The sequence below is a fragment of the Elaeis guineensis genome, chromosome 4 (genome assembly GCF_000442705.2).
Source record: "Elaeis guineensis isolate ETL-2024a chromosome 4, EG11, whole genome shotgun sequence".
Taxonomy (NCBI): domain Eukaryota; kingdom Viridiplantae; phylum Streptophyta; class Magnoliopsida; order Arecales; family Arecaceae; genus Elaeis; species Elaeis guineensis.
Genome location: NC_025996.2, coordinates 125,647,652 through 125,719,740, shown reverse-complemented (window position 1 = coordinate 125,719,740; position 72,089 = coordinate 125,647,652). Strand labels below are relative to the sequence as shown.

Sequence of the window (72,089 nt, the reverse complement as noted above, 5' to 3'; positions counted from 1 at the left end):
TGAAGGTTCAACATAGTATTTATATCGATCAGACTGAGATAAACATCCCATGACAACTATGAGTCGAAGAAAGAGATAAAATCTATCTTTTTCATTAATATAAAAATATTCATTACATCGGCAAGAAAATAAAAATAAAAGATATAAAATTTAAATATCTGTGACTTCGACCTGGAGATCAGCAAAGAAACTCAGGGAATCTTTGACAGGTGCCGGTGGTGAAGAAGCTTCGACAGTGGTAGGAGTGGGCATGTCCCCAAGGACTGGATCAGACTGTGGCCGTTCCCCAATGGATGTGGGATCTGAGGTCGGACCTTCTACTGCTTCTTCTTCCTCTCCCTTCACTTCCTCCCCCTCCCCTTCATCCAGGAAGATTAGGTCAAGGTCCAGGAAGCATGCCGTGATCTTCTTATGGCAATCATCCTGCCTGGTGCTGTAGGCTTCATGGCAGAACTCGACTTTTGCATGAAAAAATTCCTCCGACTCTTGGAAGGCTTCAACTGTCAGATGCCTGGCCTTAGTGACCTGGCTCTCCGCTTTCTTCTCGACCTCCATGGCCTTGGCCTGGGCTGCCCGACACCTCTTCCTCTCTGAGGATTGAAGGGAAAGATATCCATTTCTAGGGACGGATCACCAAGGAGCATTTAAAAATTTTCTATAACATATTAACAAAGATTAGGTCTTTATCTGATGTGCAGTGGAATAAGGATCAAATCTCTAAAGATTCTGAATTCAAAGCCTCGCAAAGGTTTGAATCCATAAATCCTCTACTTCACACGCATGCCAAACTTCACAGAAAAGCAGGATGAAGTCTCGGATTGAAGCACCTTCACAAGATAGCAAAGGAAGAGAGGAGAGAGCCTCTGATGTGATGCCTCATACCAGCAAGTGGGACGCCCAAAGGGCCTTCACGTCGTGGAGAGGAGGGATGCCCAAAGGATCTCATGCCAAGAGGGAAGGGGATGCCCACTCCTCCTTCACACCTCTCTCTCTCTTTCTCACCTTGGTGCACAATCTAATTATTATGCTATGATGGCTAGAGGTCTTTCCTATTTATAGATGATTCCCCATAACCCATAAGACTAGAATTCCTAATTCAAATATATTTTGAATTAATCCATCATTTAAGTAAGAAGAAGTCCTAAAGGAAATAGGATAGGCGCCTAACTAGGCACCCACATGCACCCACGCCTACGTCTAGTGTGGGGTGGCAACATCAGCACCCCACCACCTTTGGATCAGCCATGAGGAGAGAGAGTCTCAATAAAAATAGACTCTAAAGATCTAATCCAAATATGAATCAATTCGAATCTAATTCGAATCTGATTTGAATCAATTTCAAAAAAGTTATCAATCCTAAACTATTTAGGATCAAGTCTAACTTAGATTTTTCAACCCAATTAAGTCTAATTAAATCAGATCTAATCTGAAATTAAGTAGCACTTAAATTCAATCTCTCATAGACTCCTTGGATCATAAATCAAATCTTGTTCATCCACAGAATTGAACCTGAACCTCATGCTAATGCTAGCTAGACATAGTCAACTGTTTAATCCTATATGACCCATAACTTAATTCTCAATCAAGTTAATCTATATATTCAATCAAATCACATACTTTCAAATTAAACATATAGACATAGGTCAATTCTTTCCTACATCGCTTGACTTTGTGCGTGACTCCATAGGTTCGAATACTAAACCGATAGCACAGAAACTATTTCTTGTATTAATTAAAGTTATCATCTAGTAATAATTTTCAACATCTGGATAGATCGAATATTTGCAAAATAATATTCAAAAATCTATGCATATGGTTATCACATAATTCATCCCTTTGATCCTAAATGCTCTAGGATGATCTGGGGTTAAACTGTTAACCCTGACAGAGTCATCCATATAGAAATTTAATCTTTTAAATCTATCACATGAATTATTCTGATCAAAATTTTACTAAATTAAAATACATTGATATATCAGCTCCTATAATCCAGAGGGATCAATACTATCTTGATCCACATACAGACTTCGCAAGTACTTGACTATACCCAGTAGCCTTCCATCACTGCATTAGAAATGCAGATAGTCTGGTACTAAAGCACAGTGAGTTACTTATAAGTCACTATGATGATCTCAGATCTAAGAAATACTTATGCACATATGCTTCACGAGCTGCTCTTGACAGCAAAGCACTCAGCAGGTGAGTCACTTATTCCGTGATGATGTACTCCTACATTTTATCCGTATGCCATACCAGTGTCTCCACACTCCTTAATTAAGAGAACAACCAACCTATATGACACACAACAATCTTCACTCAATAAATGTCATCATCCTTTAATGACATATCATTTGATTACAAACATGTTTAAGAACTATATGATAAATTCTTCTTTATCGAATACTTCATAGTTCTAAAGACTTCATCACAATACAAGAGTTCTAACAAGAAAGATGTATCTTTGTGATGAATAATGTCAAAATAATTTTTATTTATTGATCAATAATTCATATACATATTACAAAAGGAACACAATCGTCCATACGATTGATTTTAAGACACATTTTGTAACAAGGATAAGTCAAAGTCGACCTTTGCCTTGGCTGCTTCGGCCTTGCCTAGTGCCTCTTTCAAGTGCTTGACTTCAGCCTCAGTGGCTTCGATCTTGGACTAGGCTTCAGCCACAGCAGACTCCATGGCTTCCACCTTCTTATTGGCAATCTGCCTCAGCGGTCCATAGTGAGTTGGCAAAAGTAGTGATGTGATGGCTTAGTTACATCCAGAAAAGAGAGGAGTCAACTATTGAAGATGAAAAAGGAGAAGAAAAAAGTTGCAAGAAAAAAAGATAGGCTCACCCGAATGAAAAAGATCACGACTTTCCTCTATCACCTCTCGATGCCCAGCTCTCTGATCCTATCGAGATCGGCATCGATGATCATCCTCTCGATCATGAGGCAGGCAGTCTTCCAATCCTCTAAGGTTGCACTAGTAGAAAATGAGGATTGGACCTCCCCATGCCTGATGGGTACTCAAACAAAGTTCGAACTCAATCAACCAACTAGCAGAAGTACCCTCAGTCCGGAGGGTAGGGAGAACTGCTGGCAATGGAAGGCAAGACCAGATTGGAGGAACCGATATGGCTTCCCCCAAAATGGAAGAAGCTGGAGAGAGCACCTCTCCATGACCAGCTTCAAAGGGCCTCTGCTTCTTTTGGGCCCCAGTAGCTGTTCATGAAGATGCCTTCCTCTTTTTCTGCATGTCCTTCCTCCTCACCACCTCTAGCTCTTCAGACTTCATGTTTGCGATGAGCCAAAATAAGCTAAAAAAAAAAAGAAAAAGAATGGAAGGGGGAAAAGGAATTGAGTGTCATAAGACTCCTAAATTGACCTCTAGGGTCAGCCAGACTAAGATCGATACAGAAGAGAGTCGGCTCCGATAGCAACTCCTTTAGAGCAAGAATTTTTTACTCCCGTAAGATTCTGAAGCGTTCTATGTCCTCTCCTCCAGCTTTGAAACTTGAAAAATATAATCCTTCGACCGACTCTAATAGAAAAATCTGAGACACTCAATGGAAGGGCTCCAAACAAATAAAAATCGACCCTTCCATCTGTGGACTGAAGATGGGACCCCCTTGATTAAGGCGAAGACCCTTTGGGCAGCGAGACATACCATCAATCTTCGATTCATCTCTTTACTATATAAAAGGATTGGAAGAAAGAGATTGACGGCTGGACTTTGGTCAGAATACAAGCGGCAATGAAGCCGACGATGAAACAGAAGGAAGGAGGAATAATAGAACAAAGAAAGATGTTGAAGAAGCTAAAGACCTCTACGATAAAGGAGTGAATGGGCAACCTAAGCCCAGCCTTAAATGCCTCTTTATGTAGATCGATGCTCCCAAGGGAAGGATCACTAATCCTACCACTAGGCCTTGGGGACTCCAACTCATACTAAGCTGGGATCCCATATTGGGCCAATATCAGATCTACATCCTCTGAATCCAACACGGACCCAATAGTGGCTAGTACAAAAGGTAATTCATCCTTGCACCCAACATTGGAACTGATGGAATTTTCCCCCAAAAGGGAGACCCAAAGGACCAACTTTCACTAACACCCTCAGAATCAGTCATTTTAGGATGGAAAAAGAATGAGGGACAAGAAAAAGGGACAAAGGAGACCAAAAAAATACTAAGAAGACCAATGGAGGACTTGAGAGGAAAGAAGCCAGAAAATCGATAGGGAGACAAAGGGACCCAACTACTATGGCATAACAAATGGGGACTATGGACTTAGAGAAGTCGCCGGAGGGTGTCGCCGGCAACCTTAGAAAATCAGGGAGGATGGCTAGAGGGAGAGCTTCTTGGAAAGCTTAAGGGAAGCCGAAGGCTTAGTTTGGAAGCAAAGAACTCTGAAACTATAAAAAGACCCAAGAAGAAGGTATGGCACCCTTTTTATATATGCAGAGAGGCCAGTACAGTCCAGATACCAAGTCCCCCTTGACCGTCGAATGGCTGACATTTAGCATGCCCTTGTTAGCCTATGAAAACCAACAGATAGCTCATTTACAAGTAACACTTAGAGTGAAGCGTGCTATCATAGAATCTCACAAAACCATATTCCTACTTTTCTCGATCATGATTAACCCCTAACATGACCCTTCTATTCTTCGAACAGGTGCGGACACATCATCTTAGCCATGGCAGGGGCATGTCTTTAGCAACCGTCGATTAGTGTACCCTCTTCGTTTGAACCCTCTTCGATTCGAACTTAGAAGTAGGGGGCATATGTTGGAAAAAATTATATCGCCTATGTTAAAGATATATGGCAGCGAAAATCTCACTTTGGACCTCTCTGATCCCACTCTCCAAGGTTGCCACCACAATGCTGAGCAGAGGTAAATGAGTACAATATTAGTGATAGACATGTCATTCCAAAATTGAAAAAAGAGCCATACCAAAAGAATTTATTCAATACATAATGAAGTAGTGGACCTCACTAGGGATCCCACCGAACCTCACTCTCTCACTGATTCTTTCGGATAAAGCTCTCGTAACAGTTGATGGAAGGCCCAACCAATCCCAACTTCGGCCACCGGCCCTAACTTCAGCCATCAGACTTGGCTTTGGTTGTCCCTCGCGGCTCCGCCTGCAGGTCCCTAGCCACTAGCACCCGGGTGACACCTGGACATCGAGCATTGATCCAAGAAAGGACTTGAGCCCAATATGGTTTCCGACCAAAGGATCCCACGTCGATCCCTGCTTCAAGCCGTAGGCTACTCTCTCCTCAATACTTGCTGGCTACTGCATTTGAAAGAGTCAACTCCCATAATATCAAGTCACATCACCCCACGTGGGGCATACCACTCTAGCGGTTGGGTGCGCATCAAGTGAGGCCATGTTAAGTCAAGCCATCTTGTGAATGGCTGACTACATATTGGATAAGGTGACATTCGCCACCAAAGTCTAAACGGAGAGGAATGATTACCTAGACCATGCTCAAATAAACTACTCAGGTCCTAGCAAATAACACGCCACTACAACTCTTGCATTTCATAAATCCGGACATTCTGGGTGGTACAGACGAAGAGGTTAGAATGGTCTGCCATCATTTTTCCTCTTATGGCTCTCATCTCCCTATAAATAGAGGTAAAAAGGGACCCTCCAAATAAGCATAGACGCACGCCCTTTACCCCTCTCGCTATCCTTCTCATCTATTGTATTTTTTTGATTTGGCTGTCGGAGGATCTCCGCTGGAGCCAACTCCAATCGAGATTTATTTTGTAAGTCACGCCGCACCAGCCACCCCCAGCCATCTCCAGCCACTCCGATCGGAGTCAGGATTCTCCCACAATAGATTTCCATGTAGTAATGAATAAGTAGAGGCAATTAAAGTATTCCTACATTCATCAAAATATTTTAAATAATCAAATTTTAAGAGTTCTTGTGCCAAAAAATAATAATAATAATTTGAAAATCATTTAAGTCAACATCCAGTAATTTTCATTAATATGGTCTAAAAGACATTACCACATACTATATAAATTTTAATAATTATTATCAAAATTTTTAAAGCAATAACCATAACTAGATCCTAAAACATAATCTACACTGGCTCAACGTCCAAACATAATCTACACTACTACGTATCTAGAAAAGATACAGAAGATGAATTATAAGCTAATTGCCTAGTCTATTACGTCTACACCTCTCATTAGATCAGGCATACCATGATGTGTTTTGATGGTATGGTTTAGACAAAAGTTACGATGTTTTCAGATTTCTCTAAAGATGTGTTTTCACCTCTTCGGTATAGGATTAATTCTAAAAGCCTAGTTTTTTGTTATAGTTTATGTTAGTGTCTAATTCTAAAGGTGTGCACAAGTGATTTTATTTAGGATAAATTATAGGAACAGCCCTTTAACTTTAGTCCAATTTCACTTATACTTCATTGACTTTAAAAAATATTAAACTAATTCTTTAAATTTTTGAGATATTCCAAAATGATTCTACCATTCAGTTACCAACAAGCAGTATTAACTTTTTATTTCAATAGATGAAAATACCCCTTATCTATATAAGAAGGTTCGCTGGTGAGGATGGGATAGTGGAGGGAGCGGTCGTGGAGATGGAGGGCAAAGTCACAGAGGTGGGCATGGAGGGGGAGGGTAGCATTGAAATCCTCTTGGATGGGATTGGAGGAGGATGAAGAGGAGAAGAGGGTGAGGAGGAAGGGAAGGAGGGGAAGGAGGGGTTGCTGGTGAGAAAGATATGGAGGTGGAGGGAGCCATCATGGAGGGAAAGAGCTCATGGATAAGCTTGAAGAAGGAGGATGAGGAGGAGAAAAAGAGGTTAAATAGAAAGAGAGGGGAAAGGAGGGATTGCCAATGAGAAGAGACAGAGGTAGAGGGAGCCGCAATTGAGAGAGGGCTCATAGGTGGGCTAAGAGAAGTGCAAGGAGAAGAAATGGGTGATGAGGAAAAGGAGAAATAAATGTAGGTGGAGGGAGCCACTATAGAAAAAGAGCTCTCATGGGCAAGATTGGAGGAGGAAGAGGATAGGAAGGAGAAAACGAAGAGGAGGAAGGGGAGGAGATCAGGGAAAAGAGGGGTCACCAGAACGGAAGGGGCAGAGGTGAAAGGAGCCATCATAAAAAAGAACTTATGGATGGGCTTGGAGGAGGAGGAAGATGAAGAGGAGAAGTAGATAAAAAAGAAGGGAGAAGAGGAAGGATGGGTTGTTAGTGAGTAATAGGCAAAGGGGGAGGGCTCATAATGGGGCTTAGAGGAGGAGGACGATGAGGAAAAGGAGGTGAGGAGGAAGGGAAGGAGGGAAAAGGAGAAGGGAGAAGGGACGTTGGTCATGGAGGATGGGAGCATCAGAGAGAAGGGAGGAGGGAGGAGGTGGGCAAAAGAGTAGTTAGATCATGTTATAAAATGATAGTATCATGTGATGGTCACGTGACATTATTATACTAATGGAGATAAACAGTAGGATCACTTTAGAATATCTCAAAAATTTAAAAGACTAGTTTAACACTTTTTAAAGTCAAAAGGATATAAATAAAATTGAATTAAATTTCAAAAGATATTCTTATAATTTAACTTTTTATTTATTCTCAAAAGCTCAGAATACTATAAATATACATATGTATTTTCTCTTTACATCATAATGAATAGCAAATAAAAATTGAACTCTTTTTACAAGTATTTTTTTAGTGCCGTTACTCTACCCTTGCTTTGGTGCAACTTCATAGCAATCTTAGCCTTTGTTTGGTACAAAAGATGGGTTAGAGGAATGATGAATAAAAAATGAAGAATGGATAAGAGTGAGGATGGATAGATCTTCTATCCATTTTCTCATGTGTTTAGTAAAATCTAGAAGGATGAGTGGGAATCATTTTCTCCTCTATTTGATATAGGAGATATAAAAGATAGGATGGATGATATTTGTATAATATTTTTACTAAATTATCTTTTGATAAAAAAAATATTATTATCATCAATTTATAATACTTATATATACTAAAGATATAGAACAATGTAAAAACTTATAATCTCTATAATTTATAATTATATAGAATTATATAAATATTTAATTTAAATTTAATTTAATTTAATAGATAATTTCATAAATTAATTATATATAAATTATTTTATTTATATGTACTAAATATATAAAAAAATAATTAATTTAGAATTTATTTTAAATAGTTCATTAATTTTACACAATTAGTTCACTAAAAATAGTAAATATAAATGAAGAAAATTCTAATTATGTCCTCGTAATTATGAAAATTATGGATTAAAATTAAAATATTTAGTAATAAAATTTAATATTATAAGATTAATAGTATAAATAAAATAAGAATATGTATAAATAAAATGAATGAAAAAGAGAAAAAATAGTATAGTTTTATCAGAAAATTAATGAGGGATAATATTATCAATACAAAAATTCACTCACATGCTACATCCATTCTTTCTTTGCATCTTCTTAATTTAAGATAATGCAAATTGGTGGGCCCAGAGTGGATGGCCAATCCCTCTTTTTCATCCATTCTTGCTAAAATAGTTTGAACTAAATAGTGAATAGAAGCCATCCATCTTTCCAATAGTATCTATTCATCCTCTCTCTCATGATCCCAACCAAATATAGGGTTAGTGTGACTTAAAAGCCTTTCCTTCTTAGATTAGTAGCTATAACTAATTACTAATACATGCAACAAGCTAGAATCCAGAGATTCCTAGATGGTTATTGATCAAAATGTGGGGAGTATAACAAAAAGGATTATAAAGAAAAATGAAGCTTTTTCCCAAACAATCAATAATTTTTTTATTTTTCATTATTTTCTTCTTCACTATCTTTTAGCTTACTAGTAGCTTATCTGTTGGTTAGATGGTATTACGATAACAAAAGTCTTTCAAGATTCAAGGCACTCAATTCTTGGATCTTCTTCTTGGATTCTAGTAATTGGCTAGTGGAATACCCATGCAATTACCCATCCCAACCGCAAGCCTATTATCCCATCTCGATTGAAAAGAGCAAAACAGAGATGAATGTTCCATCTACGTCTGCCATTTAATTAGGTTTATGATACAATTTGAATTCTGCCAATCAGAGGTCAAAAGGGAAAGTTAATTAAATCAAAAGACCAAACTTTTGTTTGTTTCCTGGTTAGTTTATACTAATGGGGGAAACCTGCCAATATTAGCTCATGATCTAATGACATGGCCCTTGCCATTGTATCAAAGTCTTTCCTGTTTGAGTCCATTTTGGTCAAGAAGTAATCCCATGATTTCCCCATAAAATCAATATGGTCTAGATGCATGGTTTCGACAGAAGTTATAAGGTTTTAGGTATCTCAAAAGATGTGTTTTCACCTCTAAGGCATAGGATTTATTCTAAAAGTCTAATTTTTTTGTTATAGTTTGTTTTAGCATCCATTTCTAAAGGCATCCATGATTGTATTTATTATCAGGAGCCTAGAATACTATAAATATACACTTGCTTTTCTCTTTTGTATCATAATGAATATCAAATAAAAATTGAACTCTTTTTGCAAGTGTTCTTGGTGATGTTGCTCTATCCTTGTTTTGGTGCAACTTCACAGCTACCTTGGTGTTACTTAAAAGCTTTTCCTTCTGATGCAACTCAAAGAGGACGTCGTTGGAGATGCCAAAAACCTGAGTAATAATTAGTGTGAATCTGGTCCAGTCATAAGCTTTGGTCAACACAACTCCGATTAGTTATACTAGCCTACATTAAACATTTTTTTCCTTAGTTCCATAAATTATTATAAATTTTAAAAACATTTTTTTTATTTATTAGAAAACTCCAACTCTTTTTTAGGATAGGAAAGGTCTTGATCGAGTCTAACTAGTTTATCCTAACAAGATGCACCCTGTATTCTCTAATTAGCAAGTAACTAGCTTCTGCAACCTCGGCAATCTTGTTTAAAAAAAAAAAAAATTTATTTCGACATATGCACCTCAACCTCACATAGCCAAATCCTCAAGCCTCATAGTCCCTAATCTATGTCATCTTCACACCAATATTCGCTATGATTTAAGTAAGATATCTCTTAATTTTGGCTAAGACGATGCCTCACATGCATCACGTTTTCAAAATCAGGTCTAGGTGCTTCATAATGTAGGGCAAAAAGTTTATGATTCGAGATGCCAAGATCAATCATCGAACCATTGTGGAAGCAAAATTCTTGCTACACAGCAATAGAACTTTAGCATTACCTGTTCAATAATGCTAAGCTTTTTGTTCAATTGACACCTTTTTTCTAGCTTTCATTGGCACACCAGGCTGCGCGCCCATGATAGGGATTAAAGGCAAGCCTAGCTCTGGGGATCTTGTTTTTTTTTTTTTTGTGTTTGATCATGTAATAATCCATGTGGGTCCCTTTGGCTGAGCCATATTAGTGGACAATCATCCTGAGCTAGTGCTCACGAGAGAAATAGACAGAAGCACAAATACCATGTAGTGATAGCAAAAAAGTTTGCAGATAAGAAAGTTGGAGTTCTTTGTTTGGGCACCCCCAGATGGGTTCAGGTTGCATCTTTCCCATGAAAAGATGATTGATCTTCTTCCACGATATTGACCATTGGATCACACCATGCACAGAACTCAAAGCACTCCAAGCTACTTCATTCATCCTCTTGCACAGATTTGAAAGCTACCATTCCATGATCCAGTGGTGGATTCATGCAAAAGGAGGTAAATCCTTCTTTCGCTCGAAAGATACAACTATATTCCCTTTCGGATATGCCAAAGCGGTTAGGGCAAAGAGACGTCCTATATATTCCAACCTACATGGGCCATAAAATGTTGTCCTACAATCCATTACAAATTAAAATTACGATGTTGCAATGGAATATCTAAAGTAGGAATAGCAGAGAGCAATAATCTATTCAAACATCAAGCATAGCCGTTACAAAGTATGGTTGCATGCTAGTTGGATTAATATGTTTTAAAGGTCTATGAAGGAGAGAGTTTACGAAAGGCTTGACCATGTCTGTGATCATTTATCATTAAAGCTTGTATTTTTTATAATCTACATGTGATGCCCAGCCCATGTAACAATCCCAGCCCACCAAAGCCCAAACAAAAAAAAAAAATAGGAGAGAAGACTCCCGAAGGGAGTCTTCTTCCTCCTCTCGTTGGTTCCCAATCGGAGTAAGAAAGAGCCCCCCCTCTGGCTCTATTTAAGGAGAAGAATCCTCCTCTCTCCCTCTCACCGAAGATTCGAGACCCAGTCGGCGGCAATCGCCGGAAAACCACCGCGGAGCCCCATCCTTGTGCCGTCCATTTTGCTCACCAGAAAAGCCTCGCCGGCGTCGAAGGTGAGCCTCCTCCTCTTCCTCTCTTCTCCTCCTTTCTCCCCGTGCCCGTGTGCACGATCGCCGGTGACTGGAGTCGTCGGATTTCTTTGAGAAAGGGATTCGATCCCTTTTGAATGTTTGGGTGCCGGTGGTCACTATCGGCCACCAGCTTAGCCCTTCTCTTGCAACTGGGTCGCCCCTCCTCCTGCCGATGGCCGTCCCATGCCGGTTGCACCGCCGGTCGACCAGCCAACAGGGGATTGTGAGATCCCTTGTTTCGGCCCAAAGGAAGCCCGGGAAAAAGAAAAGAAAGAGAAGAAGAAGGAAAAGAAAAGAAAAAAAAAAGAAAAAAAAAAGAAAAAAAAGAAGAAAAATAAAATAATAATAATATAATAATAATAAATAGGATTTTCTTTCCTCTCTCTTCCGTGAAGAAAAAGAAAAGAAAAAAGAAAGAAAGAAAAGAAGAAAGAAAAAAATAAAATTAATTAATTAATAAATAATGATATAAATAATAAAATATGAGAAAGAGAGTTTCTCTCTCTTTCCTCTCTCCCTTCAGTCTGAACTAGTATTTTCTCTCTCTAGAATTGGACTTTCTCTCTCTACTCTCTCTCTAAGTTATTTCTCTCTTCTAAGATTTTTTAGAATTTTGAGAAGAATGATGATGAATTTAAATGATCCTAGTGATGGATTTTTGATCTGTGATTATCGGATGATACACCGACACCCACTTTGATCATGTTAGGTATTTTTAAGATTCTACTTTTCATGATTTTATTGAATTATCCATATGATAATTTCAACATGATTTGATCTGGTCGATCGGATTTGTTGAATCATATCGTCCGAGGAGTCCAAGATGAATTTTCTCTCTCCAAAATTTTCTCTCTCTATAGTCATTTCTCTCTCGATCGATTTCTCTCTCTTGATCGATTTATCAATGAAAAAATTCTTTTAATATTTCTGATCTGATGAAGAATCTTGATCCATGATTGTTGGGTAGTGTATTGGCACCCACCTTGATCAGACCATGAATCTTTAGATTTGATCATCCATGATCCCGATCTAGTCATGACTTGATTTGATCATGTTGATTTCACCAATCGAGATATTGGACCAATCGTAATGTTGGATTGTGTCACCTGATCAATTTGAATTGTACCTTATAAATTCTCTCTCCTCTAATTGTTTCTCTCTACTTGATTTTATGAAATCGATGAAGAAACTTTGGTCCTATCACTTCGAATCCGATTTGATGTGATAGTCAAACTTTGGATCATTTAGGTCCTAATTAGATTTTGATTAGATAAAATTAGATGATCAGATCCAATCTAAACCGTTGAAATATGGTATACGTATTCTTTCTAATTATTGAAATTGATTCTGTATAGGATTGTGGATGTTTGATCATGGGATATCACGATATGATCTACGAACAAAATTTTTGGAAGAAAATTTATAGAATTATGTGGATTTATTGGAATGCGTTCGAGGTAAGTAATGTTTTACTTTTTCTAAATTTATCGATAAATTATAATATATTTTTCTGACATGATTTGTGAAACGATGCATGAATTGGACGAATGGTATTTTGTTATGAAAATATCTTATTTGAAATGTTATGATGAAGCATGATTGAACATATTGATTCCATGATGCATTATATTGATTGATTTCGATACTACATGATTATATATTTATTATCAAAATTAGAATATGAAACATGATTTATGAAGAATTCTGATATAAGAATAATATGAATTGACAACCTGACTATGTAAAGGACCCCGCCAATGGGGGCATATACATTGGCAATTGATTTATCCTGAGGGTTTACGTCGCCAGAGAGACCAGCGACAAACCGCCAGAGAGACCAGCGGTTCCGAAGGACTTTGCTACCAGATGATTTGCAGCTCACTGCAAGAAGATACGCGGTATTATGATCCTGCTACAAAAAAAATATGGTCATAGCTCATGGTTGACGAAAAGAATTGAAGAACGAAAGAAATTGAAATCTCGAAAGAAACTTAAATTTTGAAAAAGAAATAAATTTGGCATGAACTATATTGCATAGTTGGAAATTGATTTTGAATTAATGATCTCGATATGCTTATTTTTTATAAATAATTATTCACTTAAATGTCTGATGAAGTCTGTTGAAAAGTGATCATTGCTTACTGGGCTGTCTAGCTCATTACCTCCTATTTTACTGTTTTTACAGATATTGAGGAATTAAGATGATACAAGATATGAATGAAAAAGTGATCAGAAGCAGAATCTTCATACTTTTATTTTAAATTGAAAATCTTATTGAATTTGATGTAAGGTCTATGAATCATTGTTGAATTTATTGAGATATTAAAGAAGAAATTTAAATCGTTATGTTTTGGATTTGAATTATTGACTAATTATTCTACTGTTGTTTTAAGATAACATGATAAGATGCCTTGCATGCTTATGGAAAGAGTTTTTTATGAGTATGCAGCAGTTGTCATGACCCTCGATTCACAATCTCGGGTCGGGGGCGTGACAATTAATATAGTATTAGAGCGTTAGTATATGAACTAAGATGTGTATAGAAGGAGTGTTAGTGGATAGACACTAAGGACATTATGGTGTAGATCTTTAATGATTGTAGTGGGAGAAATCTTTATGAACTTTTAGTTAAATATTGAGATTATGTATGAAAGGATTATAAGAGATTATGACATATAGAATTTGAAATATGATGAATGATCTATTGATCATGATATGATTAGTTAGATTTTGATTGAAAGTAATTACAAAAAGATTGACATAAAATTTTATTGTGCATTGTGGTTATTAATTTGATCATTGGTTATTCAAGTGAATCATAAGTTCAAATTCGATGTGAGAATAATACTATAATATTACTTCTAGTTGAGAAGTTGACTATTATTGGCAAGATAAAGATTTGATAATAAAATGTTGTTCCAGAATGGGCTAAAATTTTTTTTTTTATGATGCTTGATTGGAATATTTATCGAAAGTGAACTTGGTATGTGGATCATATATAAAATGGCATATTAGGATGAATGCATATTTGGAGATATTGCAAAGAAGCCTATTTCTTATTGATGAAATTAATTTTGAGATTGTAGGATATTCATCGTATTGGAAGCTTTAATCATCATCCTTAGATCTAAATAATGGATCTTATTATGTCTCTTGGAGACTACATGATGTGTATGAAATTTCAATTTAAAGATTTTGTATCTAAGTTGATCAAGAGATTTTCTGATATTATTGTTGAGGTTGTTAATGAAAAATTGATATCTTTAGATTAAGATAAAAGATCTGATTTATATTTATTTAAAATTATCAAAATCATGCGAATTTATAATTTAAAAATTTTGGATTTAGGAATTGATATGGAGTTCCTTTGCTTTTGTTAACGAGGTCTCTAATTGAATCTACTATTAAATGAAGATTTGATTTTTGAGACTTGTATGATTGTTGTGAAAAGATACATGATAGATATTAAAGATCTTGATTATAAAAATTTTAAAAAAAAATAATGATTTGAAGTTCTTATATATTCAGATTATGTCCAAATTTGGTGGAGCATCGAAGGATTTTCTCATTGATTTGACTTATAAAGATTTTGATTTGAAAATTATCGAATTGAATTGATATGAGAATTAAAATTTGATTCACATTGATTATAGTAAATCTATATGGTTTTAAATATGATATTGGACTCAAGAGTTAATCAAGATTATTGTACACCAGTAAAGGTATGAATGAGAATCGACAGTTAATCTTTGACTTCAATTGAAATTTAAAATTTTAGGTCTTTTCTATTGATAAGATAAAGAAATAATTTGATCAAAAAAATTTTTTTTTGTGAACCTAATTAATTTTGATTGTTAGAACAGAGTGCGCAGCGGAAGCATGGTAATCTGGATTACTTTGAGTAAGTTAGGAATGTTGATTCTTTGAGTCAAAGAATTATGATAGATGATATAGTTTGATACAAAAAATTCATTGATATTAGAAAGAATAATATTTTAAAAATTTTAAATTATTTTAGATATCCTAATGTGATTTTTAAAAGTAGTGCTTCCACCTACTATGCTACAAAAATAATTAGCATCCTAATTCTAGGATGAGTGGACCTTTGATTTTTGATTTTAGATTTAGAATATTTAGAGATAAATTTTTTCTATCCTAAAATTAAATTTTATAATTCTCTATTTATTAAGAATAATTTAAGATTATTTATCGAATGATGATTTTGATCTTAAATTATTATACTCAAATATTTAGCTCCAGGGTATAATAAAATTTGAAATTTGAACTCTTTTGATTATTATTATTTCTTTGACTAAATGAAAAAGATTGAGGTTATCTATTGATATTGACGATTGTTCTACAAAAGATGGATTAGAGTTATTTATAATTTAATTTGATAATGAATCGATTAATTAAGAATAGTTAATATTTAGATAAAGCAAATTGATATACTTACTTAGAATAGAGACATTGATTTTGATTATAAAAAAAAATATATAGTTTTGATTTAGATCAATTTTTGAGTTATTAATTTTTATTATGGAATGACTTAATGATAAAATTTACTTCAAGAATTAGAATATTTAAGAGTTTGAGGATTTGAGTAAGAAAATTTTGATGACTAGAAATAGTGGTTTTGATTCTAATCAACATCGATGATATTGATCTTTTCTTTATGAAATGATTAAATGATGAAGTTACATTGAGAATTAAAATATCAAAAGTTCGAGAATGAGATTGAAATGATAAATCTTCAACTTTTGAAAGTACGAATAAGAAAAAATATTTTTGAATTTTGATTGATTAGGATGTCATAGTATAATTTACGAAAGTATATTTTCCTATCTTATGATAGGATGAAATTAAGAGTGGTTAATATTTTAAAATAAATAAATAAATAAATAAATGATGATGATAAATAAAATTCTTATTTAAAAATTAAGATATTGATTTTCTTCTATTTACAAGAGATAGATTTGATTTTGATCTAGTCATGAGATATTGAACATTAATTTTTACAGAAAATGAGATCATAATTTCGAAATCTTGAAATATTGAAAATCTTTAAGATGTTGATCTTGATAAATAAGAAAATAAATGGTTCCATTTCAGATCAATATTTGATGTATTGACTTTTTTCTTATGAAATAATTTAAGAATAAATTTTATATCAAGAATTAGAATATTGAAATATTTGTGGATGAGATTCAAGTAAAGAAATACGAAGACTCAAGCAAGAAAAATTTCGAGGACGAAATTTTTTTTAGAGGGAAAGAATGTGATGCCCAGTCCATGTAACAATCCCAGCCCACCAAAGCCCAAACCAAAAAAAAATAGGGGAGAAGACTCCCTAAGAGAGTCTTCTTCCTCCTCTCGTCTGCTCCCAATCGGAGTCGGAAAGAGCCCCCCCTCCGGCTCTATTTAAGGAGGAGAATCCTCCTCTCTCCCTCTCATCGAAGATTCGAGATCCAGTCGGCGGCAATCGTCGGAAAACCACCGCGGAGCTCCGTCCTTGTGCCATCCATTTTGCTCACCGAAAAAGCCTCACCGACGTCGAAGGTGAGCCTCCTTCTCTTCCTTTCTTCTCTTCCTTTCTCTCCGTGCCCGTGTACACGATCGTCGGTGACTGGAGTCATCGAATTTCTTTGAGAAAGAGATTCGGTCCCTTTTGAATGTTTGGATGCTGGTGGTCACCGCCGGCCACCAGCTTAGCCCTCCTTTGCCGCTGGGTCGCCCCTCCTCCTGCCGACGGCCGCCCCATGCCGGTTGCACCACCGATCGGCCAGCCAATAGGGGATTGTGAGATCCCCTGTTTCGGCCTAAAGGAAGCCCGGGAAGAAGAAAAGAAAGAGAAGAAGAAGAAGGAAAAGAAAAGAAAAAGAAAAAAAGAAAAGAAAAAAAGAAAAGAAAAAAAAAGAAAAAAAAAGAAGAAAAAAATAATATAATAATAATATAATAATAATAAATAGGATTTTCTTTCTTCTCTCTTCCGTGAAGAAAAAGAAAAAAAAAGAAAGAAAGAAAAGAAGAAAGAAAAAAATAAAATAAAATAATTAATTAATAAATAATGATATAAATAATAAAATATGAGAAAGAGAGTTTTTCTCTCTTCCCTCTCTCCCATCAGCCTGAACTAGTATTTTCTCTCTCTAGAATTGGACTTCTCTCTCTACTTTCTCTCTAAGTTATTTCTCTCTCCTAAGATTTTTTAGAATTTTGAGAAGAATGATGATGAATTTAAATGATCCTAGTGATGGATTTTTGATCTGTGATCACCGGACGGTACACCGACATCCACTTTGATCATATTAGGTATTTTTAAGATTCTATTTTTTATAATTTTATTGAATTATCCACATGATAATTTCAGCATGATTTGATCTGATCGATCGGATTTGTTGAATCATATCATCCGAGGAGTTCAAGATAAATTTTCTCTCTCTAAAATTTTCTCTCTCTAGAATTTTCCCTCTCTAAAGCCATTTCTCTCTTGATCGATTTCTCTCTCTTGATCGATTTATCAATAAAAAAATTCTTTTAATATTTCTAATCTGATGAAGAATCTTGATCTATGATTGTTGGGTAGTGTATTGGCACCCACCTTGATCAGACCATGAATCTTTAGATTTGATCATCCATGATCCCGATCTAGTCATGACTTGATTTGATCATATTGATTTCATCAACGAGATATTGGACCAATCGTAATGTTGGATTGTGTCACCTGATCAATTCGAATTGTACCTCATGAATTCTCTCTCCTCTAATTATCTCTCTCTACTTGATTTTATGAAATCGATGAAGAAACCTCGGTCCTATCACTTCGAATCCGATTTGATCTGATAGTCAAACTTTGGATCGTTTAGGTCCTAATTAAATTTTGATTAGATGAAATTAGATGATCCGATCCAATCTAAACTGTTGAATAGGTATTCGTATTCTTTCTAATTATTGAAATTGATTCTGTATAGGATTATGGATGTTTGATCATGGGATATCACGATATGATTTACGAACAAAATTTTTGGAAGAAAATTTATAGAATTATGTGGATTTATTGGAATGCGTTCGAGATAAGTAATGTTTCACTTTTTCTAGATTTATCGACAAATTATAATGTATTTTTCTAACATGATTTGTGAAATGATGCATGAATTGGATAAATAGTATTTTGTTATGAAAATATCTTATTTGAAATGTTATGATGAAGCATGATTGAACATATTGATTCCATGATGCATTATATTGATTGATTTCGATACTACATGATTATATATTTTATTATCGAAATTAGAATATGAAACATGATTTATGAAGAATTCTGATATAAGAACAATATGAATTGACAACCTGATTATGTAAAGGACCCCGCCAATGGGGGCATATACGTTGGCAATTGATTTGTCTTGAGGGTTTACGTCGCCAGAGAGACCAGCGACAAACTGTCAGAGAAACCAGCGGTTCCGAAGGACTTTGCTGCCAGATGATTCGCAGCTCACCTTAAGAAGATACGCGGTGTTATGATCCTGCCACAGGAAAAATATGGTCATAGCTCATGGTTGACGAAAAGAATTGAAGAATAAAAGAAATTGAAATCTTGAAAGAAATTTAAATTTTTAAAAAGAAATAAATTTAGCATGAACTATATTGCATAATTGAAAATTGATTTCGAATTAATGATCTCGATATGCTTATTTTCTATAAATAATTATTTACTTAAATGTCTGATGAAATCTGTTGAAAAGTGATCATTGTTTACTGGACTGTCTAGCTCATTACCTTCTATTTTACTGTTTTTATAGATATTGAAGAATTAAGATGATACAAGATATGAAGGGAAAAGTGATCAGAAGCAGAATCTCCATACTTTTATTTTAAATTGAAAGTCTTATTGAATTTGATGTAAGATCTATGAATCATTGTTGAATTTATTGAGATATTAAAGAAGAAATTTAGATCATTATGTTTTAGATTTGAATTATTGACTAATTATTCTACTGTTGTTTTAAGATAACATGATAAGATACCTTGCATGCTTATGAGAAGAGTTTTTTATGAGTATGCGGTGATTGCCATGACCCTCGATTCACAATCTCGGATCGAGAGCGTGACACTACATCAACAGATAAACTGATACTAGAAACAATGATTTATTAGTGTAACCCACTAAAGACTTGCGTCGTTCAATCCAGAGACTAATCACCCATATCACGTATGCTGGGCTTTGTGTTGATGCTTGCAACTGCAGTATAAATCCTATTTCTTATTGCAATTAATCCATCAAGTCAGATTTCTGGATCATTCCATACATTTGTTCTTGCTACTATGTAAATTATATATGATTTGAAATTCTCTCAGATAATGCTTTTCTTTCACAAGATGCATTCCACGTGTGCATGGATTATAAATCAAGTTCAGTGTCTCCCACTTGCATTTCTCCTATGGCTCATGTTTGCCATCAGAAAACAACTAAAATTTACTGTTTCCGATTCCTACTTTGGCACCATAATTAGAATATCCTGTGGTGACTAAAGATTGATGTGGACTAATATTAAAGTAATAGAAGGATAAGAAAGAAGGCTAAATAGAGATAGCTCAGCTCAAGAAGAAAAGGATAACAAAAAGAAGGGTTTCAAGTGGAAGAAAAGGCCTTGATTAAATTAAGGAAAAATAAGTAAAGGCACGGATGGTGGAACCGTAACAACCTCTTATGGTTTAGTAGTGGACAGGCATGACAAGAGCATTTCCCAACCACCTCAAACTCCACCTTCGTCACTTCACTCTCATCACCCACCTTTCAACAAAGCAAACAAAAATCCCTCATTGCAGTTGCAATGGATGTTAGAGAATCTTTACCAAGAATGGCCGAGAACCTCGTTCCGTTCAACCCAACAAAGCGTTTCCGTGAAACCATTTAGCATACTTCTCCAAAGGGTTTCAGATTCATACTCAATGACGAGCTAAGAAAAAGAGAAGTACTTGTCGACATATTATTGGCATAGAGAGTAGGAGAGTTTTCTATGTATTGTTTTTTAAATGGGAGTGCCAATTCCTTTCCCTGACCGTTTCCCCAAAATAGAATCCACTATTGGAGCCTTTGTTCTTTGGCATGAGCCGCCGTTACCATATCTTATATCTAATTCTCCACGTATCATCTTCTTATAAGAGAACAAAACAAAAGGAAACTGAACCACTTTGCAGTTATCATGCAAAATACACCCTCCAGAATGGAGAATGAAAGCCCAAGAGGAGCACTTCCTCCACATCCACCCTTCTCTCCACCCCACCATATTCCGAAATGGCTTCTTGGCATCAAGCAAGCAATCATCTCAGAACTCCGAGCACAGCGAGGGATTGCCCTTCCCCTGGCTGCAATGAACCTAACATGGTTTGCAAAGACCGCCATCACCACCGCGTTCCTCGGCCGGCTCGGGGAGCTCCAACTGGCAGGAGGAACGCTCGGCTTCACCTTCGCCAACGTCACAGGCTTGTCGGTGTTAACAGGTCTGTGCTGTGCCATGGAGCCCATATGTGGTCAAGCCCATGGGGCCAGAAACTGCAAGCTTCTTCATAAGACACTCATCATGGCCACCATCTTATTACTAGTAGCCTCTCTTCCAATCTCCTTCCTATGGCTCAACGTGGACGGAATTCTTATGCGCTTTGGACAACAAAGGGATATTGCTGCTCTTGCAAAGAAGTACATAACTTATCTTCTCCCCGACTTGGTAATCACCTCCTTCCTCTGTCCTCTCAAGGCCTATCTGAGCTCACAAGGAGTGACACTTCCTATACTATTCAGCTCAGCTATGGCACTAGCGTTCCATCTTCCCCTTAACGTCTTGCTCTCAAAGGAGAAGGGACTTGAGGGTGTGTCGATGGCGATTTGGCTGACGGACCTCACAGTGGTGATCATGTTGGTGTCCTATGTGTTGGTGACTGAAAGGAGGAAGAAGAGCGACGGCACCAAGCTGTGGCGGGAAGGAGGGTGGTGGGACCAAAGGATGCAGGACTGGCTCCGGTTGCTCAGGCTCTCCGCGCCGTGCTGCTTGACGACATGTTTAGAATGGTGGTGCTACGAGATCTTGGTGCTGCTCACAGGGAGGCTTCCCGACGCCAAACAGATGGTGGCGGTGATCGCCGTCGTGCTCAACTTCGACTACCTGCTGTACGCGGTGATGCTCTCCTTGGCAACATGCGCATCCACGCGTGTGTCAAATGAGCTTGGTGCAGGTAAAGCCAGGGATGCTCGTGAGTCCGCCTACGTCTCTTTAGGCCTCGGCGTCCTGACCGGATTTCTGGGTGCATCAGCCATGGTGATTGCAAGAGGATGTTGGGGATATTTGTTTAGCCATGATGAGAAAGTTGTGGATGGGGTGAGTAAGATGATGCTGTTGATGGCTTTGATAGAGGTGGTTAACTTCCCCTTGACGGTTTGTGGTGGGATAGTCCGGGGGACGGCCAGACCTTGGCTGGGAATGTATGCTAGTCTTGGAGGGTTCTATCTGGTGGCCTTGCCTCTGGCTGTGGTATTGGCTTTCAAGGTAAGGCTTGGACTTGGTGGGTTGTTGCTGGGATTCCTGATGGGTTCTGCAGCCAGTGCCATTCTGCTGGGGGTGTTTGTGGCTTTTGTGGATTGGGATGGAGAAGCGGAGAAGGCACAAACGTTGGCTGGCGTGAACACACAGGTAGGAGAAGAAAATGATGACATGGAAATGGTAGAAGGTAACAGTGTCTGATTCACTCGCAGACAGAGAATGAGTCAGTAGTTACTAGATTTATGACTTTCTTATTTTCTTTTCTCTAATTTTTTTTTCTTTTCTTATATTGGAAGATAATAGGCTCCCTTCAGTCCATGGTGAAGGCGCCTATGGAGTAAGAACAAGGCTATTTAACTCTTTCCAACCTACCTCGTCAATAAACTTCAGCTCCCTAGTCCCATGGTAACGCCTTAAATAGGCTCAAGTTTTGCGCACCCGAAAACGATGAGCTCAGTTTTCTAAATTCTGTCACATATCATCTCAGTTGCAATGGAAAACTTCCAGCTATAGAGTGTCAGCAAAGGTAAGAGTCCAGCATCATATGAAAAAATTAATTCAGACATTACACTCTACACCGGACTTCAGCTCACTTTCAAATATAAAGGTGTACTCTAAAATAAATCACATCTTAGTTTTCCACATCAGGTGCTTAGACGCTATGCATGGTTGAGTTTGTATACGTTGAGTTGCGCTGCAATATTTTACTGTTTCATAAGCACAGTTTGCTGGTCGCAAGGGGACAGTGAACAGGAGAAAAGCAGCATAATTCTTTTCTTTTCTGATAAATAATATCAAATATTTCAGAGGATGATAGAAAACAAAGCGAGGCAAACGGAAATCAGTAGGCGGGACCAAATGTACAGAAAGGAACACTAGAATACACCATCAAGCAACTTTCCCAGCTAATTGTAGTTCCACATCGAAAAGCCATGTGACACTAGCTCTTCATACAGTACGGTTAATTCATCCCACAAGATGAAACAATGAGGGAAAAAAAAAAATCAGCAGTAAAGGAAAACTGACTCATATAAATGAAAATATATCATACATCTCGAAGTTTATATGATGAGATTCTGCAAGGTTTAACAGGACTGAAGCAATACTGGACCTACCCATGCACCAAGCGTATCGCGAAGTGCCATCTTTACTTCACTTGACCCATGATCACAACGTATTAGAGATGCCAGAAGAGGGAAGAATTGAGCCAGGTTCTTCTCAAAAGAGGAATCCCCTAATCCACATATAGCTTGAAGAGTTGCCACAATAAAGGATGCCTGAGCTGCAAGCCCTCTTCGTTTTGCAGAACCAACCGGGATAAGCCAATAAGCTCTTGGTTGGCAACCAGACGAAACTTCAAAAAGCTGCCCAGATTTCGCAGTGTGAAGATAAACCCGCAGGCCCTCTCTGCACAGGTCGACAAAAGTATGCCTCCACTTCTACATCCCCGTTAAGAGGTCCGTCCAGTACAATATTTTGTAGCAGAGCAAGGCATATCTCATAGGACTCATTCTCAAGGCGTGACAACGCGGGGTCCTGCATTTGGGTCATAGAACCCAGCTCCTGAAGCTTTGACCTAACGTCATTATCACTATTTATCTTCTAAGCATGAGACACCGCAGCATGAAAAGCCTCAAAAAGTACAACAGTGTTCTTCACCAACAGTTGAGCTTTGAACATGTTATATATATCCATCACAGCCCGCAAAAGAATTTGCCTGTCATGTACAGAACCCATTCGTTGCTGTTCATTCATATTAAAGCCCAAGTCTAGATTAATATAACTGAAGTGTTCCCCCCTTAGTGTAGAAAGGGGAAATGTCATATTTTTTAAGGGTTAATTATTGAAGAAGAAAACTTGAAATTAAGAACTAAACTACGAAGAATGTGGTACTAGATGGCCAAAAGTATCAAGATTGTAGTTGTAGAAACTTTTGAGGGTTTGAAATGGAGAGTTTAGAAAATGATGCAAAAGGGAAAGCATCAAGGCCATAGTTAATTACCAAGTGAGGTTAGGCAAATCATGGGAGATATTGGTGGAGCTTGGTTTGATAGCTTATTTGATAAGATTTTGAAAACCAAGAAAATACCATTGTGATACTTTAGAATAGAATAGATGTACAATATCACTCGTAGTATTGTGGAACCAAACCAACAAGGCAGTTGCAGTTGTGAAAAAAGGTCATTGAACAAGGAATAAGAATAAATAACAATAATGAAGAAACAATTTGCTTTTACAATAAATATGCCAACAATGGAGGATTTCATTCTTAGGTATTTGATTAAAAAATTAGAAAAAAAACAGGTAAACAGTATATGTGGGATTTATTAGACTTGGAGAAACTCTATAACAAGGTAATAGAAAAGTTCATTTAAGTAGGAAAGTACGATTAAATGTTATGAAATGGTGTTATTTTACAATGCATTGAAATCATTGAGGATATGCACTGCCAATTGCTGTAGGCTTGCACCAAGGATCAACACCAAGGCCGTATCTTTTGAAACTAGTTGTAGAACTTACTGCCAATACATAGAAGGTGGGCAGTGATATATATTATTTGCACATGATATACTATGAAGTGATGAGGAGAAATAAGAGAAAACGCTAAATCGAATTTATGAAAGAAAGCTTTTTAAGATAATGGCTTAAAAATCGGTAGAACAAAAATTGAGTATATGAAATGCAACTGGAGCAAAAATAAGAAACAAAGTTGTATTCCTAGTCAAGCTTGATGTATAAGCTTATAGCGCAGTCCATTTCATTACTGGAGATCTATTTTACAAAATAATGCAGTTAGATGAAGTTATTTTTAATAAAATTAGATGGTGAAGTAGAGAGGTGCTTTTGGTATTATATGATTGAAACAGACATTGGTGACTTCAAGGAAAGTTTTATAAGACAATTATAAGGCTTGCAATACTTTATTGCTTAGAATGTTGGCCAATAAAGAGAGTTAAAGAAAATAATTTGAAAACCATGGATTTAAAAATGATTATATCAGAAGAGTTGTAGGAGATGTACAAATTTAGGGCAGAGTGATGGCTAATCAACTGAAATAGTATTGGTATGTACAACCAAAAGATATGGGGCCTTTAGTAATAAGGAGTAATTTATTGAAGGATATAGGGGCAGGGAGGAGAAGACCTAAGGTAACATGGAAGAGATGAGAAGAGAAGGTTAGGAAAAAGCTTAAAATAATATCAGAGGTAGCTTTCAATAGGAAAATTGGGTAGATAAGACATGATGTTTATGGTTATGGATCTTCTGTTGTTGTTCCTTCTGATTAACAGACTTAAAAGTCAGGATCTCATTGACGATTTTCTAGTTCGATTGCATAAGCCTCCAATTTGATGTGATTGCATTGGAGCATGGAGGAAAAAATCAACGAATGCTTTGGAAGGCAACTATAATTTGCAGGCGGTCAAGGGATTGTGTAGTGCATGTTATATGAGTGCACATATGTGAGTACATATGTCATCATACTTTTAAAACATTTAATGAAAATAAGTTACAGGAAGATGCAATAAAATAATGATAGTAAAAAAAAACAATAATACAACTAAGAGCTAGTACTTGATAGAGAAACTGGACATTTTTCACAAAATAGTGTCATTAACAGTAGTCATCAACATGCCAAGTACTTGAATCTGGCCTAGTTAAAACCTACCTCCATCTAACCATCTACTTGCATGAGGCTGCATAAAAGTGGGCTGCGCATATGACAGCATAATGCTAAATGGGCTGCCTATTTAGTAGCATCCACATATGCAGCCACATACCTCACTTTAGAATATACTACATTCTAAATTAGTTTTGAATATTTCTGGGTTGGTACTTTATACTAACGTGCCACATCTTATTGATATCTTACATTTCATTTTTCGAAATGTAGCTACTTTTTATAGATGTGTCCTTAATGTACTAGTTTTTGAACTTGATATCTTGGCCAACTTGACCTCTACTCATTGGACTTTTGTCTACCATTTACAATATTTCTACAACATTGTTAATTGATAATTCATTTGTTTGGTGGATATTTTGTGATGGGATCATCTATGGTGAATGTGTTTTTATTATATACCACATGAATCCTTTGACCATTTTTTTGAAAGTTCTTGATGCACTATCATTTGCTTTTGCTGTACACGGACTCCATAGGAGTACATGAATTCTGGATTGGGAATATTCAATGTTATTTCAATAATTGATAGATTTTTTAATGATGTCTTCTCCTTAGGGAATGTTGTGCTGTGGCTCATCATTATCTGGATTCCAAATGATTCGAGAGTTTGCTTAAATGATTGCATGTCCTGTATACCATTAAGTCTTTGACAGAGTGTTTTCCAATGCCCTTAAATGAACTAAAGACCTTGCACCATGTTGAAGCTCCATAGCGCTTCTCAAAGATATCTTGGCCCTTACTGTTTCAGGTGAAATTGGAAGTTTGACTCTGATCAGGAGAAGGCCCAGATATACAAGTGGAAACCCAAATCAACTAAAACGCTTTAGCTATTTTAGGCCCAATCATCTATGTCAATCCATCTACCTCCAACTAATTGTTCTATATGGGACTAAACTTCACATAGATCCTTATCATTCTCCCTAGTTACATGTAAGCCTATTCATCTCCTCTTTGAGTCCAATCCAACACTCTTAGATCAAGCTCTGTATATAAACACTCCTCCGAGTGTGTCACGTGTTAACGCTCGCCTAAGAGCCCACTCTCTAAGAGCCACACTTTATCGGTATGTTACTGCTCCAGTCCAAAACTCACCAGTTTGTCAAAAGTTATGTTTCACCGAACCCTTACAAGAGGGTCTGCTCTTCCAAGAATCATGCCCAAGCCCATGCTCAAACCCAGCATCTTGCTCCATTGAGTCTACATGCCGCATCAAACTTGTGCTCAAAACCAGCACCTTGCTCTTCCAAGAATCATGCCCAAGCCCATGCTCAAACCCAGCATCTTGCTCCATTGAGTCTACATGCCGCATCAAACTTGTGCTCAAAACCAGCACCTTGCTGCACCAAGACCACTTTATCGGCTTGGCACACTGCACAACCATGACTCCGCTCTACTGGCTAACATATCACTGTTCTTTCTAGAAGCTGCCAATTTCGGCACTTTTACAACTTTAAGAGTTGTTTAGGATTGTCAGCCATCAGCTCCGAGTCTCAAAGCTAGAGTTTGCTGGAGGTCATGAATTCGAATCCCCTCCATGCTAATTTTTATTTAATAAGCATATTATTATCTCGACTCGTTTCAGTTTTTGTGGTTACTCCATGTGCATGGTTCGGACCACACATGCGGGGTATGTTGAGCCTGATACACATTGTTTGCCCAACTCCCTATGACCTCGAGCTTTTGGAGTCATTTGGTTTGGAGAAGTTAATGTTATTGAAAACCCTAAGTGTAATTATCCTAGGTAAAGCCACATGCTACAATTAGCCTCCAAGTTTACCAAGGTTTGAAATGTTGGTTGACACAATAGGTACCCTTTTATGTGGATCATATGATTGTACAACCAATGTACTTAAAGAAGAAAAGTGATAAACCCAGTATGATAATAAGCACCAAACATAAAGTAAAACCATTCTGATCCCCGTTAGTTTGGCCAAAACTAGTTACAACTTACAACCACCAAAATTGGTTAATTTTAGTCGATCTCAGCAAAAACTTAAAACCTTGGCATGCTTGCTGGTCGAATATGGACAAAGCATTGGCACCAAAGTACTCTATCTTATAGTCACACCAATGCATGGCATACACTAGCATGGCAGCAGGTTTGGTAGAATTGCAATGCCTTATGGTGATAAAGCATTAACATAGGCCATGCATATTGCAGCATACTAATCAGCATTTAAGCCCATGGTTTTTAAAGGTATTACTAAAGTCACCTAAGCTTATGCAATTCCCTTAATTGTCCCCTTGAGCTCAATAGCCCAAGCAGGCCCTATATGGTCAAGTGGGTGCCCAATTGGCTTGTCTACCTAAATTGGCCCAAGCTAGTTTGGACTCTCATATAAGATCAAGGTAAAGGGGGCTATTGTAGGCTACTCTTAAGTGTTAGACCCTAAGGCTATGTTTTGTTCAAGTGCAAAGCGGGCATAAGGCTTGGAATAAGCCTTATACCTGCCAAACACATTTTGGAAGGAGCCACAATCAAGGAATAGTTATGCTGGTCAGACTTGTTTATGGCAGGCATATCCATTCCTAGTAAAAGCTGTCATAAGTTATCCTTGGCATAAAGGCTTCTTTTGTCTACATTTTACTTTCATGGACAAAAAAGTAATAATTCAAAAATTATTCCAAAAAGTAGAGCCAAACAAAAATTGGCTAAGTCACATTCTCATGGGCATAACGTTTGCTATTCCTATTTTTCTAATTCCTGAACCAAACATAGCCTAAATTACTCCTTCAATTTTTTACCATTAACTCTAAATCTAGAAAACTTAGTTTACATACCTAAATTGAAAAAAAAAAAAAAGAAGTAAATGGAAATAAACTTTATCTACAATGCTACATATACCCACTATCTCCTACCATCTTTGGATTCAACTCCTTTCTCGCACCCCCATCTCAATTGACATACCACAATATGTCACTATCATCACCCCATTTTCCTAAGCCAAATATTATCACATGCCTCAGATTAACCACCACAAACTTCCCCCTCCAATTTGGTCCTTGGGAAATTCTTTGTGCACCGTAGGCGGTGTAAAAAATCTGACGTGGAGTGCACCATCTTACCCCATTGATCCACGTAGCCACCACTTTCCAACGCATATTTAATACCTGCAGTTCTACTTTTTTATTTAAAATTTTGAATGACAAAAATACTCCTCTTTGAAAAAAATTATGATATCATGTGGCATATTATAACATCCTATAGTCAAATTATGATTTCCGTGCACAGGAAGTCATAATTTGACCTTAGGATGTCATAATATAGAAGGAATATTTTTGTCCAACCACTTTTCAACGTGTATTTAATGCCTACAATTTCACTTTTTTGTTTGAAATTTTGAATGACGAAAATACCCCTATTTGAAAAAAAATTATAACATCTTGTGATATATTACGATATTCTGCATCAAATTATGACTTCCTACATGCAGGATGTCATAATATGGCCCAAGATGTCAATATGAGGGACATTTTTTGTTCCACCATTTTTCAATACGTATTTAATGTCTGTAGTTCTGTCTTTTCTTTTGAAATTTTTGAATGATGAAAATATCCTTGCTCTTTGAAAAAAATTATGACATCCTGTGGCATATTATGGCATCTTGCGTCAAATTATGACTTCCTACATGCTAGATATCATAATATAGACATAAGATGTCAAAAAAAATTTTCACAGAATAGGGGCATTTTCGTCATTCAAAATTTTAAACGAAAAAATAAAACGATAAACATTAAATGTGCATTGAAAAGCGGTAGCTATGTGGACCAATCATATAAGGCAGTGCGTTCCATATCGGATTTTCTACACCGCCCGTGGTGCACAAAGAATTTCTCTTTGGTCTTTTCCACTCTCCTCTCCCTTTTCTACTCCCTCAACAAACCAACCACCATGATCCACCTCAACCGTCATGCTTTACAGCCAATAACCATCTTACTGTACCCCATCTCCAACATTAAAGCTTGACCCTCCTGTTTGACCCCTTCGATCTCAATTTGCCGGTCTCTTTTAGCCACGCCATCCTGGCCCCGATGATCAAAAGCCACCCTCAACACCACCATAATTGCCCACTTTGGCTAAGATCCAGTACCTAAAGCAAGCCACTGGTGGGATCTTACCTGAAATTCAATCATCAGTCACCTCAAATAGTTGGCTTAAATCCATTACCCAAAAAAGGAACCCATTGAAGAGGCATTAAGAAATCTAGTCCTTATCGCTTTACTTTGGAGTTTGAATCTCTATTTCACATACAAATATATAGTTACACTAGGCTACTCTTTGAGAGTATTGAGCCCCTAATACTTTTAGTTTTTTAATCTTCGAACATGCTTTTAGCTTTTAAATACCACTATGACCCTTCTTTAATTAATTCCCTCCCTTAATTGGTCTTCTCCCATCATCAGTAGCCTTGCCCTCCTTGCAACTTTAGCTCACGTTGGCACTTTCAGCCACCTCCAAGTCATTCATCCTGCCTCCGGTTCCTATTCATCCCTACCTTCCATTTGGACCCTCCCTTTGTTGAGTGCCTTAATCTTGTAAAAAAACACTCATTCCATGCTGCTCCCTGCCTTCTGCTTACCTTCACCAAAAAAAAGTATCGCTGATGTAGTATAGGGAAGCAAATCATCAAAATCAAGCATAGGTTTAGTTTGATCTTTTCATTTGATGTAATTTATCTTTTATTTTATTTTCAGGGTTAGCATCTACAGTCTGGTATAGCTGAAATTAGACAATCTCAAATTCATATAAGGGTTCGATAGGCTGCTAATGTGTGATAACTCAAATATATAGGGCAGCTCGCCATATTTGGATTTTGGATGAGTTATAGGATCCCTTTGGTGAGTCAGCTATAAGAAACAAGCAGACAAGTCAAAGGAGCCTACACCCCCATTTTTTCTTATGTTCGGGCATCTATACACCATAGGGGTTTGTGCCTCTTCCTCTTTTTCTCTTTTGCTAGTGGAGATGCACAAGCAAAATGCATGTGGTTGCTAAAGATTTTGCATGCACGGCAATTTAACTAAATTCTAAATTTTAAAGACTCAAAATTAATGAAATGATGATTTTTGAAAAAAAAGATGGTTATGGTGAGCCAAGAGTCATGAGTAGCCCAATGAACAAAGGCTAAAGTGTTTCTAGGATTACAATTTTGATATGATGAAGACATTAGGATCGCTAGGCAAGAAGGCCTAGGATTAAAAAGAGCGCCAAGGTTAAGAGTGGAGAAATCATTTAGGTTAGGCAGGTAAAGGGATTAATATTCTTGGCAGGAAGAATGAAAAGGAATCCTAGCAATAACACGCTTAGAATTGAGAAGAGTGTGCTGAGGTTGAGTGGAGACATCGTTTCACAGAAATCTAATTAAAGGTATTATGGGAATTGAAAAGTTGGGAAAAATATTCCCAACTTCATATGGTTTTAGGATTAAAGAAATGGACACACCCTAGGGGTAGTTTAGGGATTATAAATTGGGTTTAGGATTTCTTTTCTAATCTAAATATTCTATTTTACAATGATGGAGTAAAAGGCAAGGGACTCTATGATACCTGGCCCATGGCCTAAGCCCATCCAGCACCAAGGCCACCTACAAGGTGGTGCCTTTTCTCTTCATGAAACAAGGGAGCAGCCGCACACCCTTTTTCTTGAGCAGGCAGGGAGCTGTGCATCGTTAAAACAAAGGCTACAACCCTGTTTCACCAGTCTTCCCATGCAATCATGCCCCATCCCCCACTTCATCACTCTCTCTCATACATCTCTCACCCTCCTGCATTCTCTCTCACCCTCTCTTCCTCTCTCTCTCTCATTTTCTCTCTCTATCTTCATCTTCCCTAACTCACTTGTTCTGTTCTTTTTCCTCCAATCCTTCCTCTCTCTCTCCTTTCCCCTTATCCCTCTGTGTGGGTGTGTTGTCCGCGGCCTCTTTTCCATGCCTCAACCACTCTCTGTTACTCCCTTTTCTCAATTAATTCCACTCCACTCCCTAAGCTAGCCCAAAGGGGTCTCCACTGTGCTACTTCCTCTCTCTTTTTCACCCTGTGAAAAGGAACAGTGCAAGGTGAGTTTTTCCCTATGGGAACTATGATAGATCCGAAATTGGAAATTTTAGGAATTTTGAAGAATTTTTAGAAATTATTCTAAAATATTGATGTAGTCCTCGAAAGTATTCGAAAATATTGATATAGTCCTAATTTGATATATTTGTGCTTTGGGGATGATTAGGTACCAAAGAATCTTTGTAAACAGATTACACTATCTAGCTATGACATCTGCAAGGTAAGTAATATTTACACTTTATAACAGTTGTTTAAGATTAATGATGCAAATTGATATGATGATTCTAAACTAAAGTGCATATGAAATTTCATAATTATATGAAATTTGATTTATCATGGCATTTCTATTAATTAATTGCATGACTTAAGTATGTACAAATTGTATTTGTTGGTTGTTTAATTGCAAAATTCAAAGTGATAGTAAAATAAAAGAAGATTTGACTTATATGCATAATTATATATATATATACACACACACACACACACACACATACATACATATACATAGATATATACATACATACATATACATAGATATATATATACATAGATATATACATAGATATATATACATAGATATATATGTGTATATATATACATAGATATATATGTATATATATGTATGTATATTGTATACATATATATGTATATATATATGCATATATGTATAGATGTATGCATATATGTATAGATGTATGCATATATGTATATATATATATATATATGTATGTATGTATGCATATATATATATATATATATATGTATGTATGTATGCATATATATATATATATGTATGTATGTATGCATATATATATATATATATATGTATGTATGTATATATGTATATGGATATATATATATATGTGTGTGTGTGTGTGTGTGTGTGTGTGTGTGTGTGTAGATATATGTATGTATGTATGTATGTATGCATATATGCATATATGTATATGTATGTATGCATATATGTATGTATGTATATGTATGTATGCATATATGTATGTATGTATGTATATATGCATATATGTATGTATGTATGTATGTATGTATGTATGTATGTATGTATATCTATATATGTATGATGTATGTATATATATGTATGTATATATATGTATATATATGTATGTATATATATGTATATATATGTATGTATATGTATGTATGTATATGTATGTATATGAATCTATATGTATATATGAATATATGTATATATGTATATATGTGTGTGTGTGTATCACCTGACTCTCGGCCCAACTACTGGATGAGTCCAGACTTGATTGTGATGATCCCGACCATGGGCATAATCATGGTGATCCCCACCACGGAGGTAACCGTGATAATCCTCGCCACGAGGGTGATACCCTACCACAAGGATACAAATGTGACAACCCAATAACAAGGCTGATTGTAGCGATCCCCACCATGGGGATGTCATGGTGACCGCACCATGGGGACCAGCATTTGGCGAACCATCCCGAATCCAGACGGTTCAGGACATTTCAAGCCATACCGACGGCAAATCAAGACGATTCAATCGGACAAATCGAAACACCAGACGAGAGAGAGGGAAAGAAAGAGAAAGAGAGGAAGAGAGAAAGAAGGGGAGAAAAAGAGGAGAGGATGCTGTCAAAGGCCGACGATGGCCCGTCGAGGCTACTGGGGGACCATGGAGGCCTCCGCGGCTCAATGTCATCCAATAGGATATTTAATTGAGAGAGGGGGGAGTGATAGTACCTGAGGGAGGTGCAGCCGATGGAGAGGCCGTCGGAGAGCGCCGGATTGCTGCTGTGGCCATTAAGGATGGAAAATGAGTGAATGGAGCCATGACCGTGGAACAGAGGCGACTGTCCCTTTTCATCATATTTTTTTAAAAACGATAATACATAGTGAAGTCGATAAACATATTTTTAGATCACTATTTCAAGAATTTTTTTTACAAATAAAAGAAACAGTGAAGCTGCCAATGGATGTGCTAGCTTCAATGTGATTGAGATTTTTTTAAAAAAACCCATGAAACAGAGACAATGGCCCTATTTCACGCCCGCGGCTTTGCAAACTGTGATTTCACCATTCCGTGGCCAGTCGAAGGCCCTCAGACGACCTCTCCACCAGCTTCCTCTCCCTCCTTTTCTTTCCCTCTCCCCTCTCTATCTCTCTATCTCGGTCGAGATTTGGCGGAGCAAACGGAGGCCTTGACGGCCCTCCGAGCGAGCCCGCCGCCCATGTGGCCACCGCCAGTATCTCCTCCGGCCACCCTCTCCCTCCCCTCTTTCTCTCTTTTTCTCTTTTCCGGTTCCCTTCTTCTCTTCTGTGTCGGTTCGTGCCGATCCAATCTGATACAAATCCATACCGACTCATACCATCGGCCAGCCAACATAGGTCTCAATTCCGATTCTGCGAACCTTGATGAGGACTATTACAATGATACCCAAGCCATACAAGAATAAATGTGGCCACAATCAGGGATGTAGAGCAAAAATGATTGAAAATTTAATACCTAGGTTCAAGGATATTTATTTGACTCTGATATAATGTATCAATTCATTATATTGATATTATTGAAAAGATGAATTGCATTATTTCAGTATGTGGATATTATTGAAAGAAAACGTTATAAACTCTATTTGTATAGATCAAGATTTTAAATCCTGTGGGATAGAGGTGTCTTGGTATTTCCATGGAATGAGATGCCCCGCTATCCCGTCCTGTCTCGACAACTGTCCCGGTAGATATCTTGTGTCTCTCTCCCCTTCTTCTTTCCTTTCTTTCTTTTTTTCTTTTCTTTCCTTCCTTCTTTTCTTTCTTTTTCTTCTACCTTTCTTACTTTTCTTTCATTTTTCTTTCTTTTTCTTATCACTTCTTTTCCTTATTTCTTTTTTCTTCTTCTTTCTCTTTCCTTGCTTTTCTTTTTTCTTCCTTTCTTTTGCTTCTTCCTCCCTTTCTTTCTTTCATTTTTCTTCTTCTTTCCTTTCACCTTTTCCTTTTCTTCATCTTTCTTTCTTTCTTTCTTTCCTCTTTCTTCTTCTCTCCCTACATGCATGGATTTCGAAGTCCCGACCCCCATCTCGGTCCCATTTTCTCATATGAACGAGGCAAGATGGCCAGGACACCCCCTTTCCCGTTAGGATATAAAACATTAGTATAAATGCATCATGTTTTGTATAATTTAAATGAGCTAAATTACCTGATATGGCTTGATCCAATTCTATAAAGTGGATTTGTTACTTCTGAGTTATGAAGCTCATAATCTTCATCTATTTCTTAGATCCACGAACCAAGAACTAGGCCAGTACCGACTTTTGGGGGAAGTTTTTAGGGGCAACGCCTTTTTCATAGTGAGTAGATCCAGTTTGATTAGTTGTGTATATTAAAGTATGGTTTTGGGGTTATGTATAAATATTTTAAATACTAGAGGTTTGAATTGTAAATTTGGAAGAAGGATCATGTTTATCACTTGTGCTAGTGTGTGTGAATATGTGGCAGTTTGTATAATAGTTTAGTCATTCTGATAATCAAAACTGCCTCTATATGAATTATATTATTTCCGGATTACGTCAGATTCATTGGCAAGTGGAATGTCTTGCATGTTTATTGGGCCAACCCTTGTGAGTATGCAGTAGCTATCATGCCCTCGAATTATGATCTAGGGTTGGAGGCATGATAGACTCTTTATTCTTTCTCAGCATCTCAGTCCTATTCTTTCTCCCTTCCCTTTCCACTCTCCAATTCTCTTAATCCACTCTCTTTGTCATTATTATTATCCCTCACTATTAGAGTAATTTTACTTAGTCCATTGAAATTATACCTTATGACTGCTGTTCTATATTAATCATAAGTTTCCAATACAAGATATTTGCTGGCTACATGCTATTAGAGCCTAATTGTTCCATCATTGTGTGATTCATGCAAGATTTTCAGTATTCAGTCTGTACTGGAATTTCAGGACAACAGTACAGTCCTCTCTCCTCCCAATCATCCTTTCAATACTTTGTTTTTGCTTCTTGTTTCCCTTATTTATTTTTCTCCTGTACTCTCTTCTTCTGCTTTATCTTTTATGCCAAACAAAAGCTACTTGGCATTAGCCAGAGTATAGGCTAGGCAATTTGCTTTCCTTGGCAGCATAAGACCTTGAATAAGCCAATGAAACTGAGATAGAATTATCATTTTTCTGGAAAGAGTGTGCAGAATCAAAAAGTAGAGTATGAAATGAAAAAGGTTGCTGACCTGAATCAAGAGAAGTTGGACAGCAGCACGACACTTGACATCACTGATTGCAAAATAGAATTTCTTGTGCTCAGGCCTTCCAAATCATATCTGTTGATTCCCTAGACTCATCATTATCCTGCCTGAGAAGAATTTCCATTTTCGCTTGATCCATTCTCAAGGTAAGCTCCAGATGAAATATACATGAAATCCGGTATTGTTGCTGTAGCAGCTTCTTTCAAAGACAACCACTTCTAGCCACTTGTCCTCGACAAAGAGAGAACCTGCACTGCTAATTAAACAAGCGAAAGCAGCAATGCTAATACTAGCAAGACTTTGGTGAGGGCACTTGATAAAACTAGTCAGCAACATTAGCACTTTCTTTAATAGCGGATTCACTGTATCATAAAATTTTCCAAAGAGATCCACAGCTGGCTGTAGGGCCAGAGTGCATGTCTCATAAAGCCAAGCATCTTGATCTAGCTCAGTTGTATCACTTTCAGACCCGTCCTTGAAAAGTTCCCACAAAAGGATCAATAGCATGTCTTACATAGTCAAATATTGGGAAAAGGACAGAGTCAGACACTTTTTCCCATAAAGGTAATGAGACCATAGTTGCATATAGCACCTACAAGGCACTTTTTCTTATTTCAGATCTTACTCTTAGGTCAAAAGTAAGTCCCGACAAACCTACAAGAAATTAGGACATACTAAAATCATCAGTACTTGTTCAGTTGCAAAAGTACCAAACATATGTCCATTAGAAAGAACATAGCAGAAGCAATACTGATCAGTGCATTAAATGTGACATAAAAAGTATTAAAACCTTTAGTATTTAATCTTTATTATTTTAAATTTGATATTTTTTATATTCTTTTTCAGAAATAATTAATCATGAAGACAATCGTAAAATAACAAGCAACGCCCTTCAACACGTACAAATAAAGCTTGAGTCCAAATCTAGTGCTGTCAGATGCACAACACGCTAAAATATACTGATGCCAGGGATCCAATTGATAAAAAAAAAAAAAAAAGAAAAAAAAAAGCATGAGCATTAATTATGAAGGGTCCTACAAAGAATTTAATGCCACAGGAGACCACTTCTCCATTTGGTGCATGGGTTTGAGTGGTCCATGGTGGACCACGTGGAAACAGGGAAGTGCTGGTAGACACCTGGGCACTGGGTTTTATGTGGGCGTGGATTTGAATTTAAAGCCTAGCTGAGTGTGGTCAAAACAAATTGAAAACCAAAGCTGGCATGGGAGTCAAGTTGATTTAAATGCATTTGGATGCGGTTGACACGATTTGAAGACACAAGCGAGACCAGCATTTGAGACGTGATAAATTGAGGCACAAATGCAAAAGCGAAATAGCGAGCGGATGCAGCCTGATACGCGGAACAGAACAGCGGCTTATTGCAAGATCGTGAAAGTAGGGGCAAAGAAGAAAAACATGTGGTTTTCATAAGTTTCAAAAGGATTCAAACACCGAAGACAAGTGGAACTATTCTTCTTCAACAGCACGCGATCCACCTCTTTTTCTTAGTCCCACATCATGAAATCACAAGATCCTCTCCCTCCTAAAGCCTATAAAAAAGACCCCAAATTACAAGAGAAAAAGTATCCAAGAGAGGGAGAGGTATAAAGAAGGGGCAGCAAGCAAACTTTGGGTTATGGAAAGGCTTCTAAGAAAGAAGTGCTTAGAAGCTGAGCTTTGTTTATACGCTATCTCCACGCCTACATCTCGAAGATCAGATCCAAAGGGAAAGAAAAAGAGGAAGCCTAGTTTGCTCCAAAAAGTTTGAAGGAAGAAGGAGAGCTCATCAACCATCTTCCCAACAAGACTGCACCAATCAACTTCGAAGTCTTTGTTACAGTTTTATTTTATTTTATTATTATTTTAAATTTTTTGTACTTGAATTTTATTTTTAATTAATGCATAATTTATTTTCATATACTTTAAATTTTTGTTATTTATTTTTTTATATTTTAAATTTATGTTATTTATTTTTATTGTAAGTAGAAGCTAGGATCTAAATAGTAGATTTTAATACCAAGTTTATTTCTCGCACTTTTAATTTTTGTTTTTCAATTCAAATTGCTTTCTCAAAAATTTTTTTTCTTTATAAAAATCAAAGATTTCAAATCAGCACTATCTTCTCTGTGGATTCGACCCAACTCATCACTTTCTACATAGTTTTAATATTTTTTTTAAAAGTTGAAATTAACTTGATAATTATGGTGTCCTAACGACAACATCACGAGCTATCAATTTTTGGCACCGTTATCGGAAAAGGCACAATGCTAAAGTTTTGATTTCTTTGATTTTTTCGTAAATATAGCTTACTAACTTTTTTTATTCTTTTTGCAGAAAAAGCAAAAAAAAATCAAAAAAAAAAAGAGAGAAAGAAAGCTTCCAATTTTGCTTGACGAGATCAATCATAACCCTAGATTTTTTTTCTTTTCTTTTAGCATTAATTGCTTTCTTTTCAAATTAACTTAAAAATAACTCACTTGAACCTAATAAAAAATTCATGACAAGAATAAAAATCCTAATTGCTTAGAGCATTCATCATTTAGATTTATTTTATTTATTTATTTTTTGGTGATTGCTAGAGACAAGATAAGCTTTCAAGTTTAATTAGTTTCATTCATTTACTTTAGTTGCATAGAATCCCTTATTTGAAATTGGATGTATATATTCATATCAAATCAATTTAAGGGCAACGCCCATTAATAAGATAAAGTGGAGATTTCATTACCCTTTCTTAGCCCAAAAACAACCAACCAGCATCCATCATTAACCCAAGCCTAATTAAAACTAAGTAGACATTGACCCCTAGGAATAATTGAGTTCAATTCGAGTATCATGGTGAAGTCAAGTGCAAAGTAAGTTTAGACTCATTTCTGAAACCGGTGTCTAAGGCAAGAGGATACAAAAGCTGCCTAAGTGGACTTATAGTTACTTAATTTGGACCGTCTGTTTATCTGGCCAACTTGTTGGTGTCTAAGAAAAATAGCGAGGAGCCTCCCACGACCCCACCTCTTATCTGGCTAGTTGAAGGAAGTGAGAATAGACTCACCTTGCATGTAGGCTGACTCGCACTACATCGAATTGTTAGGTCTAAGTAATCCGTAGGTGTCTTAGGTTTAATTGCTTGCTAGCTTGATTGTAATTAACATCTAATCACAACTAATTCTTCTCATCTATCATCTCTAGGTCTAGGACTCTCTTAGGGTTCTTATTTTTAGAACCTCTCTTTCTTCTTCTTCTCCTTCTCTCTCTCTCTCCCTCTTGCTTAAAAAAAAAAAATCTGAAACACACATTAGGATTTGCACTGGTACATGCGCGGTAGAAGATTTTTTTTTTGACCTAACCCAATCTTAAAATTGAATGATTGATCCACATTAAACCTGATAATCAAATGGCTGAAAATCTTGAAGAACCACCTAGGCAGATGAAGAAATATTTTATTCCTTCCACCTATAATCCATCGATGTTTCCATCGTTCTATGGGATCAAATATTCAGACTCTAGTCCTAAGGCTGATTTGAACCTGATAACCCAAAAATTAGATAAAGTCGATCTTCTTATAGATAAATTTATAATCCTAGGTCAACAATCTCCTGTACAATACACACCATCTTCCAATTATCAGGAGATTTGTTCTATCTGTGCTAGCCCAGCCCATCATGTGAGTGAATGTCCCACGGTTGCACAATTTTCACCTTTCATCTAAGAACAAGTTCAAGCTATCCAAGATTACTCCAAGCCTGTCAATGATCAATTCTCAAACACATATGATCTAGGTTCGAAGAACCATCTCAATTTTTCTTGGAGATCCCAACAAACTCAGGCTCAGATCCATATTCCTCCTGTGCAGAACTTTCAAAATAAGCCCCAATACCAGAATTATGCCTATAATAGAGGTCAGCCTAATCTGTTTATCCAGCCACCATATCACAATCAGCCATCATATCCATCTTCTCAACAGACCAATCTAGCCAATGATAGATTCAATCAACTCCAACAACTGATTATGGCCCAACAGCAATCTGTTGCTAGGTTAGAAGCACAAATAGGACAGATAGCTGAGTCCACCATGAGGAGAGAACAAGATTAGTTGTCGAGCCAATTTGTTGCTAATCCCAGGAATAACACACCTAATATGAACCAACCATCTGGACCTAATCATCAATCCAATGTCCCAACTAAGAATCTCCAATTTGAAAATGACAAAGCAATCTCTAAGCTCAGAAGTGATAGGATTCTTAAGAATCCATACCAAATTCAGGTAAGAGAGGCTAGTACTGATGCTAGCCAAAATATGGACTTAGAAGAAGAGGTTAGTACTGAGACTAACCACATAGAAGAACCTGAGCATGGAACTGATATTGATGCTGGTTCCAATCTGAGTGAGAAAGACAAAGGAAAGAAGAGAACGGATGAGTTATCCGAGATATATAAACCAAGAGTCCCACTCCCTTCAATCCTAGAAGTCGATTCTTCTTCTCTAGAATACCACCTCCTCGAGAACTGAAATCGCCCTTGATCACACCCAAGGTTCGCGAAACTGATATCGACGGCCGTTTCGACTGACCGATGGTACGGTTTGGTACGGTTCCGTATCATGACAAACTGAGGTGAACCGACGAAGAAAAACGATGTCAAATCGAGAGAAAAATAGAGGAAGAAAGAAAAAGAGGGAGGGGAAGGGGCCAATGGGGCCACCGAACGGCCTCCGACTGGCCGTCGGACGGCGCAGTCCACGCACGTAGCTCTACGGGCATGAAACAGGGACGTCACCCCTGTTTCATGAAGGATTTTTTTAAAAAACCCATGAAAGGTGAAGTCGGCAACCCAATTGCCGACCTCACCTATTTAAATCCAAAAAAAAAATCGATGAAGTCGGCAACCCAGTTGCTGACTTCACCTGTTTAAATCCAAAAAAAAAAATCAAAAACACCATACGCTTACCTGTTTCGTTTCGAAGGAGGCGGAGCCGCAAGGCCCTCCTCCCGCTCGACCACCCTCCGACCCGTCGGTGTGGGCTCACCAGCCATCGAGGGCCTCACGACAAAGGCGCCATCCATCCAGTACATCCCCCCAAGTACTCTCTCTCTTTCTCGCTCTCCGCCATGCCCTATTAGACGATAACGGGCTTGGAAGCCCTCTGACAGCCGCAGTGGGCCACCGCCGGCCTCCGACATCTCTCACCTCCCTCCCTCTCCTCCTCTCTCCCCCCTCTGTTTCCATCTCTTTCTTCTCCAGCACCAGTGTGTGCTGTTTTCCATATCGGAACCATCCTGATTCTCCATCAATCCGATTCGGTACGCCCCGTACCAGATAGTTCGGTCCGATACAGTATTTCTTGGTCACATCTGAGTATGCATGTTTAGAATCAAATAACATCATTCCAGTATCCATTGCATCGAACTCAACTCCTAACCCAAAAACTCAATTCATGAGTATTTTAAAAAAATAAATAGGAAAAATTCTCAACAAACAAAAGTCTATGAATGAATTTGTAAATTATCTTTTTAGAAAGATGAAACTAACTAAGAATAGAAACGTGAACTACTTTCTAGAAATTGACAATAAAATTTTGAAATTTATCAATAAAGAGATCATAGGCCATCTTGTTGAGATTGGCAATCCAAAATCATTAGAATCTATCAATCTAATATTTGACATGAGATAAGCAGAATGTGTATGGTCTGGCTAAAAACAATAAACTTAGCACTTTTTGGAAGACAACCCAGCTCCTACTTTTTGATATCTTTTGCATTTTGTTTAGGTTAATCAAGTCTTACTTAGTATCTTTTGTAGGGATTTGAAGATAATATTGACTAAGTTGGAGAGAGAATCAATTTTGAAAAGATTTCTGGATCAGATGACATCTCTTTTTTTCTTCTTTATCTGCACCCTTTATTTTTCTTACTCTATTGAGGACAATGTCGATTAAGTTGGGGAGAATAATAAAAAAAAAATTTAAGTCCTCGAGTTAGTATTTAGCATTTAAGCATCTGATTACGCTTAAGAATCGAGTTAAACCAAATATTTTTAAAAAGAATTGATGTATAGATCAGAGAGTTTATGAGATACCGAAGGATCAAATATTAAGAAAATCCAATAAAGAGTTAAGTTTAGAACTTAAACATTTTTTCTTGAATATTTTTAAATCCTCCTACCAGTATCAAAGAAGAGTTTACTTCCTATGAGTTTGTGTAGGATAACTATACGTTTCTTCATAAAAAAAATTTCAAGTACTTCCTGCTGAGTAATCGGACCTCTTTGCCTAAGCAAGCATTGAGTTTTACGTCAAAAGGTACAAAGGGAAAAAAACTTTGTTGTAAAGCTAGTTTCAACTCGTAGCCTGTTTGATTCAAACAAATAAGTCCGAAGGATATTTTATATCTAGTGCCCTAAAACCATCTGATTTGAAAGTCAGTGGCTGAAAACTCGCTACATGGACCAGACAGAAAGCTTAATGGGTTAAGACACTCAATAATAATACAATGTTAAAATTTAAAAAAAAAAAGCAAAGTCTAAACAGTGATCTCCCACCGAGTAACCAGACCCCTTCACCTAAATAAACGTTGTAATGCATGTCAAAAAAGTGGACAATGTAAAGATATTTTTTTAAAATAAATGAAGGACAGAAATAACAATACACTTGCCCATATGAAAGTTAGACGATTTAAAGATAAAGGTAGTGGCAATTTAGAAAAATTTCAAAAAAAATTTAGTGCTCTTGGCTTAACTTCCAATTTTGATTAGTACTAATACCCCAATAACATAACTCACTCACGCGCTCTACTGAACATAAATGGTCCTTTTGAAAATTGTCTGATAAACTTCGAAACTCTAAGTTAAAGGGTACTTAACTCTAAATCTTTTCTTTACTTGAGGATAAGTAAAGTTCAAGTTGGAAGGTGTGATCAGTGCATTACATGTGACATAAAAAGTATTAAAACATTTAGAATTTAATCTTTATTATTTCAAATTTGTTACTTTTTATATTCTTTTTTAAAAATAATTAATCATGAAGATTTAATCGTAAAATAACAAGCAACAGCCCTTCAACACATGCAGATAAAGCTTGAGTCCAAATCTAGTGCTGTCAGATGCACGACACGCAAAAATATACTGACGCCAAGGATCCAATAGATTAAAAAAAATAGAAAGAAAAAAAAGCATGAGCATTAATTATGAAGGGTCCTACGAAGAATTTAATGCCACAGAAGACTACTCCATTTAGTGCGTGGGTTTGAGTGGTCCATGGTGGACCACGTGGAAACAGGGAGTGGAGTGCTGGTAGACACTTGGGCGCTGGGTTTCATATGGGCGTGGATTTGAATTTAAAGCCTAGCTAAGTGTGGTCAGAACAAATTGAAAACTAGAGCTGGCACGGAAGTCAAGTTGATTTAAATGCATTTGGATGCAGTTGACGTGATTTGAAGATGCGAGCAAGACCAGCATCTAAGACGTGATAAACTGAGGCACGAACGCAAAAGAGAAATAGCGAGCGAATGCGGCCTGATACGCGAAACAGAGCAGCGGCTTATTGCACGATCGTGAAAGCAGGGGCAAAGAAGGAAAACATGCGGTTTTCACATGTTTCAAAAGGATTCGAACATCGAAGACGAGTAGAACTGTTCTTCTTCAACAGCACGTGTTCCACCTCTTTTTCTTAGTCCCACATCATGAAATCACAAGAGAAAAAGGACCCCAGATTACAAGAGAAAAAATATCCAAGAGAGAGAGGTATAGAGAAGGGGCAGCAAGCAAGCTTTGGATTGCGGGAAGACTTCTAAGGAGGTGCTTAGAAGCTAAGCTTTATTTCTGAGCTATCTCCATGCCTACACCATCTCGAAGATCAGATCCAAAGGAGGAGAAGAAGAGGAAGCCCAATTTGCTCCAAGGAGTTTGAAGGAAAAAGAAAAGATCATCAACCATCTTCCCAACGAGGCTGCGTCAATCGACTTCGGAGTTTTTGTTACAATTTTATTTTATTTTATTGTTCTTTTAAATTTTTTGTACTTGAATTTTATTTTTAATTAATGCATAATTTATTTTCATATACTTTAAACTTTTATTATTTATTTTCTTGCACTTTAAATTTTTGTTTTTTATTTTTATTATAAATAGAAGCTAGGATCTAAATAGTAGATCTTAGTACCAAATTTATTTCTTGTACTTTTAATTTTTGTTTTTCTATTTAAATTGCTTTCTCAAAATTTTTTTTCTTTATAAAAATCAAAGATTTCAAATCAGCACTACCTTCTCTGTGGATTCAACCCGACTCATCACTTTCTACATAGTTTTAATTTTTTTTTTTTAAATCGAAATTAACTTGATAATTACGGTGTCCTAACGACAACATCGCGAGCTATCAAATACCTACCTGCTAACAATGGAAACCAAAAATGTAGATGGTCATCTTTACCAATGAACATCTGGTTGTCTTGTTTTCCACGCTTCACCATGTGAGGTGAAGATGGATTATTACACCTAGCTGCTTCCTTGTCCCTCGACCTTGCAGACAAGCCAATCTCACCTTCTGCAAGCTTTGATGCAAAGAAACGAAGAAAAGCAATTGCACTGAGGTGTCTTTGTTAAACCTACTATTAGTGAATGTGATCAGACAATTAACAGAGTCTGTAAAAGTGGTTCAGTTTCAGTTATGTAGGGAAGTAATCTCATAATATCTTCTCAATAATCTCAAAGGCTAATACTACAATATTTCTGTGATTGTCATATGATGCAGTTGAAAAAACCTGCAAAATATATCATTTGATGAATTACTCAGGTGAGTAAGAATGACAATGAGAACGATCAAAAAAATATTCTAATAGTGATTTGCATGATAACTGTCCATGGGCAATGATTTATGATCACAACAGAGAGAAGCAAGGAAAATGGAAATACCATGAACATGCTTTTCCATCCTGACTTGACATTGGTAACACGAGCCAATACCATTTGTGAGACACATCTGATAATCAACTGTCTAATTTCAACAGCTCTGCTCTTTGGCATAACAATAACAAATGCTTTCGTCAATTCATTCTGGAAATTGTAGTTGACCAATTTTTCTCACTCCAGGAACTTCATTGCTAGCTAACGCACAGAATCCATTAGAAAAATTGCAAGTGAAAGGTTTTCCGAACATCCAATGGTGACAAAATTCTGACAAAACATGCCAAATGCTTGACCACACAAGCCTATTGTGGTTCATGTTATAGTGCCTGTATAAAAGAAACCAATGTAAGACATGAATAACTTCGAAAGATGTTATTTTAGAAATGAACTTATGAATGTTTCTTACACAATCAACTATGTTTGTCAGACTAAAAACTCTGGGATTGGATGTAGAGCACAACTCTTCCATTGAAACCTTACAGAGAGCTTTAACAAAGTCAATTATTGCCTCACTGTTCAACTTCTGACTTCGTATGAATATATGGTTCATCTCAGCCATCCCAACTTGTTCCAACATGTTAAAGTTAGAGACCAAGTTATTCATTCACTCAGATGTAACCACCCCAGAAGCATGACCACCAACCAGAGCACTATCATAGGAACCTCTTTGGCAGTAGCAGCAATTTTGAAATACGCCCAGGTCCCTTATCTTCAGGACAGGAAGGATAGATAACTTACCTTGTCTAGATTTATCAAGTTCAAAATGTTGTACTGCAAAAAATGTAGCATCTGGAGGAGCTGGTTCTCCCAAAAGATGCAAATGTTCAAAACAAGAAACACATGTCAAGATATGTTCTCAGGCTTCTTGTAGGTAATTCCCATCTTCATCTGCAATCGATAGGATTGCCTGTGGAACCATTCAACAAAAATATTAAAATGGCATAAGAAAACTGTTCCTAAGCATCATCCTTGATATTGGAATATAAATGGCGCTGCAGTCAATGAAATTGACACATCTTGCAATTACATTGAGAATAAATTTTCCTGTTATTACAAGCAAGGTGCAGAATGAATTCTAATAGAGGGAACTAGTGATTGAAATACCAAGGCAGTACCATCTTAAGTGCAAATATATTGCGAGATCCGACTGGTTCAGCCAGCCCAAACCCAAACCAAATTGGGGCCCAGCTGTTAGGTGGGGCCCACCCCTAATCTAAACCGAACAGGAGTAAATATCCTCAGTTCCACTGCCTCCCGCTCATACTCTCTTTCTCTCCCGCACACTCCCTCTTTCTTTCTCTCATGCACGCACTCTCTCTCTCTTTCTCTCCCACATGCTCTATCTAAACAGGTGGGCCCCACCCCTAATCTAAACCGAACAGGGGTAAATATCCCCTGTTCCACTGCCTCCTGCCCATACTCTCTTTCTCTCTCTCTCTTCCTCTCCTGCACCTTTCCTTTTTCTCTCACGCACACACACACTCTCTCTCTCCCACATGCTCTATCTCTCTCTCTCAGTTTCCCATCTTCCTCTTCTTCTTTCTCCTCCTTTTCCTCCTCTTTTCTTCTTTTCTCTTCTTTGGCAAGGTTTGCTGCCCTAAGGTTCCCTTTTCCATCAACGTGAGTAAACCCTAAACCTCTCTTGGTATTTAATCTGATTTCAATGATTTAATTATTATATGGGTTAGGGTAATAGCGGAAGATTGTTGCTGACTTTGGGGCAGATTGAATCTGCCCGTGGTAGTCCAGAAGCTTTAATTCTTTAATGGTTAAGTATTTCAATCTGAATATTTAATTGAGAGCTGTCAACTCATTGCTCAACCGATTCACAAAATTTAGGAATTTGTTGATGTTATTTGGTAGGATAAATAAATTCCGGATTGCAGCTGTTGTCTAGGGAAGAGCAGTTAATCAGAAATCTAGATTTATAAAATTTTAAGGAATTCCATAGGTTATTGCAAGAGAATGACATGATACTAATTTCAGATATACTTATGTTTCGGATTAATAGGTTCTGAGGAGTATCGGTAAAGTACTAGATAACCTGATAGTAGATATCTACAAAGTAACCTCTACTTAATCAAAATAATCGCATAAAATGATAAATATCTATTACTTGAGAGTATTCATTGATTTAATTGCTACCACATACTTTGAAAATTACGTCATTTGTTTGTTATACTGGTTATACTGAGCCAAGCATGGACTATAGAACTACGAGTATTTCAAGTCTCAAGTATTCATGGTATTTTGCAAATTAATAATTACAGGTTTATTAGAATACTTTATAATTGATAGAATTCTGAGAAAACTTGGTATGAATCTTCAATACAAATGTGAATATATTGATTTGGAAAATCATGTTGTATATGGATTATTGAAAATTAAATGATTGGTCACCTTTATGAATTTTGCATACTGATTCAGAATTTTATATGTTGCAACTCTATATATGTTATTGTAATAATTATTTGAATTGAGTTTATGTATACATACTAAACTCTTAGTCTCCTACGTTATGGACCCTGCCACATGGGGGTTATACATTAGCAATTGATATTGATTGTTCTGAAATTTAGCTCTATGGACCTACTCTGCAGGGGTCAAATGCGGTACTATAGACCTACTCCACAAGGGTTAAATGCGGTACTATGGACCTACTCCGTAGGAGCTAAATGCAATACTATGGACCCTATCGCAGGGATTATATGTGGCCATAGTTTATAGACTAATGAGTTAATATAATGCTTTTGAAAGGTGCAATCTTGTGATATTATCGAAAACTTTCGTGTAATCATCTAATTTCTATGTGGATTCTGAAATACTTTGAAATTTTACAAGTTTTTGGTTTACATGATTATATCTATGTTATAGAGCTATAAGTTTGACTCTAGCTACAAATATTTTGTTGTTATATTAGTTATTGTATCAAGTGTTTATTTGGCTTACAGCTGCTTAATTTCTTTGATTATGTCTTGGTTACTCACTAGATTATTAGCTCATGCTTTTAGTTCCTATGTTTTTATATAGCCCGAAGCCTGATGAGGATGGATAGAAGTTGGATTATAAGATTAGAGTGAGGATCTAGTTAGCTATCTCAAATCAATCTTCCAAATTTTATAGAACCCTTTCTGTACTATCTTATGTGCAAATATGTAAATTATGTGACTAAAGTTATCTATGTATGACAGATGTGAATGTTTTGTTTTAGAATTTAAGTCAATAGATCTTAATTGTGAGTATCATTTTATTAGTTTAGTATGTTATTGATAGGTTGTATGCCTTGCATACCTACAGGGACAGTTCTTTGTAGGTATGCGGTGACTGTTCACGTCCTTGATTTCTAATTTCGAGATCGGGGTGTGACATATATTTTGTCCATTTCCTTCTTCTCCCAACTTGCAATGGCTTGGTCACGGCCAAATTAAGAATGGGATAAGTTTATTACTAGTATAATCACCGTGCTAATAGTAGCTAATGATGAGCAGGGGGATGGAGTCCAGTAAGGCAAAACAATTTTTAAAAATATTTCTCAAAAGACCAACTCTTCTTAATAGATATTTCTTGTACTTGTTAGTTGTTACTATGGCAATTTACTCCTACTCATCGGGTATCTCACCCAACCCAATCCTAATAGGGCATGTTTTACCAAATCCAAGGCAGGTGCTAGTAATGGTAAAACCCGACCAAAACCCAACCTGAGTATATGTAACTATTGACAAATCCCCTCCCCACCCTTTGCCCTAATTGCTCCACTCATGAGAAAGATCAAACATGTGAAAGGTTACATGCCATGATGCTTAGTTGTTCATGTTTTTGGTTGATTGCTTTTCTTAGTTTAAGAGATATTTGACTTCTTAAAGAACAATAATTTTGTTTGTTATGTTTCTATTATGATTGAAAATTTGTTCTATTACGTTATGTCTTCAACTCTTATTTTGTTTGATATCATATGAAGTACTAAGATTTATTTTATATTCTTTTTTTATTTGTTTGAACTATATGCAAAAAAAAGACTATTGGAGCTTTACCCAACCCAATCCATCCAACCCACCCCATCTAACTCTATCCAAACCATCCCGTTCCGAGGTGAGTATAGGGTGAGCTTGTGTAATAGCCTAATTGACCCGTACCCAACCCGTTGCCATCCCTACAAACAATCTTTGTTAAATTGGAAATCTCAACTAATGATGTAGCCATCAAAAATGAAGCCCTAGGAAGATAACTTGATCACAGTTAACCTCTCGTTAATATTTCTCTTCAAAGTGATTGAGACGATGAAGCTGTATGTATCTTACCATATTAGCATAATCTAAACAAGAAGTTGATTCATGATAAATCTAGACCTCTCCCAATCTATCACAACATTCATGAAGAATAGCTTCACTTAGTTCCACTCACCTTATTGAATTTCCTCTATCATTCATAAACCACCTTTTCTTAGTCTCGCATGTAGGGAATTAGGGACGACTTCTTATAAGTAGGGACAAAGCATGGAGTTAATGCTCATTTCACACTTTGAGATTGGGATTGCTTCAACAATTGGGAGAGTGGCTGGATCAATCCCTAAATCTGTTTGACCTAAGCCTAATCCATCTCTTTTTCTTCTCTCTTTTGCTATGCATATGTATATGTATATGCATGTGTGGATGTTATTCTTGATAGCATTTATTGAGATAAGAGTGAGATTATATATCAACAACATCAGAAGCACTTAAGATCATTAGCTTCATCACATTACCGACCATTCTTAAAATCAATATCTACCTTCGTATCATGTTGTTCACCAAACAAAAGTGGTAAGGCATTAAAACTAAACTCTACTCAACGAAGCCTTAATCCTAAACCAGTGAATCATTTTCCTCTATTCTGCCCTATTTAGGTCTACACTTTATAAAAGATGTAGTGACATCAAGTCCTTACTACTTCAAGTGATCTTCGGTACATCTATATTCCTCCTTCCTTCTACATGCATCAAATCATTCCTCTGTATCAGTGCATCCCTCAGTCTATGACTCTATGTTGTATATGTTAAAAACATCTAATTCATCCTTTGCTCAATTTATCTTTAATTGGTGCCACCTCCACCTTTCTCCAAATATCTTCATTTCTTATTCTATCTTCATTTCTCATCGTATCTTTTCTTATATTACCATACATCCATCTCAACATTCTTATTTTGGCCACACTCATCTTGTGCACGTACCTTTTTTCTAATTGCCTAGCATAGCTGATTGTATATTTGTCCTATAAATTTTTTTCTTCAACTTGATAAGTATCCTACAAATACAATCACATAATATCCAGTTGTATTTCTCCATTTTATTTAACCAGCTTTAATCCTATAGATAACATCCTCTTCAATCTTCTTTCATGAATAGTTGAACCTAAATACCTAAATGATCACTCTTAGCAACTCCATGATTCTTATTTCTCACTTTACCAACTCTATTTCTAATTTGACTAACAATACATTCCATGTATTCTATCTTGGTAACCTAAAACTTGTATATTCTTACGTACACCTCATAATTCAACTTACGAGTAACTCCAACCTTAATTTCATCTACTGAGACCAATGTTTGCCATACCGCCCTGTACCGTCCAATACGGGATGTACCATACCATACTGATACACCATACCATACCGTATAGACACTGTCATACCGTACCGAACTGTATACCGACACTATAATAAAATGGTACCGGTATGAGGTCCGGTACAGAGATGGTGAACCTTGATTAAAACAATATCATCCATAAATTGGACACATCAAGAAATATTGTCTGGAATATACATATTACACAGTAAGCTCATCCATAACTAGAGCAAAAAGGTAAGGACTTAGAGCAGATTCTTGGTATAAACCTATCATAATTAAAAACTCACTAGTATTACCACCAGTAGTTCTTATACTAGTAACCGCTCTATTGTACATGTCCTTATCATATTAATATAACCAATATAAACTTCTTTATTTTCTATCATTGACCATAAGATTATTCTAATGCAAGATCTGCTAGACCAATACTAGGGTTCATATTAGTCAGTGACCAATTCGATATGATACGAGTCCGTATTGTACCATGCCAAATTATACCAAAATAGGCAAAAGAGAGAGAGGAAGAGAGAGAAAGCAAGAGAGAGGAAGGAAAGGGGAGGAGAGAGAGAGACCAATGTTAAGGCATCTGATGATGGGGAGGGCTTCACGAGGGCTCAAAGCAACTTCGAGCCATCCAAATCCGACAATGGCGACCAATGGAGAGAGGGAAGGGGAGGCTTACCTTAAGCAACCGTACAACAAAAAGAGAGAGCAGAAGCTTTAAGAGAGCCCTTATGAGATGGAGAGCAAAGCGAGTGGCGAGAGAGCCCTCAAAGGCTCTCAAAGCTCTAGTTTGAACTAGAGGGAGGCTTGCATAGCTAACCATCCAAAGACAGCATCGGTTGAATTCAAGTCAATTTAGCATTCCTTGTTCTAAAGACTATCATATGCTTCCTCTAAATCAATCAAAACCATATGAAGATCTTATCTTTTTGTGTCACACCCCAATCTTAAATCCACCCTCTTCTAGAGTTTCATATGGCACATGAACTTGATATGGCAACAACTAGAACAATTTGAATATCATCTTTATTCTTATAAATTGATCCTATGGTTCCCTTCCTCCATTCATCATGTATCTTCTTAGTCTTTAAAGTCTTATTAAACAAATTAATCAGTCAAGTAACTCCTATAACAAATAGTTCCAAACCTCTATAGGGATTCCACTAAGTCCAACCACATTTCCTTTTTCTCATCTTCTACATAGCCTTCTTTACCTTGGATACTTTAATTCTACATGTACACCTAGGGTGCGTTTGGTTACATTTTTTGATTTTTGATTTTTGATTTTTAAAAAGTACTTTTTATTTTTTTTGATTTTTGCTATTAAGTAAAAGCAAAAAAGCAAAAGTATGTTTGGTAACTACATTGCTATAAAGCAAAAAGCAACGTTTGGAGATGGCAGATGAAGAGCTCAACGAGAAAGAAGAGTTCCGAAAGAGAGGGAGAAGAGGGTGGGGAGGTGAAGAGCTCAACGAGAAAGAAGGATTCGGGCTCTTCACTTTTTGGTTTGGTGTTTTAGATGTGGGGAAGCAAAAAAAGCAGAAAAGCAAGTTTTGGAAAGCAAAAAATTTTTGCTTTGCATATAAAGCAATTATTTTGATTTTTTTGATTTTTGCTTTTTGCTTTTTATGATGTTACCAAACATTGCTTTTTGATTTTTGCTTTTTAAAAATCAAAAAATAAAAAAATACTTTTTTAGTGACTAACCAAATGCACCCCTAATAATTCTATCCTTAATAGAACTAACAAGGCATTCTAAATTGTTTATATGACTTTCATTAAAACAACTCTTCCATCTTTCTTGGATCTCATCCTCAACCAAAACTTGATTTTCTTCATTGATACATTTAACCTTAGTCAAGCCTCTAGTTTTCCTTTCTCTTAGTCTTGCAAACTTATAAATACCATCTTTTGCCCAGTCCTTAGTTTTAAACTTACAATATAACTCCTCATACATTTTGAATCTAGCCTCTCGTATTGCCTTTTCAACTATCATCTTAGCCATATGCTTCTTTATTCCTATATTTAGGTAGTCCTCTATAGCACTCTCTTTTAGCCTTGACCACCACTAAGTTTGCTCACCAGATGACCCTTTTCCTTAGACTCTCCCAAATCATAATACCTTTATAGCCATTTTCTTAATATTATTAGCCATCTAGTTTCACATGGCATTGATTTTCCCATCTAGATCCCATTTTTCTTCCTTTAACATTAGATCCTTAAAAGTTATTTGTGTCTCTTCTCACAATTCCACCATCTAGTTCTAGGTTCTTATTTTCTTTAGTCCTCGTCCATTTCTTAAGACACATAACCAACCATCAATCTATCTTGGGTGGTTAAACTCTTACATGATATAACCTTATAAATTATAATTTTCACACAAAACTCGATCAAACCTTAGTAAGGAAGAAATCTACTTGACTATTATTATGCCCACTTTTAAAAGTTATCAAGTAGGAGTCCTTTCTCAAGCAAGTGTTAGTTAACATTCAGTCATATATCATAACTAACTCCAAAATGAAATTTCCTTCCTCATTTATATCTTAGAAGTTGGAACCTACATGCACACTTTTAAAACTTACATTATATTTTCTAACATGTTCATTCAAATCTCCTCCAATAAATATGTTTTTTTCCACTGGAAATTTCTTGAATTAGTCCATTCATGTCCTCCCAAAAATGCTTTGTAGCATCATCCTATTCCACAAGTGAAGTATAAGCACTAATGATATTAATAGACTCTTCTCTTGAAAGTAATTTTATCAAGATTATTCTTTCTCCTACCCTCTTCATGTTTAAAACCTTATATTTTATACACTTGTCAACAAAAGTTCCTACTCCATTTCTATCCCTCTCTTCCTCGATACACCAAAGCTTAAACCCATCTCACTAACTTCCTTTGCCTTTCTCCTATCTTCTTAGGCCCCATTTGGGAATGCTTTTAAAGAACCAAAAAAAAATGCTTTTTGGCTTTCCAAAAGCACTTTTGAGCCATTTTGTGGTTTTTGGTAAAAAAATTGAATGTACCTTCTGGTTCTCCAAAAAGCTGAAAAACATCTACTTAGTAGAAGCTCCATTTTGGATCTTCTCCCCAAAAGCTCTACTTGGCTTGATACCAAAAAGCTGTTTTTGGCCTAATGTAACTTTCATAGTGACCAAAATACATATGCTAAAAGATTACATTGTATTATATTATATTATATCATAATTATATTATATTATATTATATTATTTCATTATTATATTATGTTATTGTAGTAATATAATAATGCACAGCTATATTATATCATATCATATCATATCATTTCTTATTATATTATTATACAATACTATATAATATTATATTATGTTATATTACAATATTATATTGCATTTTAGTATCATTATACTATGTAACAATATTTTAATATGTAATAATGCATTTACTCTATCATACTATATCATATCATATCATATTATTCTACCATATGATATAATACTATATTACATTTTATTACAATAATATTATATTATACTATAATATTATAATGTGTTATATTATAATACAATATTATATTGCATTACACTGTAATAATATTATACTATGTAATAACATGTTAATATGTAACAATATGTAAAATATTATATTATATTATACTATACCATACAATACTATGCAATGCCCTTTATTGTCATTTTATCATAATAAAAGCACTTTCTCAATTTGATCACCAAACAACTATAAATTCCACACTACTTTAGAAATTTAGTGACCAAACAGCAAGCAGCTTTTAATTAAAAGCTCTACTAGCCAAAGCTCTTCTTCGAAAAGCTCTACTACCAATAGAAATCCCAAATAGGGCCTTGGTTTCTTGCAAGCAAGTTATGTTAACTCTCCTCCTAGGCGTTATATCTATAAGTTCCATCAATTTCCTTATAAACGACACTATATTCTACATTGCTAAATATATTCTACTTTTTTTTGGACTGACTTCTTTATCCAAACTAATCCATTAAAGTATGAAAACCCTTGCCTATTTCCCACCACATCCGGATGCCAATGTGATACGTTGCTTCTGAGGAATGCTCTGGGCCTCTGGCTAACCCTTGCTCACTTTTTCACTGCACCTGGGATCTGGTGCAGCAAATCGCTAGTAGCGAATGCCCCAATAGTTCTCATAGGATGTGACTAATTTTACACTGACCATCAACCTACAGTGACCTTTTTCCTTTATCTGAGCTTGGGACAGGCTATGTACAAAACATAGGCGGAGTTTGGCAAATTACTTATGAACCAATAGAAGTCCAACTTGGTTAAGTTATTTCTAGTAAATCGAACTAAACTGAATCTAAAATGGAAAGAAATGTCTCTTTAATCTTTTTGGCAATTCTAATGTTTCAATCATCGTGCTAATTTTGAACTTAATTTCTGATTATGCATGTTTTTGAAAACATGATGCAATCTTATCTTTCCCTATAGTCTTAGGTTGCATTTGGTGCATCGCCAGACAATCTTGGAAGGTAATGTGGATTGCCTTCAAGACCGATTGCCACCATTAAATTTGGCAGTAATGTTGATTATTGTGTTTGGTACACACAGGTAATGTTGCAGTAAAATTACTGAAAATCTTGATTGACATGTTTGGTATGACAATCAGATTACCAGTAATGTGAAATCAAATTTTCAAAATATTCCCATAAAATGTTATGGAATTTAATTACTAGAGATGAGTTTGGTTTTATTTTCTAAATTTAAATCAAAATTCTCAAAATACATCTATTGAGACAAGTCCTATCCCCATCAAACCTAGCTCTGGGCAGTTGATCTTGTCCATCAGTGGCATTACACAAGGTGCATGCCCAACTAGGAAGAGGTTGAACTTCCCCATCATCTTGATGGCCGCCACTATCTCCGCCTTCGGTCCTCTGACCACCTTCTCCAAGTACTTGACCGACGGGTTGGCCCCCATCACCTTGGTCTAGAACTTAGTGATGCATGTCTCATCGACCAGCCACTCGCTTGGATCCATCGCCCGGCCCATGCTCCCTTCGCTGCTAGGCTGCATGAAGTGCTGGCCCATCCGGGGGATGAATTGCATAACGGTAAGCTTGATGCCTAGGTGCTCCGCCATGCGGGTGCCGTAGGCAAGGGCCTCACAGTCGTCGCGACCGCCAAAGTAAAGCACCGCCGCCATGTAGGATACCTCGCTGGCGTAGACATGCACAAAGCCACCCAAGCCGCAATCGACGAGGATGCTGACGGAGCAGGGACATAGTGAAGGATGCACTAGTTGACGAGATGATACCTGTGGCCCACCGAGTCCATGGAGCCATCAAACTATCGGATCTTGTGGAAGGAGAGGACGATGAGGGTGGCGGGCTTCTACTCGGCACTAGTGATGATGTCCTCATGCATGCTGTAAAGGTCGGAGATGGCGGTCATGGGGCAGACGGTGATGTTGCTGAGCTACTGGTAGGCCTAGAAGGCGATCTCGAGCTGGCCCCTATTGTGCTTCCTGTTCCAGAAGGGGAGACCGTTGAGACGGGCCTTGTGGACCATGGAGATGGCCGAGGAGCACTCGAAGAGCTCCATGAGGTGCATGGCGTAGACGGTGAGGCGGCACTTCCGGATGAGAGCATTGCACTGGGCCATTAGGGGAGGGGGTGAGGATTGGGCGATGGGTTTTGTGTGATTTTTTTGAGGGGTAATTTAGTCCAAATTTTTTATTGCAATATTGCCAAAGAAGTGGTAATATAGATAGCCACCCCTCCTCAAAGCTATCTAGATTGCCTAATGGGAGGCAATGTAGATTGCGAAGATAATTTGGATTGCCACTCAAAAAGTATACCAAACGCAACAATCTAGTGGGCCCACTTTAAATTGCCGGCAATCTATTCAGATTGCCGGCTACCAAATGCAACCTTAAGGTTTTCTCATAACTTCTTAATTTTGCCTCATCATCCTTTGCAGCAATAAAAAGTTGATTCATGCACTTCAAAAATGGTGTTTTTTTTAGCAAAAAAAAAAAAGAGCAATCTCATCGGAGATTGGCACTGAAGAAAAAGGAGAGGTAATAAGGAGGAAGAGCTTAACAAGGTTTTAAATTTCATGGGACGGGGCTGTTCCAATTTTTTCAGATAACAAGATGCACCCTGTCTCATCCAGTCCCAATAATTGGGATAGAAGATGTCCAAAGACATCCCGATCGAGATGCTGGGACACTAGCGGGATGGTCCTGTCCTGACACATGGGATGGTACCCTATCCCGGTATCCCATGAGACATCCCACTAGGACCTGAATCCTTAAGACTTGAACAAGAATTTTACTTTAAAACATCTAAATATTATCCAACTCCCATTATAGGGTTAGTTATAAGACAAGAAGAAAAAACCTAACCTAGTCCTAGTATGAATCATAGAAACAATATTTTTAGGGATTTTAAAAACTGAAAAAACACAATCACAATCTCAAAACCTTGATCATAAAACCTAGAGACTACAACTCAAACATTAAACCAGAAAAGGACCTTAAAATAAACCTAATGCTCAAGTCCATGTCAATGGAAAAAGCAAAAAAAAAAAAAATAGATTGAGAGAATTCTTTAAATATGAAGTTCATGACTCATCCTGACCTCTGATTATTGTGATTCTTTAGCTCAAGTCAACTCCATATATTCCCTTACCATTGCATCTTCACTACGCTTGCATCAAGAATAAGATGAAATTGGATGATCATATTTTCTGTACACTATGTTTTGTGCTGCCACCACAGACCAAAACGTGTGAGAGGCATCATAATCAAAAAGGATCATGGCATGTCAGTCCTCTTCAAAATAGAGATCCCTATAGACTGGAAAATTGAAAGACCTGGAAGATTCTCTTTAAGGAAGAAGCTTCTGCACTTGAAACCTGTGGATGAGATGGAATGGTCAATATGTTTATTTACAAGATATTTCTAAAATCCCAGGAAATGATGTGTTGTTAGCATCCATATCATGATGAAAAATCAAATTTGTGTCATATAAGAATCAACATTCTATCATGTAATCTTTCTTGACATCCATATTACAATATCATGATCCTTCATTAGGATGACATTGAAGAAGAGAGTCAGGGGTAGATAAACTGAAAAGTGACCACCATCATCAGAATGAATGACTATTCTCCTTTGTATCATACAATTTTGTATAATACAAGCTTTCCAATGGCCACTCAATCAAAGGACCATGAAAAATGTTTTCTTCCGCAATGATCACTTAAGAAATAAGAAAAGCAACAATGATATAGGCATTCTTGTCCTTCCAAAGAGTTTTGGTCTTCATGCCATTTACAAGCTAAAACAAGTATCAGTCTATTGACATGAGCTTCTTGAAGATCCCGTCGCAATCCTTTCTTGGTGGTGGGCCTTGCACATCTAATCATTTCTCAGTTGAACTTATGAAAGTAGTTACCAACTTTAATCAATTAGCTATTAAAAACTTTGTTAATATGTGGCACTTTCATGTACCTGCCATTGTCTTCATGATCCCCTCTATTGCTCCCTTCTCTTCTACCATCTCCTCATTGGAGTTATTAAGTGAAATTGGAGGACAAAATTCATATTTAGCTTAACAAATATCTTGATCTCCCTCAGTTCTTTAAAAAGGCTTAGTGGTGAAAAGACCACATGTTTGGGATGGTGGGCCCCTAAAACAATAGCTGTTGAGCCTCCTCTTTGTTCAACAACACTCAAAGGAAATGATTTAAACTTTGAAACCTTATATGAGGCATGCAACCTGGCTCAGCTTCACATCCACTATCTGATATGGGACAACCCTAAAGAAGAGAGAAAAAGAAAATCAAACATAATGATCAAGCTCTCTTCTGTTCATCAACAACAAATCACATCCAGCCAGGGGCTCATTATTCCCAGGACAGACAGTATAGTTGCCTATACTCTGCTCAGAAGGCGTGATTGATTGATACGAGACTAAAGCGAGATCAATCTAAATGATACAGACGAATGCCATTCGAGAGATTAGTAAACAACTAGCAATAGAGATTTCATAAACAGATAGCAGAAATTAAATATGCTCACGAGTAAATGCAAAAAAAAAATATGAATGGAACGAGAGAAAATAAAATATTAAATCCGTGAGAAAAATCCAAGAAAATGATAAGAATTCGGATCGTGGTAGTTAAGAAACTACTCCGATTAGGACTCTTAATCTTTTAACCAAACAGATCCATCGATAAAGAACTAGGTCTTTACCAACATCGGATTAAAAAAAAAAATCAAAGATCAACTGATAAGGAACGAAGGTCCTTGACAGCATATGATCTGTAGATAAGAAATCACTCATCTCAGCACGATAGATGAAAATTCTGAAGGAGACAGATCTTCTCTTGGCAGGATAGGCTTGCGTGGGCAGATGGTGGAGTCGAATCAAAGTCGCAGGAACACTGGATCTTAAGTAGGAGTAGGATGGAAAGTGAGCCTCACACCCTCCCCTTGTGGGGCGATTTTGGGTCTCGCACCCTCTCCCTCTCGAAGCGATTGACACAAGTATTTGTGGAGTTTATAAAATCATTCATTGTCCTCTTCATAGAAGATACAAAGATTTATATAGGACTCTAAGAGTCCTGTTTTTTTAGGAATTTCTTATCTTTTACAAGGAAGAAATCAGCCCTCCATAAAAAAGTAAAGCATTATATGTGATAAAATAATCTACCATGGGAAAGAAATCAGCCTTCAACAAAATAAGTAGCCAAGAACTCTTAAGGAATTCTAGGAAAGAAATGAAACTCCATGTGGGTGCTTGATGCTTGACACAACTTGACATGAGCACGGCACACGCTGGTATGCATATTTCTTCTATTGGCATGTGGAGAGTGGTGGCTCCAAAAGTGACGGGGACAAATCCAAGTATGGCCCTATGGACCCAAAGCTAAATGCATTAAAAATTTATTGACTGAAAATAAATAACTGAAGTAGAATCAATCTAATGAGACTTCTTCGATCCAAATCGAATTTAAATCATGTTGCCAATTTTTGATGGCTCTGGTGTCCGCACCACTATCACTATGCCATCTTCTCAAGCTAAGTAGAAAAAGATAGGAAAAGAGCAAAAATAAAAAATAAATAAAAAAATAAAAGGGTGGGAGAACAAGGGAAGTAGTCGCTGCTTGGAGGAAACAAGGCTGAGAAAGGTAATGCTGGTCCATTCTTTCCTATTCTCCCCCTTCTTCCTTTCCTTCTTTTCCCTTTCTTTTCCCTTCCTTTGTGGGTTAATCAGGCACAGAGAGACAAGATGCAGATGACAGTATCTCTTTTTAATCCATCATGGCTTCTATCACAACAAGATTAGGAATCATAATTTGATGGGAAGAGATGATCTTTTTGTCCAATTGGATAGTCCATGTGGGTTAGGATTTTCAGCGAGGCATGCAAGACTAAAAGGGAGGTCCACAACATATCACAATGTATCTAGGTGTCATGTCTCGTCATGTCCCCATGGGGAATGGTGAATATCCAAAAAAGACATATCTAGGTAACACCAATTATTGTCATTGATGAGTCTGGAGCCTAATTAATCATGATTTCATGATTCAATGTTGCATCTATGTTCTAAGCTCTCCTACCCTAAAGAAGAGCAAGAAGTAGAGCATGGGCTTGTGCTCAAGTCTATGACTAAGTAACGGGATACAGGTCACATTACAAGTGAGAACATAAAGCGGACAACTTTAATCAATGTCAAAAATACAACATTTTTTCACACACCCATATTAGAGATAATTTAGGCATTAATCAATATTTAGAATCTAATTATTCAAGCAAAAACAAAAAACATTGGGTTGACAATTACATTCTTATCAATACTCGTCATCTCTTTCTTGCTTCCATCCGGTTTTTTAATCAGTTAAACGATTTCTTCCAAGTTAGTCATGCTACATTGTGAAAATCTTTCAATGGTCCAATTCTCACTAAACAAAAACCATCAATTTAAGAGAATGTTCAAGATATTCTCCAAAATCCTACTCAAAAAGTAGCAAATAAAACAAAAAAGCAATGCAATTTTTTTAAATATCTAACTTCTTTTACCTACCAAAAAAAATAGTGGGATTGAATTTGATCTGAACGATTAACTTATGCCCCTTGTTTAGAGGGACTATAGGATCAAAAAAGGAGATGTTGAGTTATATAGCACATTATATGTCAGAAATAGGGAAACTGCATGGGGGATAGATAAGGCAACTGCTAGAAAAGTTACAGTGAAATTCATTTCTCCTTCATCGGCAAAACTATTTGTGCAATCTCCAAGGACATTTTGAGTAAATACTTAACGACAGACAGTCAAACTATCATATTTCCATATCATTATTTACCAATAAATGTAACTCAAAACAAAGGTTTCAGTTTATTAGAAAAAATATGTCCAAAGTTTAGAACCAGAACTATCATGAAAAGCCTTATCCTAGTTAATTTTGTTGAAATTAAAAGCTAATAGATAATTATATTGAAGTGAAAAGCTAATTGAAACTATCTCCATAGATGATTATACTGAAGTCAAAAATCTAATTGAAACTATCTCTCACAGCAATAAACAATACAGATGCATTGGATGCTTTTAAACATAAAAATATGATCATGTTCAACGTGAGAAATGCATCCAATTCATTATACTGCAACTAATACAGTAAATACATTAAAAAGATAAATAACTTGCAGAAATATTATATCATCAAACATAATTCTCGGCATAAATAGGATACATGCTGAACAAACCTTGATTGCATCAATATTTTTCTGCTTGATATCTGCCGCTAAGTGGAGGGATTTGAATTTCACAAGTGACAAAAGCATCTCTTTAAATCTTCGTAGACATAGCTGCTGTAAAATGTATTGCGCAGCGAAATCCTTCAAGGCATTGGGATATTACTGTTTCATCAACACTCTGGTCAACTGGAACACTGATGGCAGCTAGCATACGAGCCTACACACCTCGATCATGAATTTCAAAATTACCACATCAGTTGCACCATAATATACCAACCTGAAGTTCACAAAGAAACTCCAAATAATAAGCTGATTCAAATATTAATGTCTTAAATAACAGCATAATATATTAAATCTGCAGATGAGCTTGGAAAAACTCATTTTCAAAATTAAAACAGGTAAACTAAGAGATAGACATAGCACAAGATGTTAAATATTTACATATTTAAAGAAAAGGGGGTAGCTTAAGTCAAAAAGTAATGCAACCCTGTTGGCATGAATTATCTCATTGTTCATGGAATATCTTACTCAGATTTGCAAGCTTTTTCCTAAAATCGCTCTTGCTTGTGCCTGATAAGATCATCGCTAGTCTCCATAGATGAATCACGCTTGCATATAACTATATTCAAAATGCTGTCCAAGCCTAGAATCTTGTTTAAATTTGTAGATTGTTTGCTGAAGAGCCAAATCATCTTCCTTCATCCTAATTCATTCTTAGAAATTCTCTCATATAATGATCTTATATACTTTTCTAGTAGATCTTTGCCATCATCAATACCATGATTGTTTCTTACGAAGTCATCTTGAGGTATCTGTATTAACCAATAAATCATATTATGGCACCAGATATTATCATAAATCAAATATTGAATTTCACGAATAATGAATTCACCTTGTTCTTAAGCATTGGGTTATGAACATCAGTATTGAGCATTATTACAGAATAAGATAGGACATAAGTTGTATCTGCACTGGTAAAGGCCTTTGGATCTCATTTGCATTAACGCTCAGTAAATTTTTCCAGGATGCGATCAATTTTTTGTGCCTCACCAGGCAACCTAAATCCTTGTAGGAAGGACCTGATTGCCTCATCAAACTCCAACCCTTGAAAATAAAATGAATCCACGACTGCATGCATGACTCTTAGGGACAACTCTTCCTTCTCTCCAAGATAAGCACCAATCATTGTCTTGTTCAAGTCAGACGTACTTCCATGGAAAGCAGCTATTTCCCCGGGTGAGTCACCTACCTTGTTTGCATTGATGAGAAATTCAATTCCTTTCTTAGGTTTCCGATTAAAAAGAGATATGCCTTCCTGTTATTCATGTTTGCATTACAGAATATAGAATAAGAATATATCAGCAACAAAATGCTAATGAAGAAGAAATCTCGCATAGGAAAATCATTCTACTTGAAGGTCTAACTTATATGCCCTGTGCTATTCCAAAGATGCGACTTCTGAGACTTCATTTTTGCTGTTTCTGACTGAGAATCAGTTCCCTCAACAGATTCCTCTCCATTGCCATTAGCCTCAGGATATTCAATTCCACCTTCATTATTATGCTCTGTTTTTTTCTGTTTAAGGAGAATGAGGGTCTGGAATTCTCAACTGTTTGTTCATTCAATCTCCTATCAACTTCAGGATTGCCTCTAAGCACTTCATTGCCTCAATTTTCATGGTAGCATCCTGAGGTGGCACCAGTGTCGTGGGAGCACCAGGGGAAGGCCCTTGAGCAGTCTTTAAGAGGCCATTTACCATTCTGTAACCAGGCCATCAGTATGTAAACCTACAATAGTTAAAATAATAAACCTAGAAGAACAGGACTTCTGTTTAATACCTATACGATCAAAATAGGTGTCCTGCAATGCCAATAATAATGATTTTAGCAAACAATCAAATAAAGAAAAGATCTGAACAATGATAAACAATGTATTAACCGTAGAGCACATGAATGAAGATAAGCTACCTCTCAAAAATGTGTGATGAGTGGACGTCACAGTCATAGTTAATGAAAATGTCTACCAAGATTTCAGAACCCACACACAGCTTCTCCAAAAATCGGAGCACAGTTATCTTCTGCTGGAAATTTGGTTGAGCAACATTTTCTAAAACTCTGAGAACAATCATCAGAAAGAAGACCTAAACTTCTGCCTTTAATCCTGGTCTAAATCTTGCTACCAGGCTCATAAGAATGGAACATGACAGCCGAAAGAAAATCATATGAGTTGAAGCACTGTTCTTCAAAATTGACAGGCATAGATACTGCTTGATGCCACCTAAAAACCTGCTTGATTGCAAAAAAAAAAAAATAATAATAATAATAATTAGATAGACAAACAATTATCTGAAACAATCGAATCAATTGAAAAACACCAAAGTGTGCTCCATAAAAGAGAGAACAGCAGCAAAAGTAGAACCCAAGCCTAAGACATCTAATATGCACATTGTTGATCGGAAAAAAATTGGCGATCATCATCAGATGGATAATTAGCATGAAATGATTGCGTTATTTATGCAAAACAAGAACATAGGTGTATCCTTTAATATTGTGTACCTTAAGATTTTGTGTGTATGTATTGAAACAGCCTGCCCTATCTTTCCTTCACACTAAAATGTGTGGTAGGTCAGATTGGATTTACAAAAAAAGAGCAGACATAGTATGTACTATGTAGCACTACTACAATGCGGTGTGAGAAATCTGAAATAAAACAAATGGTAAAATCTTTGAGGATCTAAATTTTGATGACAGATTTGAGATGCCACAAACATTTTGACTTGGACATGTTATTGAGTTGAGGTATAGCCAAGGCTTTCTCTTTTTTTTCATGTTTGAAGAATCCTTTTGCTTAAATATTTGTTTATGATGGTCTATAATGGCAAAATTTTTGAGGATCCAAAGTTTGATGACAGATTTGAGATGCCACAAACATTTTGACTTGGACATGTTATTGAGTTGAGATATAGCCAAGGCTTTATCTTTATTTTCATGCTTGAAGAATCCTTTTGCTTAAATATTTATTTATGATGGTCTATGCTAGTTTGTCTTTTGTTCTATTTCATCTTTTCAATGTGCTTTTAAGTTCAGAAATGCATCTTATGTAGATAAGAGCAAGAGTCCAATCACAGATTGCAAGATTTTTTCCATGCTCCTTAAAAAAAAAATTAAAATTATAAAACTTAAAAACATGACTTAGTTGTAAAGTAATGAATGGCAAATAAAAACAATCACTTATAGACATGGGAAGTCTATTTTTCACCATCGGGTGGTTATCTGGAGCATTTCTGAGAAGGAAAAAGACATCATGTCTAGTTATTAAGGATATTTATGCATTGCCACTTAAAAAACAAAATGTAAATTATTATTTGTAGTAGAATGTTTTAGGAAAAAAATCAGACTTTGGCAAATGATTCCAAGACTATGAATATTTTCCTCTCACTTTTAAGTTCAAGAGAACCAATCTTTCTTTATTTTCTTTTAATTTTCAGAAAAAGAAACAACTAAATTTGCTAACCTTATGCACTCCATTCTTCTAAGTGAAAAATAAATAATTCTAAAACCCAAGGTGTCAAATAAATCATATGACATGTCTGTATATATGTATGCATACATGCATGTACACATGCATATATGTACATATGTGTAAATACATATATACGTAAGATATACATATATACGTGTATATGTAAGATATAAATATATATGTATATATTACATATATACGTATATATGTATGTACATATATAGGTATATATGTATGTACATATATAGGTATATATGTATGTACATATATACGTATATATGTATGTACATATATACGTATATATGTATGTACATATATACGTATATATGTATGTACATATATACGTATATATGTATGTACATATATACGTATATATGTATATGGATATATGTTAGAGTATTGTTTTCCATACCACGGCGTACCAATCTGTATTCTGTCCCTCAATTCTAAAAATCTAGCAAGGCAAGGGGAGAGAGAGGAAGAGAGAAAGAGAGAGGAGGGAGGGAAGAAGAGGGATGGGGAGGAGGAGGGGGGAGGGAGAGGCCAAGAGAGGAAGGGGGGAGAGAGAGAGAGAGGGCTCGAAAGCCCTTATCTCCTCTGCAAGCTGTAAGGGGTCATCCCTATTTTGAAAAGGATTAGGGGCAGACCCCTAAATTTCTTTTTCGCAAATTCTTAAGTGAAGTCAGCAAAAAATTTAGGACTTTCAAAGCAAAGGTAACGTCCTACAGCTTGCGAAGGAGACGACAGCGTTCGAGCTCTCTCCTCCTCCCTCCCTCTCCCTCCCTTCCTCTCTCCTTCTCCCTCCCCCTTTCCTTGCCAGCTATCTAGGGGTGAAAGTGGATCGGATAATATCCATCCAAATCCCTTTTCGTATATGAATCTATCCGGATATGGATAGAAATTTGAGCATCTGACTAATATAATAACCAAATCCATATCCACTAAGAAAAAAAGAAATGGATATGGATAGACAACCATCCGATCCATATTCGAATATCCAATTCCATTTGTAATCCTATTTAATTTTATATAGTACTCAAAAACTTTTAAAAAAAATAAATAACCACATTAATATGCTATTAACTTGATTTATCATCCACTTAGTAATATCTTTGGTTCTATGACCATAAAGTATAATTATCTGATTTATATCCATACTTATATCTATATATTTGGTATCTAATTTATATCCATATCCATTTAAAATAAATATGGATATGAATTTTTACATCCAATTAATATCCTTATCCGTATCTGTATTCATTAAATAAAACAAATATAGATACAAATATGCTAGTATCTGATCCGTATCTAATGCATTTTCAGTCCTATAGTCATCCCTTTATCAGTATAGCCCAAAATGGCATGGCACAATACCTTACTGCACTATATTGCTAGGTAACTAATATGGATCCCATACCAATATAGCCAATTTTTTAGACCAGTGTTTGCCAAACTATCACAAATCAGATGGTTCAGGGCATTCTGAGCTGTACCAACAGCAAACCGAAATGGTTTAGCCTTTCGAATCGAAACACCAGATGAGGGAGAGAGAAAAAGAGGGAAAAAGAGAAAGAGAGAAAAGAGAGAAGAGAAAGAGGGGAGGACACTGCCAAAGGGCCGATGGTGGCCCGTCGAGGCCATCGAAGGGTTTGTGAAGGTCTCCGCAGCTCCATGTCGTCCGATAAGATATTTAATCGAGAGAGGTAGAACGAGAAAAATAAAGATATCGAAAGGAGGTGCAACTAATGGAGAGGCCGTCGGAGGGTGCCAAGGTGGCCATCATGGCCACCGAATGAAGAAAAAGGCACGAATGGAGCTGCGGCCATGAAACATGAATGACCATCTCTATTCATCGTATTTTTTTTTAAACGACGATGAATAGTGAAACCGGCAAACCCATTGTCAGCTTCACTATGGTCAATTTTTTTTTAAAAAATCCCATGAAATGGAGCCGTAGGCCATGATTCTGCACTCTGATGGCCACAACAACCAGTCGGAGGCCCTCTAGCAGCCTCTACGCTAGTTTTTCCTCTTTTTTCTTTCCCTCCCCCTCTCTCTATCTCTGTTTCTCGGCCACAATTTTGGCAGAGAAACCAGAGGCCTTGGTGGCCCTCCGAGTGCTCCCGTAGCCCACCTGTGGCCACCATTGACATCTCCTCCAACCACCCTCCCTCCTTTCCCCCTTCTCCACCCTCCTCTCTCTTTTCCTCCTTCCAGATTCCTTTCTTTACTTTTGTGCCGGTTTGCGCCAGTCCAATCTAATATGGATCCGTACCGACTCGTACCATCGGTCGGCTAGCATGGATCTCAGTACCGACTCTGCAGATCTTGTTTTAGACTATACTCCTCTCAAGTAAAGAAGATATCCACTCTTCTCATCTTCAAAATTAGTAATGGGGCTTCCCAATCAAAAATCTACAATGTTAATCATGCGCTACACCACAAAAAAATCTAGAAACAGAACTTGTTTTTTGGAAACCTTTAAATTATGCATCATGTAGATACAAAAATGAAAATTTAAAATAATATGAGTCTGTTTTTCTATGATATAAGCATTAAGATCTTTCAATTGATATATATATATATATATATATATATATATATATATATATATATATATATATATATCATGTGTGTGTGTCTTAAAGTGTATAGATTGTGATCAATAAGATGGCACTCAATAGAAATGTTTTAGTTGTACGGAAGTGCAAATCTTCAATTTTTAAATCCTCATTATCAATTTGCATGTATATATGCAGGTATATATGTATGAATCATGATCCTATTTTATCCTAGTTCAAGGATGGCACCAAAATTGTTTCAGGCCATTTTCATCAAATCAAATGATACGCACTGCTGATCTTAAGATTCTGACAGTAAAGCCACTCTTGTCTGATCAGTAGATGTTTTGGGAAAGATCAAAGCACATAGGGAAGTGGATGGTTATACATAAGCATGCTTTTACATACACTTGTACAAAGAAACATAAATATATATAGATAAAGATTTTGTTTTAACCCAAGATATTTTTTTTAATATAGTTTTAATTCACCTTGACTCTTTATAGGAATGCTATCTATTTTATGAGATGCTATGGTATGAAATAAAACATTCATCAGTGATCCAGTCAGGACTGCTTTCAAAACCAAGAAGCTTGTTGCCAGCTACTAATAATCTGATTGTTGTAATATACAAGAAATGTATGGAAGTAATGGATCACCACATATTAATGCTGAATCATTGAATTAGCTCCAGTATCTATAACAAATTTCAAAAAACTTTCGAGAATAATAGATCTTTTAATATCTATGTAAGAGAGAAAAAATACAGGCAGAACTTTATCAAACAAGACCATAGAATTGCCCCTGCCACTTGTAACCATCTAAATATCTCCAGCTAATGTCATGCCCATTTCATCAGTTCATCCACAAGTTTCCACAATCTAACTGCATCAATTTGCTCTTGTTAGCCTGATCCTCTACATAAACTTGAATTTCAAAATACAGATATATTTAAACGATCCACATACCATGACCTCAGTTCGTATTTTCATTTCTTACACTTTACACCTCTTATTGGTGCTCCTCTACGCGAATCTTTTGCTCCTAAATCTAAGTGTGAATCTTGATGCCCATGTTCAAATGTAGTTATTGTCTAGGTTTTTCAATAGGATAAGTTGAGTTTCAGTTTCAACAGTTTTGAAAGTTTCCAATCCAGCTTTGGCAATTTGGATATATGTGTATTCAAAAGAAATATAAAAAGTACCAAAAAATAGGAATAGAGAACTAAAATTAATAATAGTAAACAAATCAAGATAATAACTTGGATATTATTTTAGAAAATATTGCATTATTGCAGACATTCAAGTGCAGCATTTGGATAATCTTTTTGAAGGAAGAGTTGGGCTCAGTCCAACTACAATTTTGCTGGCTCTCTTCAGAAAATCAAAAACTACAAGCTGTGTGTTCAAAAAAAAGAAAAGTGATGAGAACTATTTCCAGATGAATTACACAGCATTGACTTGGATTTGTCGTCCTCTCCTCCTAGTCTTCCATGGCTATGTCAGCTTGCATCCCTTAGTTGTCCATCTCTATTTCTCTTTCAATTTGGATTCGCTTTGTTTACTTAGTGAAGCACAACAGTAGCTCTGAATGCAAAGTTTACTTAGTACTCAGTCTCTCAATAAGATTTCAAGGATGATGAAATTATTATCTTCTGAATGCTTAATTATTTCTCCTTGCATGACCATTGGTTTGTCAAATGATTGTCATTTTGCTTCTTTCCGTAATCTCATTAAGGTTCATTCTAATACAACTTCGATGAATGTTGTTGCCAAATAAATATAATGGAAGATAGTCAAAATTCAAAATCTCAGAACTAGCTTTAGCAACTAGTAATTTAAATTACAAGCATTGAGGTTTTAGTTTGTTGCACAAAATAAAGTCCTCGGCATTAATAATTAAATAAACATTATCACTGGAGGAAGTAAGTACCTGTCACTCGTCCTGAATACAGCTCCAGCATTCTCCAGCAAGATCTTGAGCAGCTCCTGCGCCACGATCTTTCCCTTCATGATCGTTGAATCGACAGCTGCATCCTTGGATGGACTCTTCATCGAGAGATTGCAGAGCGCCTGGAAGACCAGGAACGCGTCCCGCCTCAGCTTGTTCCCGATCTGGACCTCCATGTCATCCTCCCTGTCTGCGACCCCCTCCACCCCGAGCTCGTCCTTCCGGCCTTCCATCTACCACATGCTGATTTCCCAGTACTTGGCGTCCAGCATGTCCTTCTCGGTGGAATCCAGCAGGTCACCCGGGTTGGTTTGCTCCACCGCAGTGGACTCGAACGCCTCGTCGCGCCTGCCAGTGGACCCCGTCCAGGAGAGTGGGATCGTCGACGGGTTGAGCACGACATCGAAGTCGCTGATGATCATGGTGATGAAGCTCTGGACGAAGCCGACATCAACGGTGGCGGCGGCGGAGGAAGAGAAGGGGTCGGCGAGCTCCATGAGGTGGACAACGACGACGGCCGGACGGAGACGGTGGAGGAGTCTGCCTCCATGCGGCGGAAGACAATGACGAGCATCCGGATGAGGGAGGCCTTGGCGGTGGTCTGAATGACGGGGTTCTTGGAACCGAGGTGGAGGTCGTAGCAGGTGCGGACGATCTGGAAGAGGACGTCGCCATGGACGCGGAGGGCGGTGGAGGTGACGGCGGAGAGGAGGGTCTTGAGGACGAGGAGCTCGGCAGCGTCATCGGCAAGGGAGTGGGAGCGGCAGACAGACTCGATGAGGGAGGCGAGGAGGCGGGGCCGGCGGAGGTGTCGGCCTCGCCGTGGAGGTAGGAGAGGGAGATGAGCCTCTGGATGCAGTCGAGGCCGGGGTCGGCGATCTTGAGGGCGCCGGAGGAGGCAGCTAAGAGGAGGGGGAGGAGGATGGACTCGGAGTCGGCGAGGGAGAGGTCGAGGAGGGGCCCAGGAGGGAGGATGAGGAGGGCCTGTGGGGGTTGTCGATGGCGGAGGACGACGAAGGGTTGCACTGGTGGGCGAGACTGGATTGGGCGTTGTGCCCGGAGGCCTTCTTGATGATCTGCTCGAGGGCTGGGATCAGGACCTGGGGCAGCCAGGAACGGGAATCGGCTTCCGCCGGCGGGGAAGACATTCCCAGCCATATAACTACGGGTATCCTTCAGTTTGGAGATCGCAAGTTGACGTTGGGCAAATTATCAGGGGACCGGACACTGGATTAATCACTAATAAAATTCTGAATTATTTTAAAATTTTTAATTTTATTCTAAATTTTAATTTTAATTTAATGCATCATCAAATTTTTTTAAAATTTCAATTCAAATTTTGGCCATATATATATCACCAACTTATTATTATGAAATTTACGTGACAGAAAGACCTAATATAAATAAATAAAAAAAATTTCTTTTTGTTCATTTGAAATGTGGAATTCGATTATTTCTCCCATTCCTGACCACGGTTGTAAGAGTAGTAATTTGTTTGTCAATGAGAAAGCAGTAACCAATCCTCCATTTTCATAATGAAGATATTTTCTTTACCTTATATTAGGGTTTCACATATTAGGATTTGATTTTAATATTTTTATAATTTATAATTTTTTTAATTTAAAAATAAAAATAAAAATTTGGCTCGATATGAAATATGATTAGTGATTTTGAGTTGAAAGTGATCCCAAAAATTTATTTTTGTTGTGTCTATATGTAGTTCCAGAGCTTTATTAAAGCTTTCTTATATACATGAAATATGGTCCCAAATAGGGGTGAAAATAAACCAGGCCAGGCCAGACTTTGGCTTAAACAAGTCAGGCCTATATTGTAAAATACTAGTCTAAGCCTGACCTATTGGACTGGTTCAGGCTTAAAATGAGGCTCGCCCTGGCCTGTTTTGCAAAATAAAAAAGTCTGGCTTAGCCTGAAAGCCTATTTAAAAGTAGGGATGGAAATAAGCTAGGTTAGGTCAGATTTTGGCTTAAATAGGCCAAGCCTGTATTGTAAAATACTAGCTTGAGCCTGACCTGTTGGACTGGTTCAAGCTTAAAATGAGACTCGATCTAGCTTATTTTACAAAACACAATGAAAAACACCCATGACAATTGACAAATCCCATATGTTTCATAAAAAGTCACAACTATAAATTAAAAAAATAGAGGTCTACAAATTTAAAAAAATAATAGTAGGTTCTATCAAACCATCATAAGTCTCAATGTCAAATTAAAAATCAAAAATAAAATCTTCAAACAGGTAGGTTCCATCAAACCATTAAAAGTAATAACAAAATAAAAAATAAAAATAAAACCTCCCAACAAAATCTAATATTTTCCATCACAGCTCCAAATTAAAAAATAGAAGTAAAACTCCTAACAAGTAGGAAGTAGTACAGCAAGTAGCAAGAGCAAGACATCAAATCCTCAAGGTGATCTCTTCTTGTTCAGACTCCTTCAAAATAACAAATCAATTTATGTTATCAAACCATAAAATAGTCTGATAATAATTAATTTAACAAATATTAAAAAAATGACCATTTCAATATCTAAAATTTATACCTTTTGCTTTCTCTTCAAACCATATTTATTGCGGAGCCAATCCTCACCACAAATGAGTGCTTCAACAGATTCTTCATTCAATTTAGCACGATATTCATCTATAATTCTTCCTCCAGCACTGAATGTGGACTCTAATGCCACTGTTGAGATTGGAATAGCTAGTATATCAGCTGCCATTTTTGATAAGATCTTATATTTCAAGCTGTTGTTCCTCCACCACTCCAAAGCACTAAAAGAGGAGTTAGAACTACTATCAGAAATATAAACACCCTCCTCAAGATAAGATTCTAACTCTGATTTCAGTGGGGGAACTGCTTCCTTTTCATGCACAATGCTCATAATTTGATCAAATTCAGTGGTAAATGAAGATTTAGATACAGCAGT

At 36.8% G+C, this 72,089-nt stretch overlaps 2 protein-coding genes and 1 pseudogene across 2 annotated transcripts in view; 1 reads left to right on the top strand and 2 right to left on the bottom strand.

The window, feature by feature from the left end:
* Positions 1-20,546: 20,546 nt before the first annotated feature.
* On the top strand, positions 20,547-22,277 carry LOC105042458 (protein DETOXIFICATION 56). The gene has a single exon (XM_073256765.1). It carries the CDS (start codon positions 20,577-20,579, stop codon positions 22,107-22,109), a length of 1,533 nt encoding a protein of 510 aa, XP_073112866.1. The 5' UTR covers positions 20,547-20,576; the 3' UTR covers positions 22,110-22,277.
* A 482-nt stretch (positions 22,278-22,759) lies between these two features.
* Positions 22,760-70,373, bottom strand: LOC105042459 (brefeldin A-inhibited guanine nucleotide-exchange protein 2-like; annotated as a pseudogene).
* Positions 70,374-71,562: 1,189 nt separating this feature from the next.
* Positions 71,563-72,089, bottom strand: part of LOC105042466 (zinc finger BED domain-containing protein RICESLEEPER 2-like) — a 2,241-nt gene continuing 1,714 nt past the window's right edge. Inside the window, exons 2-3 of the mRNA XM_010919695.1 lie at positions 71,706-72,089; positions 71,563-71,598 (exon numbers count right to left, since the gene is read on the bottom strand). The exon at positions 71,706-72,089 is cut by the window's right edge and continues 131 nt beyond it. Coding sequence (XP_010917997.1) covers positions 71,563-71,598; positions 71,706-72,089 — 420 coding nt within the window. The remainder of the gene's footprint in view (positions 71,599-71,705) is intronic.

Coding starts and splice junctions, on each gene's coding strand:
- LOC105042458 (XM_073256765.1), top strand. CDS start 20,577: ATGCAAAATACACCCTCCAGAATGGAGAATGAAAGCCCAAGAGGAGCA.